At 33.4% G+C, this 58,948-nt stretch overlaps 6 protein-coding genes and 1 long non-coding RNA gene across 10 annotated transcripts; 5 read left to right on the top strand and 2 right to left on the bottom strand.

The window, feature by feature from the left end:
- Positions 1–1,209: 1,209 nt before the first annotated feature.
- Positions 1,210–5,566, top strand: LOC107840296. Its single transcript, XM_016684118.2, has 7 exons — positions 1,210–1,561; positions 2,932–2,989; positions 3,195–3,275; positions 3,495–3,530; positions 3,662–3,901; positions 3,983–4,124; positions 4,342–5,566. Exons 1-7 carry the CDS (start codon positions 1,278–1,280, stop codon positions 4,824–4,826), a joined length of 1,326 nt encoding a protein of 441 aa, XP_016539604.2. The 5' UTR covers positions 1,210–1,277; the 3' UTR covers positions 4,827–5,566.
- Positions 5,567–8,879: 3,313 nt separating this feature from the next.
- LOC107840295 (ferredoxin--nitrite reductase, chloroplastic) lies at positions 8,880–11,990 on the top strand. Its single transcript, XM_016684117.2, has 4 exons — positions 8,880–9,377; positions 9,912–10,266; positions 10,401–10,689; positions 10,948–11,990. Exons 1-4 carry the CDS (start codon positions 8,990–8,992, stop codon positions 11,683–11,685), a joined length of 1,770 nt encoding a protein of 589 aa, XP_016539603.1. The 5' UTR covers positions 8,880–8,989; the 3' UTR covers positions 11,686–11,990.
- A 9,113-nt stretch (positions 11,991–21,103) lies between these two features.
- On the top strand, positions 21,104–25,054 carry LOC107840293 (abscisic acid 8'-hydroxylase 4). Its single transcript, XM_047395082.1, has 9 exons — positions 21,104–21,746; positions 21,838–22,162; positions 22,333–22,482; positions 22,580–22,828; positions 23,149–23,235; positions 23,327–23,405; positions 23,899–24,005; positions 24,118–24,236; positions 24,718–25,054. Exons 1-9 carry the CDS (start codon positions 21,538–21,540, stop codon positions 24,827–24,829), a joined length of 1,437 nt encoding a protein of 478 aa, XP_047251038.1. The 5' UTR covers positions 21,104–21,537; the 3' UTR covers positions 24,830–25,054.
- A 150-nt stretch (positions 25,055–25,204) lies between these two features.
- LOC107840294 lies at positions 25,205–28,959 on the bottom strand. 3 transcript variants are annotated; one of them, XR_007043759.1, is made up of 4 exons: positions 28,617–28,959; positions 27,026–27,154; positions 25,821–25,919; positions 25,205–25,748 (listed from the first exon to the last, which is right to left on the bottom strand). It is a non-coding gene; the product is annotated as an uncharacterized LOC107840294 (long non-coding RNA). The 3 variants fall into 3 exon arrangements; XR_001665218.2 differs by having other exon boundaries at positions 25,205–25,680; XR_007043758.1 differs by having other exon boundaries at positions 25,205–25,610.
- Positions 28,960–29,660: 701 nt separating this feature from the next.
- Positions 29,661–32,323, bottom strand: LOC107840292 (splicing factor 3B subunit 4). Of its 2 annotated transcripts, none has more exons than XM_016684115.2 (4): positions 31,866–32,323; positions 30,779–30,990; positions 30,251–30,428; positions 29,661–30,093 (listed from the first exon to the last, which is right to left on the bottom strand). In XM_016684115.2, exons 1-4 carry the CDS (start codon positions 31,897–31,899, stop codon positions 29,894–29,896), a joined length of 624 nt encoding a protein of 207 aa, XP_016539601.1. In that variant the 5' UTR covers positions 31,900–32,323; the 3' UTR covers positions 29,661–29,893. The 2 variants fall into 2 exon arrangements, with proteins under 2 accessions (XP_016539601.1, XP_047251037.1); XM_047395081.1 differs by having other exon boundaries at positions 29,661–30,087; positions 31,866–32,266.
- A 5,682-nt stretch (positions 32,324–38,005) lies between these two features.
- On the top strand, positions 38,006–45,985 carry LOC107840291 (ceramide synthase LOH2). Its single transcript, XM_016684114.2, has 6 exons — positions 38,006–38,454; positions 41,959–42,167; positions 44,045–44,200; positions 44,845–45,030; positions 45,116–45,294; positions 45,622–45,985. The coding sequence occupies exons 1-6, from the start codon at positions 38,335–38,337 to the stop codon at positions 45,639–45,641; spliced, it is 870 nt and encodes a 289-aa protein (XP_016539600.1). The 5' UTR covers positions 38,006–38,334; the 3' UTR covers positions 45,642–45,985.
- An 8,244-nt stretch (positions 45,986–54,229) lies between these two features.
- On the top strand, positions 54,230–55,559 carry LOC107879509 (ethylene-responsive transcription factor ERF109). The gene has a single exon (XM_016726541.2). The coding sequence runs from the start codon at positions 54,322–54,324 to the stop codon at positions 55,225–55,227; it is 906 nt and encodes a 301-aa protein (XP_016582027.2). The 5' UTR covers positions 54,230–54,321; the 3' UTR covers positions 55,228–55,559.
- Positions 55,560–58,948: the final 3,389 nt, after the last annotated feature.

Raw genomic sequence — 58,948 nt, 5'->3', positions numbered from 1 at the left:
TTTTTGATGACATATTTATATCATACAAGACATTGAACACGGACTTTTTTTCATCCACTCCCTTTGAATAAAAGAGTGACATCATCTTCAATCTCCCTTAAGACATGCAAATAAATAAAATTCTTTACGATTAGTAGCTACTGGATATAAATTGTGATTTTGGTCTATTTAAGCAATAAAATATTGCAATTAATTGCATCTTAATTATTATTATGTCAGTATATTACAGAGGCTAATCAATTACAGCCAAAGACCAAGATGACTTCAAATCTATAAAGTAAACGTTTTGTTAGTGGATCATGAAAGAGGCAGCCTTTATCTGCATTTGCTCAACTGAATGCCAAAGTACTTGCACAATTTAGCCCATTTTAATACGCCTAAATTCAACTAAATCCGTGATTTGACACCTCTAATTGTAACTACTTCATCCGTTCAAATTATAATTTATTTTTAACAAAATAATTTATAATCATACAATTTTTAATGTCTATTTAAATTACAAAAACATCATTTTCCCTTAAACTTTGTGTATTTAAATTACAAAAACATCATTTTCCCTTAAACTTTGTGTTAAATTAAACAACACACAAAATTGGATGAGAAGCAGCAGTGAAAACATGTCATTTACATCATACCTTTTTAACGAAGAAGGGAGGGAAGAAGTGTAAAACTTAAATTGACATAAGGCTCCACTTAAAAAATTACATAATAAACTATGAAAGAATTGGATATTGGAGATACAAATGGCTAATACATATTCAAGTGAAATGAAACATTTTAGTAGGAAAGCGGCAACTTGCTCTTACACAAGGAATATGCTCAATTTGATCCCTTTTTATGTCTCAATTTCAATTTAACTGTATTTTTAATGTCTTAAAAATAATATTGTAGAACGTTTTTTTTCTTGCATTTAATAAAAATTTTCAATTTTAGTATTCTAGATATCAATTAAAGACAATAGATTTTAATAACTATATTTATTATTTTTAATTTGAGATCACAATATTTATTTATTTTTTACATTTTTAAATTTCCGAGTCAAAATTTAAATATTTTGTTTAAACTAAAATTGTATTGGTCTGCCTTTGACCCTTCCTAGCAGACACATCCAAATCCAAATCTGAGTATCTACTGCTGGCATAATTTCCACGTCAGCGCATGGTAATAATAATCTTAATAGGCACAAGCTTATGCAAAATACGACGCCGTTTTATTCATGTAAGTAGTGGCGGAGGATAATAATCATCCTAAACGCGTGCTTACAATACAATTTCTACATGTGCATATTCCACCAACCCCAACCCCAACCCCAACCCCAACCCCCGACCCATCTCTCTCTACTTTCCCCATTTTTGAGTAATCGGAGTTTCAGTTATAAATCGGCCATGTCAATTGACGGTGGAAGATTTTACTGGGAGAGGAATTCGGATGAAAAGGTGAAAGGAATTGTGATAATTTTTGCTTGGATTTCGATTGACGAAAGTGAATTGAAGAATTATGTTCATCTTTACGCTTCTCTTGGTTGGAATTCCCTTGTCTGCCTTGCCGATTTCGCCACCTTGTAAGCTCAATTCACCTCTTTTTGGCAAATTTTGACCATATCTGTGATTTTGTTAATCCATTTGCTGTGTATACTTCAAGCCTAATTTTTAGAATTGGCTTAACGCTAACATGATATGGACGGTGTACTAAGTTTTTTACTACTTCCTCTCTCCCAATTTATGTGGAACACTTTGGAATTTGACCGTGTATCAGACATAGAAGTTTTAAGTTTTTTTTTTTTTTTTTTAATAAAATCTATATATTTGAAAAAAATTATGTAAAAATTACTATAGATTATAATAGTTAACTACTTGAAATATTTGAAAGGTATATAAATAAGTTTCAGTTAAAGAAAAACTTAATTGACTCAAAATTTTAACTGTGCCAACTAAATTGAGACGGAGGGAGCATTGAAATTGGTGTTTGTTGTCAGATTTTGTAAGTATTGCAGTAATTGGTCGAAGTGAGCATATTTAAGTATTCAGAATTGGTCTGTATTCATTTAGAGGGTAAGGGGTTTAAGTTCTGATGGTTTCGTAGTGACAAGTGAGTTCCCATAAATTAGTGATCAGACAACATTTGGGCACATTTTGTATTTGACGAATAGCTTAATTTAGATTTGGTGTTTCAGAATTGTGGTAGTGCAAAGGAGCAAGCTGGAGTTATAAAGGACATTGGGCAATTCCTGTTTTTAGTAAACTTAGTGGATGGTAATTAAATTACACTTTCCCCAGAACAAGAAATAGAGAGCTCGGTTATGAACACGCGCAGACTAGTTTTGCAACTTTCTTCAGATGCGAGCTTAGGTCCTTTAGGAAACAGGTATATTGTGGCTTACCATTCTAACTTCCCCTAAGATTATTATGGGTTTGAAACTATGAAAATTTAAACGTACTTGGTGTTGGAAATTTAAACGTACTTGGTGTTGGACTACTAAATCTTGATTTAAGGAATGCCAGTTATGGCTAAGGATTATCTTGCCTTTTTATGTGATTGAAAGAGACAATAGTGAAACCCTGGGTCAGGGGATGGGGCATGGTGGAGATGTCGTGTTTCTTGTGTGCCGGCAGTTATGATTTAAACATACTAGTATGAGGAACCGTGTATTTGGTACTAATGGAAAATTTTAACAATTGAAGCATCAAGAAGACGGAAATTTTGAATGTAATGCATCTCAGTTCTTGATGTTTTCATAGCCATTGGCGTCAAGCTGATTTTGATCATATATTGATTTCTTCCCCCTTTTCCTATATTGTAAATATATCGCAATCTGGATTTTGTCTCTTGTTCTAATGCTGCATCATGAACAGTGTACACCGATGAATATTATTTGTTGCTTTTTCCTTAGTGGGTAGTTCAAAAGTTTGAGGCAGTGATTAATCTATGCAGATACATACCTGAGAAGGCTACATCACTGGCATATTCTCTTCTAAGACAGCTCGTCGAGGTCAGTTTTTTACCTTTGCTTTTGCAGATATTAGTATACTTGTCCTATAGGGTTTTGCTGACTCCATGAGACAGAATCTGTGAAACTTAATTTGTGTATGATGATGGGATTATGATGATATAGTCATAACATGCAGTAGATTTGTAATTTCTGGGCCCAAATTTCACATTTTCATGTCCTAATAGTCTTGTCTTTAATTATGTAGGAACTAAGATGTCGGCCTTGTCCAGTTGTTGTTGCAGCTCTTTCTGGTGGTTCTAAGGCCTGCATGTATAAGTTTTTTCAGGTATAGTGACTGCGACAATCTCTCTCTCTCACAAGACCTTTTACACTGTCTCACTTTTGGTTGAACGTATCCTTTTTTTTTTGTATGTTTGCATTCCCTGTGCCACCTCATTGAGGCCTCTTGTGGGTTTGACCAGAAAATCATGTTGACCTTAAAATTATAGTTCTTGGTCTTTGGTTATTTTAGAGCAATGCGTTTAATACTTTCCACTTGATGCAGATTGTGAAAGGGAGATCTGAAGCTCAAGTTAATCTGGTACGCATTTCTTTGAATCGGTTGTGAGGTTGAAGTACATATATTGCTATGTATCCAGGGATCCATATTTTCCCCTGTGATGAATTATTGGTAGCATATAAATATTTATTGAATCTTTCATTCTTTTGCAGGAGGACAGCCAATTGGTCATTAACTGCATCTCAGGTCAAATTTATGATTCTTGTCCTGTTGATTTCACTGCAGACTTTGGAACACAATTTGCTGTGCCTCCCACAATTCTAAAGTTGCCCGGCTCGACAAAGCTACTGTCTCTGGTTGCAAAAGGTTTTACTTCTGGATTAGATGCCTTATTCATTACTAGGTTTGGGTCCCAGCGTTCTGAATATTGGCGCACTCTTTACTCCTCAGTTGTAAGTTTTAACTAGCCAGAAGTCATTTCTAAATTCCTAATATGTTGTCCCTCCTAGTTGATATATCCTGTTCCGCTGCAGAGTTTTGGAGCCCCTTTTCTCATTTTGTGCTCAGAAAATGATGATATTGCTCCATATCAATCTGTATGTAAATTCGCTCACAGCTTGCAAGACATGGGGGCAGATATCAAAATGATAATGTGGAAGGGTTCCTGTCACGCAGGTCAGTTGATACCATACTAGTGTCTTGTTATATTCTTTTCTTGTCATATCATTAGGGTGTTTCAGCATTTGTGTTCTTTGGACACTGTTTTCTGTATCAGCGCTTAATGTCCTTTTTGGGTTTCTCCCGCAGCTCTGCGGATATACTGTTGGATCCAATTTTCTCTTAGTTCCATGTTTTGAACGTGTGCATCAGACATTTTATCGTCATCTTGCAGGTTTGTACAAGAGTGATCCCATCCAGTACGGCATTGCTATAGATCAACTACTTGCTCATGCAGCTTCAGTTTTCACTAGCAGAATTAAGAAACTAGTAGAGAGAAATGGCTTGGATGATATGCATGATGAGATATCTCACTTGATTTGTGACCTCCAAAATGCTGCAGCTGACTCGAACGGAAGTTTTAGAAGAGTTGCAGGGGGGCCAAATGATCACTTTTTCTTGCCAAGTTCATCTGACCGACAAAATGTTAGTGATTCTGGCTCTTCCTCCGAAGAAAGAAAAGATCTGCCCATTTGGCCAAATCCCAGTTTAAGTGCACACACTGTGCTTGGCCAAATCCTTTTTGATGCTTGTGTTCCTAAGAATGTTGAAGGTTGGGATGTTAAGTATACTTCTTCCTTAAAATGCCAACCCTTTTCCTCAGCACGTAAGCATTCACCACTAAATGCCATCAAATACTTCCGCCGCTCACGGTTATGAGGCCATTTCTTGTGGAACTCACTTCGGCCTTTTGCATTACTTCGAGATGCACTGTATGACTAATATCAGAATTTTACCTCTATGATCTAAAAAGTTTATGATGTGAAACATTGGAGGTCACTTTTCACGGTGAACTAACTAGATGATCTGAATTGGCTCATTACTAGCATAAAGTGGACAGGTTAAATAAGTAACACAACTCCTATCCTAATGGTATGGGCAGACATGATGTGGTGTGTGTATGCGAGCTGTTAATATATGGAAAGCAACATGTACCATTTGATTGGTCTGGGAAGTGTTTGAGCCACTCTTCACTTGCTTCAGGCGATATGATGACGATAAACTATTTGGGGGCCCTTTGGAAGTGGTGATATTATATGTTGTACAATAACATGTGCGCAAGGCACTTTTGCTTGCTTCTGGGGATATGCTGTTACTGTGTGAGAGCCTTTAGCAACTCCTGATGTTTATATTGTACAGTAAAATGTACATAACGTATCTATTCTGAGGTAGACTTGTTAGCATATGCGATAAATACCGTATAACTTTGCTGTATAATTATAAACCCGGATCAGCTATGTACTCTGGCTGTGTATATATCTGGAAATTTTGTAATTTTCTCGAACTCTGTTATGGGTCGGAAAACCATTCCCCTATTTCTAATTAGGTGATGACTTCCGGAAGGCACAGAATGAGAATACCAATTGAGAATACTGTAACATGTGATTCCCTTACATCCATTGCTGTGGACTTGGTGCAGTCTTCGACTATAGGTATCGATTCAATTTCATGGTCTTCATTTTCCTTTCCCTTTTCCAAAGACTGATTAAGAATTGCAATTTATGAGTTCCGACAAACGCTTATTTTACTGAACTCTCCACCCATTTGTGCAATTGGTTTGCAGTTTTCATATGTTCATTTTTAGTTGATTAGGGCCTACCTTACTGGATTCTGTTGTACCCGTAGCATATATTGTGGATCCTCCCATGCCCTTTTCATATCCTCTTATGTAATTCAGCAGATGCATAAAGTGTGATCCGATTACTGGTCTGAAGGAATCTACTTTCTCCCAGAATTGTTGCCTGTTTGATAAAGGAAGGAAAATAATGCTTGGAATCACATTTTGCCTTGGGCTGGTCCAAAGTGCTAGTGTATATTGCCCTTTCCAATACATTGGGCGTCATGTCTGAGCTTAGGCGTTATCATGTAAAGGTGTAACAGAAGGATCTGCAGCTTCTTGGAAGCCAATGAAAGCAATTTAGGAATCTCTTTGCTTTTCTCCTTTTTAGAGAAAAGAAATTGCTCTGCTTCACTCTGAGAAATAAGGGCCACAGTTTCTTTTATCCCCATGAACAAGATGAATTCTGGTTCTTGCATTTCATTACCTACTTACCTCTGTTTCATTATATGTGTGGCGAGTTTTTTTTTTTAAAAAAAAAAAATTTCAAAAAATCATGATGTTTTTTGTATTTGAAAATAATTTACTTTGAACTTTTTGTTTTTATTTTTAATGAGATAATTAATGCTCACACAAAGATCAATTTTATAAATTATAGATCACAAGTTTTAATAACTTTTCTCTCGTCAATTTCGCAGCAACAAATAATTGTAACAGTGTGGGCAAAGATAATGCCAAAAGCTTTTAGGCCACACGTTATGGCAGTAGGCAAATTGCTCTTAAGACCAATGTGCGCAACTGAGGCGGCGAAGAGTTGGTGCCTCTATGTTAAGACTCTTCTCTCTTCTTGGTGGTCAAAATTTTTCCTTTCACTATTCTAGATTAATTTGGCCAATAATTTTAGAAGCTTAGTTGGATGAGAGTACGATTCTCCATCTTGTGATTCCCTCTTCACTGAAAAAAATAAAAAATAAAATCTAATGCCCGTCAGTCCCTTCTTGTCCAAGAAATGTGTCATCGTGTTGCCTGTAAGGTCGGTGATTGCGATTAATGGTAAAATAGTTTTAATTTCATTTTAAATGTTTCTTATCGTAAAGAAGATAATTCTTTTCTAATGATCAAAAAACATCTTTGTGTTTTGAAATAGAGAAATAGATAACTCGATGCACTTAAGTTTTTGTTATGCACAGAGCAAAAACCTATTACATTTTTATAAGAGAAACAATAGTTGAGAAAATGATCGAATCGGATCTATCACATTTCCATAAGAGAAATGAAATAATAGCTCAATCATTCTTATCATGTAGAATTCCAGGACAAGGAAGGGTGGGCTCCCACCAAGTAGGAAAACTGCGGCCAACCAACCAGTCAACTTCTTATCACCACCAAATCCAATGTCACTTAACACCATAGCCACACGCCCCTCTACTCTCTTACCCATTGATACTCCTAAAGGTTACCCTTTAAATTTACCAAAAACACCCACCAAACATGCTTCACATGTCACACCTTTTTCTTTCGAGGCATGTTCGGTATCTAAGTCTTTATTAGTCCCGACTAATTTAACTTCGCTTTAAGTAAACTATTAAAAGGGGTGAAATACTCCTTCATTAAAGATATTTTATTTTCAAAATTCAAATTTCAAATCTTGGTTAGGATAATGGAAATTCTAGAAAATATTTCATAGAGTTCAATTTCAATTCTCAACTCATAACTATTACGAGCCCGAAGCCTCCTTCATAATCCCAAAACTTCTTCGTAATTGCTCTCTTACCTACTTCATTTCTAAGAAACTCAAAATGACTCTATTTCATTATATTCCACCCATATCCAAGTTCTTTATTTAACATCCCTTAATGTCATTGCCATAACTTTTATGTTGTTTGTAGTCTATTTCTTATCTATATGAAAAATCAAAAATCATCATATATAATATCGATATATGCCATTATAAGTAACTAGTTTAGTATACGTGCGTTGCACGTGTATGTCATAAAAATATGTAATGTGAATACTATAAATATTTAAAATTTAGTGTTTGAAATCCATATTTTGTGTCACGTTAATTTATAAAATTACATTAATAAAATAGTTAAAAATTAGCAATTGTTAGTAAAATAAATGTTACCATTATCTCTAATTTAGACTGTTGTAATATAAGAGCACATAGTAGTACTTATCTTAAACGAAATTGGCTAATGATCCCTTAGATTTCGTCTATTATAATACAAATTTCAGACCTTATGATTTTTTAATATCAAGTTTACCTTTTTTATTTTAGTTTTTCTATATATAACAAATCTTTTACCTATTTATCATTAATGTAAAAATATTAATTTACGTGATTTGCCCGGACAATATACATTTTTGCTTAATCAATCAATTTTGAAAAATTTTAAAACCTATTCCATTAGGTTTCATTAGAACAAAAATCCTACCTATGATAGCTTTCAATTTAAGTCGAGCCAATGTATTTCTCTGAAACAACTTTGTAAAATTTAGAATATCTTCTTTCATTAAGTTTGGTTAAAACAAAACCCTATATGAAACAAACGACGCATCATGCAATATATATACACAACGATTTAAATGAAATATTTTTTAAAAAAAGGTTGAGTGAAAAGCATAAGAGTGAGAAACGCACCTTAAGGTCTTTGATGGTGATGTTTTCTCTCTATATATAAAGAATTCTAAGGAAAAAATAATACCCTAAATTATACAATTTGTATTTTAGGACTTTTAACACAATTCTAATAAGGAAAACTTTAATAACTAATTTTAGTTGATTTTGAAGTCCTAAATATTAAATTTCTAAATATAAAAGGAAGGTAATTAAATGAGAATTTTATTTGATTTAAATTCCTAAATATAAGGAAAATAATCATATGAAAATTTCAAAATTTAATATTAAAAAATAGTAGTTGAATTGTTTAGTAAGATTTTTTTTCTTTTTCTTTTTATCTTAACCGCCTTTTGCCCCCATTCTCGGTAATCTAGTAATCTTAATTATTAATTCGGTCATTGCGATAGAACGCTATTTGTAAATTTCATTTCACGGCATCCAATCCCTTGTGATGGTCAACTGACACAACTTGCTATTATATCCTACAAAATTTTTGAAAAGTTTTAACGGTAAAAGGGACATTCTTAACATTAACGACCCTTAGAAACAATCAAGAGTCCACCAAAGTTTTGCCACTCATTCACTCACACTCCCATACAAAATGGTCTAACATCTCTCCTTTCTCCACTCCCAACTTCCAAAATGGCATCTTTTTCCATCAGATTCCTTGCACCTTCGTTGCCAAATCCAACTAGATTTTCCAAGACGACTACAACTCTCAAGCTCAATGCAACTCCATCTCCGCAGACGGTGGCAGCGCCACCGTCTCCGGAGGTTGCTGCTGAGAGACTAGAGCCTAGAGTTGAGGAAAAAGATGGATATTGGATACTAAAAGAGAAGTTTAGACAAGGCATCAATCCTCAAGAAAAGGTGAAGATTGACAAGGAACCTATGAAGTTGTTCATGGAAAATGGTATTGAAGAGTTAGCTAAGATTCCCATTGAAGAGATAGATCAGTCTAAGCTTAGTAAGGATGACATTGATGTCAGACTTAAGTGGCTTGGCCTCTTCCATAGGAGAAAGAATCAGTGTAAGTACTCAACCCTCACCTCCACACCATATATATAACTCCAGGATTTAAACTTCATGGATTCATATGCCTTTTAATAGTATTTTTAATCGTTAAGTATTGTGAGTTATAATATTTTTCAAATATGTAAATTTCATTTCAAAAAGCTTATCAAACTTCACGGTCAAAGCTAAAAAGATGGACTCTCAGAATCCATTCATCTGTATATCTAAAGTTTTCACTTGTATATTTATATTCCGTGTCAAAAATGATGCATTTGGTTGAATCCATCATTTGTATGGTGCATCCGCCTCTATAAACTCCGTCTTAATCCCAAACTTAATCCATATTAGTTGTAATATACCTCAACATTTTCCTTTATCTATAGACTTTTTGAGTGGTTATATTTTAAAGAAACTCATTTTGGCAGATTTCTATGCACCAAGATTTATCCTTTTCTTTTGCTAAATTTGTAGATGTTTACTTATCCGCTCTATTCATATAGTCAAATTTCAATTGAAGATGTTATTTTCATTACCAAATTTTTATGACCAGATGGGAGGTTCATGATGAGGTTGAAACTTCCAAATGGAGTAACAACGAGTGCACAGACTAGATATTTGGCTAGTGTAATAAGGAAATACGGGGAGGAAGGATGTGCTGATATTACGACAAGGCAAAATTGGCAGATTCGCGGAGTTGTGCTGCCTGATGTGCCTGAGATAATAAAGGGACTAGCAGAAGTTGGCTTGACCAGTTTGCAGAGTGGCATGGATAATGTAAGGAATGCAGTAGGAAATCCTCTGGCTGGAATTGATCCAGAAGAAATAGTAGACACAAGGCCTTACACTAATTTGCTGTCCCAATTTATCACTGGCAATGCAAGAGGCAATCCGGCAGTTTCTAACTTGTAAGTCTTCCAGGCAATTTGTTCCGTTCAACTTTACCTTAAACAAGTATGATAACAATTGTGAAGAATGAGATCATTCATTTTATAAACATTAAAGTTGTTGCATTAACAAGAGATTTGCTATGTTATCGTAGGCCAAGGAAGTGGAATCCGTGTGTAGTAGGCTCTCATGATCTTTATGAGCATCCCCATATCAATGATCTTGCATACATGCCCGCCACAAAAGATGGACGATTTGGATTCAACCTGCTTGTGGGAGGGTTCTTCAGTGCGAAACGATGTGATGAGGCAATTCCTCTTGATGCATGGGTTCCAGCTGATGATGTTGTTCCGGTTTGCAAAGCAATGCTAGAAGCTTTTAGAGATCTTGGTTTCAGAGGGAACAGGCAGAAATGTAGAATGATGTGGTTAATCGATGAACTGGTGAGTGATACATTTGACCATTTGCATGCTTATTTTGTCTTTTCCAAGTTGAACTGTTTATAACTATATCAAGGGCCTTATCTCCGCCAAAATACATTATTTTCTGATTTTACGGTGTTCTATAGCAAGTCCTACTTCCTTTAATGGTGAAAACTGATCGATGGATTCTCATCTAGGGATGTATCTGCTATGCGCCTTTTCAGGCAGACCAGAACTTCTTTTAGCTGGTCTGACTTGTTTCAGTTTCAACTAACGCAGGGTGTAGAAGGATTCAGGGCAGAGGTCGAAAAGAGAATGCCTCAGAAAGAGCTAGAGAGAGCATCTCCGGAAGACTTGGTTAAGAAACAATGGGAAAGAAGAGATTATCTTGGTGTGCATCCACAGAAACAGGAAGGCTATAGCTTTATTGGTCTTCACATTCCAGTAGGTCGTGTCCAAGCAGACGATATGGATGATCTAGCTCATTTGGCTGATGAGTATGGCTCGGGAGAGCTCCGGCTGACCGTGGAACAGAACATTATCATTCCCAACATTGAAAACTCAAAGATTGAGGCACTGCTCAAAGAACCTCTTTTGAACAAATTTTCACCTGAACCACCTATTCTCATGAAAGGTTTAGTGGCTTGTACTGGTAACCAGTTTTGTGGACAAGCCATAATTGAGACAAAAGCTCGCGCCCTGAAGATTACTGAAGAGGTTCAAAGGCAAGTATCTCTTACAAGGCCAGTAAGGATGCACTGGACAGGCTGCCCGAATACATGTGGACAGGTTCAAGTTGCAGACATTGGATTCATGGGATGCATGACTAGGGACAAGGACAAGAAGACTGTAGAAGGTGCCGATGTTTTCTTAGGCGGCAGAATAGGGAGTGATTCACATTTAGGAGAAGTATATAAGAAGGCAGTTCCGTGTGATGAATTGGTACCACTTGTCATGGACTTACTAATTAAGAACTTTGGTGCAGTTCCACGAGAAAGAGAAGAAACAGAAGATTAATAAAATTTGGATTAGATCATGATTTCTATGCAACAGGGACAGGAACTGATGGAATGTGCAATTACATCTAGGGATTATGGAGGCACACACGAGCTAGTACTCGTCTGTTAGACAGGTTCAAGGATTATAGTTTAGAGCTGGTTTGAATAATCAGAAATACGCTGTGTTTATAACATTTATTGTATGATCAAACCAATGCAAACATATCTACCTACGTGAGAATTATTGCGCGCTGTATTCTTTTGAAGCAAATTGCATCTGTACCCCTCTACTGAATATTATTAATACCGCATTGTTCCTTGTAACAGCACAATATCATTTTTTCAGGTGTCATGCTTCTCTGAATCAGTTCTTGCAGTAGAGTTGCTTGCAAGGAATGTTTCTGTGAAATCACTATGCAGTTTTCGTCTTTATTATTGGCGAAATATTACATAGTATCAGTCTTTAAAGTTGCAAAACATGTTGAAGTGAGTACCAAGAGACAGCAGGAAAGAGCGATTTCTTCTGCTACTTTACCCTGCAACAGTAGTTTATAGCAGACTAGTAAGATATTGGTCGACTGGTGAAAAATTAATCATGACAATTTCACTTGCTGTCTGTTTTATGTTTACCTTGTTTATCTACAGGATTATAGTATTAAAAAAATTAAGCTAAGCTGGATGTAGTACTACTAAAGAAAGAGATTGATCATCTTTTCTTTTTCTTATTAACTTAATATAAGTGAGATTTCTCTAATAATTTATCTGAGATCATCTGTTTGGTGCTCTTCCTGTTCTTCTTCTTCTTGTTCCCTCTTTCTCTAAGAAAGCTGTTCGATGTATAATTTTGGAGATATTGGCGACTCTTCAACATCGTCAGCAGCTGATCATATTGCTGCAACCCTCAGTTTGCCTTCTCCACAACCATTCAGCCAACATGGCACTGACTTCTTCGAATGTGGTCTTAAGTTTGCAACGCTAGCTGCCATCATGAAACCCTTTTTCTTCCTGAGAGAACGGTATCCCAACACCTCGTCAGTCTCATGACCTATATATCACCTATTGTCACCTTGATGAAGTTCTTCTATAAAGACTGCTTCCTTTTTCATCATGACTCTGCCAAAAAACAAGCTTCTTCAACGACTACAAGCAGGCCTTTTTAGATGGAAAATCTATTTCTGAGGCATTCCATCTCGCACCTGAAGTGGTTGAAAGAGTGCTGCTCATCAATGAAGCTGGAGCCAAAAGGAAGATGCCACAAGGACCTTGATGAAGGCGTGCCTAGAGGAAGGAGTTGCTACATTTACTCTTATATACATTGAGACGGATTTCGACTGACCCAGAATTCAAATTTGTACAAGAAACAGCAACAAGGCGTCATTCTGGGATTCATGGAGGAGTTAAGCACATGTCTTCTATTGTTAGGCATTTAATCCTCGTCTAATCAATAAATATATGTAACAACAACTATTCTTTTTACTTGCAATTAATCAGTAAAAGCATGGTGATTTGATTCAAACGTGTTTCGAAAGTTTATTTATATGTTTGTTACCTAATTCATTTTGGCCTTATCTTTCGACCTTTATTTCTAAGCCTGAGAATGGTATAACTATTTGTAAGAAGCTCACTAAGCTAACCCAAGGGTAAAAGCTTAGCATCAGAAAATAAGCCTCTTCCCAGTTGACCAGTTAATCATCAATTTAATTTATGGTATTTTATACTTAAATAAGTAGTACGTAAATATTGATAATATAGCATTTTTTCGACGAGGTCAAAAAATGGTCACAACATTATTTCAACAGTTGAATGACTGGGCCTTATATTTTGGGCCATTACCCAATAATACCATATTTTTCAGTGAACCATAGTCAGCTGTTGGCAAAGACAATGCCATTTATTTATCATTTGACAAAAATAAGGAGGATGTATTTTGATTTTATTTTTTTTTCTTTTGGAAAAAAAATCTCTATGATGGAGTCCACATACCATATTTTCTGGCCCAACTCAGGTGTTATGAAAAATAAGAAAGAAAATTGATGATTGGCTGAAGGAAGATCTAAATAAAAACTAAATACTACTAAGTAACAAAAAAAAGGGTCATATCAAATTATTCAATGAGCTGATGTAGACATAACTAGTAAAGAAAATCAGCAAAATGTGTGGAACCTTCCAGTCATTCTTACCAATTTGAACCAGAATAAAAAAAAAAAAAAGAAATCCGAATCAACTATTTTAATTTCAAAGTGACTTTTGATCTTATAATGTATTTGAACAATTTTAGTTTATAGTTTAGACACTATATATATTGAGCCAAAGAATTAATTCAGTTGAACCTATGATTCCAAGTAGCTCCAACTTGTTCCTCCATACCATTCTTCAATTCCAGTGTAAAAGTGCATCATCTTTAGGCCTTGATGGTTATTATTGGGTCAAATTACACTCTGTTTGGATGGTTGTTATGTTTTGTTTCACAATGCAGTATATTGTATCATACTGTACTGTATTATTTTAATGAATACAATGCTTGAACACTATACTATTTTTAACTAATAGAGTATTTAAAACGCGGTCGTTAGCTCTATTTCAGGAAGATTATCCGATCAAAGATTCCATAATGTTTCTGTTCTAGTTCACTTAACTATTCATTTAAGCCAATTTATATAGAGGTCAAATGGGGTTTAAATGGTTGGGTATTTTAAATTCAAATATGTGTTATATAAGTACCAATTGAAGAATATAATGTCATCTAAATTTTATCTAATATTGGGGTTGTTTATTTATGGGGCAAATATGAGCCAAGAAATAATCTTATGGAGCTTTAGTAGATCAATTGGTTAACTGAGGGCAATGGCGAATCAAATTGAATAGTTGAGTTATTTTTCTTTCAAAAAAAAGTATTTAGATGCCTATGACAAAAAAAAAAAAAAAAAAAAAAAAGATGAAAGTTGGATGATTATTTGTAAAATTAACCTATCGTATATTAAACCTGATAAATTTGAGAGACCTTTGAATTTGGAAAACTTGAACATGTGTCTTTTGTTATATTAATTTTTTAAATTGTAGAACAAGTGTTGACTCCTTTTCCTTGTTGACTCAGATATAACTTTGAATTTTGTGAAGGTACAATACATAAACATGCGCTTTAACTTAATCTCAAATTACATATATGATCTCCAATATTTGGTATACACAAGTAAGCACTTAAACTTGTATAAACCTGAACAAGTAACACATATGCCCTATGTATGTGGCGTTCTACGTAGTCAATTCTTATTCTACATGGCGTCCTACATATATTATGTCACATAGGACGTGATGCCTATTTGTTTGACTTTATATAAGTGTAAGTATCTACTTGTGCACACCCAAAATTAAAGGTCATAAACGTGATTTGAGGTCAAGTTGAAAAGTATGTTTATGCATTGTGCCTTTCGAGAACGAAAGCGCTCATGTACGGTAGAATGACTAATATCCTTGCATGCAGGCACCTAACTTTGAATTTTGTGAATGAAAGCGCCTTTGATATAAATAAAGTACTACTATCTTTTTTCTTTAATGAGTCATAAGCAATTTAAAATCCTATAATTCAAGATATATATATGCCCCTTTAAATGAAAGTAGAAACAAGAGAAGTCTCCCATTACTGATTTAGGAATAAAAATATATGGGACAGTGCTTGGGGTATTCAAATTGAGTGAATTCACTTTTCTTTCTTTTTTTGGTGGGGTGGGTAGGGATGGGGGTGGGGGGAATGTCAATAATTGTGCAAAAAAAATGGAAGTGGAGGATGTACTGTAGGATGGTTCTCTATCAGGGGGTAAATTCCAAATTGGGAATCAAAAAAAGAGTTGGTGACCTAGTTTGGCTAAATTTGGCACATATACTTTACAAGATATTCGCCATCTTTCTTGGGCATCTCCTCCCTCCTCCACATTCAACCTTCCAATTTTTTTTAAAAAAACCCTTTATTCTAAAACTCCACATGAATAGTTTTTAAACACGTAGATTATTTTTCAGAAACCTTTAAACATGTAAACGGAGAAACCATAATATCATTCCAAGAATATTTATATATTGTAAATTAATCAAACACTACTGGTAATTATAACCCAAAAGGATAAATTTTTGATACTGCCGATAAAACACTTGAGATGATATGATTTTAAATCCTGAAGAAATGTTGGCATCTAAAGGGCAACCCAGTGCACCTGTTGATCACATGACAACAATTTTACCTGTTACTACTGGTCCTAACGAAATGTTGGTATCTATGGATCGGAAAAAAAAAAAAAAGTGGTTCAAATAGCATTTACTAATATTACCAAAAATATGGTATGTGAACTTGTTGCAATAATACATCTAGTAGGAAGTAAGATTTTTCCCTTCCCTCCGTTTAATACATTAAATCCCTATCGTTCAATTTCTTTTCTATTTTAAGTTTTATCTCTATGCATCGTCGATAGAAAAGATATTTCCACCATCAAGTCTTTTCACCTATTGTAGCCAAAAGAGTTTGGTCCTGACTTGGGTAGAACGCGAAGGTCATACTTAACACATGCAAATGGAAAAAAAAAAAAAGAAAATATGTAGATACTTAACTATATATGTACGTAATGTACATATAACTTAGAACTGTTTTTGACTTCCTGTAATTTGGGGATACATACATCATCAATTCATCATTAGGATATTTAAGAATCAGCTTGAGAGGGACAATATATGCAGGTGTTACCATCGATTAGTATCCATTTGTGCTGTAACACTTTGATGCCATGCATTGCAGATAAAGTGGTTTGACTTTAGTGTCTAATAAGAATATAATATTTTTGCAGATTCAGTAAAATCCCATGTGGATCTTATAAATCCTAGACCTGCAAAAACCATATAGTAATATGCACTATTTTCAACATGCTTATCCACATTTCATTATCTATCTGTTCAATACAATTAGTAAAAGATAATATGCAAATGCACCACCACCACCTTTCTAGATGACAAATGAAATTAAAACAAGTGGGAAAATGTTATGGCATATTTAGTGAAAGAAAAACCAAGTCGTACACTTCTCTTACTGTTCCTTCGGTTCCTAACAAGTGATTCTCGCCTTTATGAAACTACTTATTCCTAGAATTTAAAAGTAAGAAAATTTTTATTAATATATCTTTAATAAATATTTTGAATAATCTCTTTATTTAAAGAAAGTAAAATTGAAAGGACATCATTATTCTCTTCTTGATTATCTAAAACGTCACTTAATTAGGAACATAATGATCAAAGAATCACTTATTTAGAAACGGAAAGAGTATATATTTACTTCTACCTCACCATGAGGAAAAGGAGTTCTTATAAACCACAAAATTTATAGTTGGAGAAGTTAGAAGATTCGGATAAGACTTTATAGTACATACATTCATGAGATCATTAATGATTAGTTTGGTGTATTGTCATTGTTTAATTAACATAACATATTGCTAATCAATACGTGGAGTTTAGTTTCGGGTATGATCGATCACAATAATTATAGTCATGAAAAGAATATTGTCACATTAAACTAATATTAATCTGTGGGACCTTAACGTTAGTGTAACTTTTCATCTCATTAACTTTGCCTCTTCTAGAAGGGAGAAGTTAGTCTAGTTGTCTGTTATACGGGGAAAAGAACAGTCTCTGGAAGTTTAATTATGAGTTAATGGTCAAATATATCCAAACTATTTTTTTCGAGTTTCATATTGACCTCAGCTATATATTGTTCCCTATCTAAATCATCACTTCTTTTGTATTAAAACATATCCCAATGCTAAGTTGAGCAAATGTTTGTTTCAATAGATAACAGACGTTTGTAGGCCAACTTATTAGCATTGAGAGTGTTTTAATAAAAAAAGGAATTGATAGTTGAAGTATAAAATTCGCTTAAAAAAAATGAAAGTTAAGTTAATAAATAGAACAATAGATAATTGAGATATGAAATTTGCGAAAAGGAAATAATTTAGGTGTATTTTTACCGTTAACTCTTATTAGTAGTAGTAGTTGTACAGTAGCTTCTTCCCCTGGTCCCAAATCTAGTAGGAAGTGGGAGCTCATTTCAAGAAGGATATATATGGGAGAGATATGTTGGATGACAAGTATCTTTCCACAAATTCATTGAATTCAACGAAAATCCAACCCTATATCTCAACAATGGTAATTATGAGACAATAAATATTGCCACGTGTGAATTTTAATTTTCGATACAATATACTACATAAATTTTAAATTTATAACTCATAATTTCAACAATACAATAAGTAAACTGTAAAAACTTTGGAAGTTGAAATCATCTAGATTTGGTTTTGAGTCATTGTTGTCCCTATCTCAAGATTAGTAGTACTCTTTAAAGATAGAAGAATCCCTATCATGCCGTGCCGTGTTGCAGCGTCTCTTTGCAATCTTTAATTTGTTGGACCTTATTCTTTTGCTCATTTCGAAGATTAGATTCTATATACAGCATGGTCTAAGAGAATGATTCACAAAATCTTGCTCTATAAATTTCACTCTTTACTATTGAATTGACGATCACTTTAATTTGCCAACTAGGTCAGGTCCCATTTCGATCACCTTTTTCCTTCTTCTGAACCCCTGGGGGAAGCTTAATTTGGAAAATGCACGATAGAAATAATTTGGATTTTAACCTTTGACCAAAGAAAACTTACTTATTGTATAGATACATACGTCATGCATGATGACACATAATTTGTGGAGCCAATTGTTGAAAACTTGAATAGTGAGGAAATAATACTGTACTATTAAGTTATGTCTGTTATGAGAACTATTTGGGTCGTTTGGTTGATGGTCTGGAATAATTAATTAATCGCAACACAAATACAGCATTTGCTCTAAAGCTTAGGGGACTAATGCACACAAGAGACGCACTTATATGTTTACATATTATAGTCAATATTTCTTCCTCTAAAGCAGAGAAACAGAGAAATATATAAACAAATAATATGTTGTACTATCATAATCTTATGGCATGTACTTAATTCTATGAATACTAACTTGTCCTGCAACATGATGGATTCACTCAAAATAGCAGGTATAAAGGATAGTAAATACTATAAAGAAAGGAAAGCAATTGTAGTCGAAAAAATTTAGCCACTAGTGATTTGTAAAAATGATACAAAAAGCCTCTTTTAAGCCAGACTAAAAGATGCAAATAGTTGTGGTCTAATAATCAATCAAGGTGGGTACGAACCACAACTCAACTAGTTTTACCTTCAAATTTCAACAGAGGCAAAAATACTAAAGAAATCAAACTGTTTCTTTTTTCTATTTGTCTTGACAAAGTTACTTGATACCTGCATGGCGATAAGAAAATTAATGGAGATGCTCACAAATTGACCCAATATATAACAATAATTATAAAAAATAAAAAAAAAGAAAGATACAAATGGTCGTGATGGCTACTCTGCTAAATAAGGGCAGTACTTTTAGCCAGAAATTTTTTCAATAATTTGGTTGGGCTCCATTTTCGTGCACCATAAGAATGAAAACTTATATTCTCTTTGCTGAAGCCTCACACATCAATATCATAGCCTAACCATCTAAAATCAAAACTCTGAGGTGGATAAAGCATCACAGTCGTGGCATCACACTTTTCACTAATACACTGTTCACTAATACAATGAGCGATTCTACAATTAGATACTGAAGAAGATTCCTCTTACTCCCCTCCGTCCCCACTAACTCGACACACGAGTTAAGAAATAATAAATGATATGAATAATTTTACCATGTCATCCTTCAAAAATAAATTTAATGCTTTGAAAAATGTATTGAATGATGAATCGTATTTAACGTCAAGGATAAAACAGGTTGAAATATGTAAATTATATATTGGTTTTTCAAACTAGACAACTATTGTTAAGCATCTATTTTTAGTATAGTGAACTAGAAAAGATAGACTGAGGGAGTAACAAGTATAGCTATATATAACACAAAATCCACTGACATATTAGACCATATATTAGCAGTAATCAAATAGTATTAATTTTCACGATTTATATTTTACAAATTGAATCTTTTGAATATCATTGAAACAAAAGATCTACTTCTCACCCTATACAACCAGAAGATCTCATATAACTAGCAAAACAGATCAACTACTTGTAGGACAACAGCATTAATATCAATTCTTCTCGATCTCTTAATGTACGACTAATTGTTTATTTCGAGTTCCCTATACTGGAAAAAATAATAACTGAATTGTTGAACAGAAATATTTAAAAGGATATACAGAAGAAAAATGCTATCAGGACGACTAACGATTATATCATCGAGGAACAAAGCTCCATAGTTGCTGATATTGCTTTTGAAGCTAAAAAGAAACCATATCCACTCATCATTTATGTCATATAAAGCAAATTAGAAAAACCTGTCCTGTGCTATAATAACTCAAGAGGAAGAGTACTATTATGGAAAACGTTATTGCATAGTTCAGAAAATATTCTCATATGTATATATGCATATGAATGTACTTGAAAAAGTCATCAAGACTTTTTGTTGTTTACGTTGGCTCTATGTTTCTAATGGACCACGGACAGGCTCATTTCTCAGTTGAAAGGAGAACTTTTGAATTGAGGTACCATTATTTATATATATATATATATATGAGAGTTAGATTGAAGAAGAATTGGGGAGAGGTAATTGGACATGACATGACGCAGCTTCAATTCACTAAGGACATGACCTTAGATGGAAAAGCATGGAGGTCGAAGATTAGGATAGAACATACATTAGTAGGGTAGTCGAGTGATTTCTCTCTCCCGTGAGAGAACATGGTTCTATCATCGAACATCTTGCCTTCTCCCTCTTCTACTTAGAGGTACCATTAGTATTATTCCATTATTATCTCTTATTCTTCAATGGTATTACTACTATTATTTTTTTACATGTGTTATCTTTACTATTCTTGCAATAATATTTTACTATTCTTGCAATAATATTTTTCTTTTCTACAGTATTTTCATCATAGCTTTTCTCATATTTGTCAAAATCTGTTTTTGAAAACGCTTTCGTTGAGCTAAGGGGATCTATCATAACAACCTCTCTACCTCACACGAGGCAAAGGTAAGATCTACATACACCCCACCCTCCCCTCCCCGTGCTCCTATCACACAATTGGCATGTTGTGTGAGTGTTATTTTATGAACTCGATTAGGATACTGTAAGATATTTATGTTCTGTATTTCACTAAACATGATCAGTTTCTGATCGCTCCACGCCCCCACACAACGTGCACATAACCAATATACAACAACATGCCCAGTGTATTCCCACCAAAGCGGAGTGCACATAACTAATTTGAATGAGAATTTTCTACCGGTTAAGTGAGCCTTCATAAACACCATTTCTTCTAGTATTATCTTGAAAGTATGATCCACAGACAAAAAAGCAAAATTAAAGAAAAGCAAAAGATCACATGCGCACAATTATGAGAACAAAACGAAAATAGTTACCTCAAAAAGAAGAGGAGCACAAAAATATAAGTTAAAGAAGACAAAGTACTCAGCTATTGGTGTGAGTTTTGTCTTGTTTCAACACAATAGGTCCACTTCATCAGATGACATTTGATATGCTAAATGTGGTCCAATTTCTCCTTCTACCTTGGATATGTATGAATCTATTATATGGCATATCATGATGCAGTAATGTAATAACCCCTCTTACCCAACATTTGGCAAACCTTCTTCCCTATATATCTTAGTATCTATCCCCCCTTCTTCCTATATATGGGGACAACTCTTTCTCAACACTTCTCACTAGTTAAACAATCCATCTAAGCAAAAGAAATAAATATAATATAAGGGCAAGTACGACACTGAACTTCTCCATTTAGATGGAGTATATTTCTTGTTTCATTCTTTACTTCATTCTCTCTCTTATAGCTCTTATCTTATACTATCATATTTCATCAAAGGAACCAAAATGGAAAAACTTACAAAAAGCAAAGCTGCCTCCTGGTTCAATGGGCTGGTCGTACATAGGGGAAACTCTCCAACTGTACTCGCAGGACCCAAGTGTCTTCTTTGCTAACAAACAAAAAAGGTTCTCTAGTTAATTCAAAGAAAGGAATATTCATCAGTTTAACATACTGAACTAACCATGTACTCATTCTATTTCAAATGTTTATTTGCAGGTATGGTGATATCTTCAAAACACATATTCTTGGATATCCTTGTGTTATGCTAGCTAGTCCTGAAGCTGCTAGATTCGTGCTGGTAACTTACGCTCACTTGTTCAAACCAACATATCCCAAGAGCAAAGAGAGGTTGATTGGTCCTTCTGCTTTGTTCTTTCACCAAGGAAACTACCATTCTCGACTAAGGAAGCTGGTTCAAAGCTCGTTATCTCCTGAAGCTCTTCGTAAAATAGTTGATGATATCGAGGCCTTGGCCATTTCTTCCTTGGAATCATGGGCAGAAAATAACCAAACCATCAATACATTTCGTGTGATGAAGAAGGTTTGTTACTAGTAGCTCGAGCTACTTATTGAATTGTGAGACCAGCTCATTTGTAAACTTAACTTCTAAAGAGCATATATGCTTTTAATTACTTAATTATATCTTTAAATGGGCTCACCAAAAGATTATAATCAATAGTTTAACACGTGAATCTCATGGACATGCTACAGTTCTCCTTTGAAGTAGGCATTCTTGCTATATTTGGTCAGCTGGATGCTAAGTACAAAAAGGAGCTAAACAAGAACTATTCCATTGTAGAAAAGGGCTATAATTCTTTCCCTACGAACTTACCCGGAACTGCTTATAACAAAGCTATGGTGGTAAGTAAAGTTTCTCTTATTCACTCCATACGAACCTACAGAGAATAATTTGCTTATTCCATAGCTTTATGCTGAAATTTTCTGTTATTGACAAAAGGCAAGGAGGAAGCTTAGTGAGATTCTTCGTGAAATAATCTGTGAAAGGAAGGAAAAAAGAACAGTAGAGAAAGATCTCTTGATTCATCTGCTGAATTTCAAAGATGTGAAAGGAAAGACTTTAACAGAAGATCAAATTGCTGACAATGTCATTGGAGTACTCTTTGCTGCCCAGGACACAACAGCTAGTGCTTTAACATGGATTCTAAAGTACCTCTATGATGACCAGAAACTTTTAGAAGCTGTTAAGGTATTGTCTGTAGATTCCTTTTGGTTCCTAGCTAGTTTTTTTTCTTCATATTGAACAGTCAAACTTCTGAAATAGAGTTTTTACACTACCAAATCACCCAAAAAGATAAAAACAGTAATCATTCATAATAAGTGGAATAAGTTAGACTACTACAACAGGCTAAAATGCACTCTAGTGTTGAAAAAAATTACAGTATCAGTGTTCATTAGGTAAATCCCTTTTTATTTCCCATTTCTATTAGTGCTTTTCGCATGTTTTTATTGTGAGTCCGGCAAGTGATCTAGAATCCCAGGTTTAAAATAAAATACTTTCAAGCGCAGGCAGAACAAAAAACAATTTACATATCAAATGGAGGAAAGAAGCCGTTGACATGGGCTCAAACAAGAAATATGTCACTAACTTACAGGGTAATCTTTTCTTCTTAGAATAGTTATAGTTATACTAACAGCTTCAGGACAAGAAAATCCCTCTCATCAGCTAGAAAAACTTCAATTGCAGGTCATATTAGAGAGCTTAAGGATGTCTAGCATTATATCTTTCACCTTTAGAGAAGCTGTGGTTGATGTAGAATACAATGGTAAGGCAGTTATTATCAATTTTATGTTCAATCCTGGATATAAAAGTACAAATGGATGCCCAAATATAAACTCAGAATAGTCTGATTATATATTTCACATGGGACTCAATTACTACATCTCCTATACTAGTAGGTGTGAATAATTAGTATAATATTCATAGTATTAACTACTCCCTTCGGTCATTTAAATGAGGGTTTCACCAGACATGAAAATGTATACAACATACCAAACATGTCTTTAATATACAACTAGTGGTTATAAAGATGTGACATTATTCCTGTAGTCGTATATCCTTAAGGATACCATGGAAATGTTAAAGACAATGGTTTTCCAATAGAGAACAATGTCAATCAAAATCACATGTCAGACTCATTGGACACGAGGGGATCAATACAATTGGGAAATGTATATACCATAGTTGATTATACCGTCAATCCTCTTGTAAGGCATTGTCTTCGTTCAACATGAGTGGTAAGGATATCTTTAATGCAGGTTACTTGATTCCTAAAGGTTGGAAGGTGATGCCACTATTTAGAAACATTCATCACAATCCAGAATTTTTTGCGGACCCTCGAAATTTTGATGCTTCCAGATTTGAGGTATGCGGTAATCGAGTACTAGCAGAGTTCTTTCAACTCTTCACCTGTCTAGAACTTTAAAATATAAAAATTTGTTTACTCCAAAAATAATTATGTGGTTGGGTGGATGCAGGTTGCTCCCAAACCCAATACCTATATGCCATTCGGCAATGGTGCCCATGCTTGTCCAGGAAATGAACTTGCCAAACTGGAGATGATGATACTAATTCATCATTTGGTCACCAAATTTAGGTACGATAATGACATCATATTTGCTTCTAGATTCATAAATGTATTATTCTGAGACCACAATTTTGAATGTTTTTAAAAAGTCCCATCATATATCATACTAATGACAACAAGAATAATAATAGTAGTACAGAAATAATTAAAATCAGACCCAAAGTTTAAGCCAGCAGGTGGGGACTAACATAGCATCAATACTTGTCTATAATAATGGGTACAAACTCAGTATATTTTTTTAAAAATTATTTTACAAGCAGATGTCATGTGCTCGTGTTCAAGTGTTGTAGCAATGCATCCACCAAACTCACAACCACATACTTCTAATAAAAATCTAGTAAAAAGATTTTTACTAGAAGCACACCTCCCCTTATATTTATGTCATACCACGAGGTTCTTTAAAATTTCAAATATAGCTACTGGAAGCACGCTAATTATATCTATGTTCTAACTTCATTGGAAATTTATAGTCATGCATTAATTATTGCAGGTGGGAAGTCGAAGATTCCAAAGGAGCAGTACAGTACAGCCCATTCCCAATACCTCGGCATGGACTCCCATCTAGGTTCTGGAAGGAAACGAGAAGCCAAACAGATCCCTAGAAAACGAGATGCCTCCTGATATTAAAAACTAATACTAGCAGCAGAAAAAAAATTACAGATAATACTTCGGAACTTGGTTTCCTGTTTCTGATGAAACTCATCCCAGCAACTTTTTTGTTTGCTGAGTTCTATTTTTGTTCCCTTTGATGAATTGTACTATAAATTATTAGTATGTAAAGCCAATCACATTTTCTAACAAAGAAAGCAAAATCTTTTCTGGCTAAATTGTGACATAATGTATTCCAAGATTATTACTAGCTCTGTACTATAACAACAACGATGCCTCAATCCCAAACGGACTGCAGTTAGTTATATGAATTCTCACTTAACATGTTTCTCCATTTAAAATTCATCTCAGGCAAACATTATTCAAAATAAAATAATATACTAGAAGTTCCCTATATATTATACTGGCATAAAAATCTGTGAGAGCTAAAAGACTTCTAGAAAGCATAGGTCCTCAAGTAAATGTCCTAACATGACAAAAACATAGTTTCAATAAATTGGTGACACATTCATGGATTTTTTTTTCTTCCACTGTGCTTTATCTTACACTAAGTTTGCATGGACAGTTCGGAAAAAGATCTGATTCATATAAGTTGGCAAAGTACCACCATAGTGGAATATTACCGGTCAAAAGAAATGATGCTCAATGGAACTTTTCTGTGTGCACGGCATTGGAGGACATATATTGCTTCATGTGGGAGTCAGCATCACTGGGCCTGAGAAGATCCAACTGTCCCAGCTGCTTGAGTGGTTGCAGAAAAGGAAATGTCTTGATCTAATGAGAAATTCCCAGAGTGAAAATTAGCACTTATGGCATAGGATGACGGGTCCCATTAGACATGTCACTACAAAAATAGCCATCATGTGATCATGAAGCTATAATGGTCTGGTCGGCTACAATCATGAGATTTTTCTGGACATAATGGAAACAATTGCTATGGGGAAGTAGCAAAATGGAAGTCACGACATTAGGGAAAATAACTACCTTGCTTTCGAGCCCACACACTCTTAATCTGGAACGTTCCAATAGTGATGCACCTCAATGATAGATCTGGATGGTTCTGAACTGAATATACATAAATACCTAATAAAAACAAAAGGTAATACCAATATCAATAGAACCTCAAAAACTACAAATCAGTTAAATGAAAAAGAAAGTAAAGGCATCATAAGCATTATGTCAATACAATGATGTTGGATGTTATTTTCATCTCTCTCTTTCTTTATGCTAGGATGAAGGCATACATGTCAACATAGCATGACCTTTCAAGAAATCAAACCAGTGCCCTTTTTCCTGAATTAGGAGAACCAGATTCTTAAACATTGCGAGGATGAAAGACATAAGAGATCAATAAGCTTTCTGACCAAAGAAACAAATCCATGTAGGAAATGAGAATACACCTAATTCACATAAAGTATTGCCAACATAAGAATAAAGAAAAAATTAATTGCATTAAGCAAAACAAATGACTACTCTTTTGGAGATTATATATATGAAGAACGCTTTTTGCCTCTTGCGACTAGTAGTTAGGACATTGCTTCTTTAAATCCAAATTTACTTTACATTTTTGTGAAGCTAAGATAAGAATTGATGCCAATGATTTCCATCAAAATTGACTAACGCGAAAAGACCACGTTTTGCAGGATTGGAAGGTTTCAGTTTTACAGATTAATCTAACAGCAATGCCGTTTCGGTACATCCTCTTAAATAGCATGTACTTAGTATACATCAAGCTTCTGTCAAGATACATCAGGATTGGAACATTTATTTGGATGAAGATCTTATTTATTTTGAAACAATATTTCAGCCACACGGTGGAGTGTGCTACAGCTGTTATCAGCTTAGCAAAACGACAAATTCAACAGACTGAATGGGTTCTTGAATTATTTCGTATTAACATCAGAATATTTTTTTTGTCAAAACCAATGACTGTACTCAAAAGATTTCATGAAAAGTTCACTCATAACTCCTTCCATCGTTGATCTACTACTGCAATTAAATAATTTATAGCATAAAGTTTAGGAAATTCATTGCAATAATTGAAGGACAGACGTCTTGCTCCAGAAATTATACAAAGTGTATGCTTATTAAAAAAAATAGGGCCTTTGAAAAGCTAAAAGTAGATCCATCAACCAAGTCATGTGTTTCCATAATGACTAGGAAGACAAAACAATTACTCATAGACTGACCCATAATTCGAAAACAGATAGCAAACCATAATTGATGTAATCCTCTTGTGGAGACAATCTTGCTACAGCATTCCAAGCCCTGTGCTTAAAACTTCAAAGGTTCCATCCTCAAGGTTGAGGCTTCAAGCACTACACGTAAAAGTCAATAAAGTAAGGAGCTGTCCAAGCATGAGCTTTCACTAGCTTGAGTCGACAAAAATGTCAAACATTTGCAACCTTTGAATCGTCAATTCTGAATGATCATTCCGGGAAGTAACTAATACAGAAAACTCATACCAAGTCCTCAGATGTTATTGTTTCTAACACCACATATATACTGGATAACAATCCTCCTCGTGTCTAAGTATCAATTTTATATATTTAAAAATAAATTAAAAGCATCAACTTTGTACAAATTTGGAGTAATATTTTAGTGTAGTGTGTGCTGCTTATATTATAATGTACAAAGATTTGCATTTTGCAGTTCAGGAAATATGTCTGGCTCATTGTTGTCTGAGCTAGTTAAGGCTGGCGGAATCTGAGAAACACTTCCAGGAGTCGTTCTTCTAGAAGAGACAGATGCTTGATCATTGAGATGTTCTGTGAAGGAAATATGACCTGACATTGCACTACAACTGATTCCGTGAACTAGAAAGTGAATTACGTTCCCATTAAGGGTATCCTAGAAGCTGCAGACACATTATACCACATTCTGATATTGGCTTTATGGAACATTACCTCCTTAGAGCATTACACAATTCATATGAAACCTGAAAACCAGGGGCATTCAAGGAAAGGCTTCCCCTGAAAGATACAAATCGATTTGAAATTAAAAAATACCTGAAATTTACTCGTGCAGATCTCGCATCAATATCTATGTGGTAACTAAAAAATTATTCAGCCATTCTAAACCATTTTAACATATCTGTTTTAGCATCAAACACCTGAAGCACCTAGAAGGTAGATTGGATGCTAAGGGCATCATATTAAAGGCACTAAGCAAAAAATTTCTTACAGCCCTATCTCTAAAAAGAGAGATCTTTATAGGGAGAAAACACTCAGATTAATTTTAAAAAATTGTCATTCACTAGAACGGGCATAATAATATAAGTAAAACGCCGTTCGTTCATCATACATCATTTATCATTAACCTAGAACTGTTAAACTTAACAGGTTCAATAACTAGTACAGGCAAACATATTGTAGTTTAGAGTATATAAAAACCAGTGCGTGGGCAGACACCAGAGGGACCTTTGTCGATTGGGACAACTCTCAATAGAAAATAATAGTACTGAATGAATCATAACGTAACAATTTACGCAATCTCATAGATCACTCATCGTACACAGAAATTCTTCCAAGCAACATGTATTCATGCTTCATATCATTATCAAATATATAAGCACAAGTACTCACTCATTCGCTTTATTATCAATCAATCGGTCCATGAACAAACACAGATATCAATATGCATGTAAGAACGCAAATACATAAAACGTCCTGATTGCACGACTTAAAGCTAAAATTCGACGAAACGTGTAACGATTTTATATACTGCTGAAACTGAAATAGAAGATGGAAATGTGTTAATATAGTAGAAATTAGGGAAGACCTGTTGCCAGTGAAGCGAATATTTTTGCCCTGACGGACGACCGAGATAAGTTTTGGAGGGAACGCAAACCGAACGCGCGAATACCCTTTGCTTATAGAATTCCTTTTTCTTTTCAATTTTCCTTTTTTACTCTTGCCGTCTGTAGAATATTGAGGCAAAAGGGCTTTTTAAACAAAAATAACATATTTGGTCGTGAAAATCAAATATAATTCCTTTCATTTAAAAATTTTAAAGTCGAAATCGAAATTGTGTTTGATTAGACTTTCTGCAAATAATCTTTAAGGGATCATTTGATAGAGTGTATAAGAATAATATAAAATATGATGTATTAATTATGTTTGTATTTTTCTTATGTTGTGTTTGGTTCGATGTAAAAAAAAAAATATGAATTACATAATTTAAACAAAAAAAAAAACTTTTTTCACATAATACCCTCAATATATATGTTGAAAAGGATACAAAAAAAATTTTGAGGGGTTAATGTCATGAATTTTGAGACGCATCTCAATACACAATAAAGTGTATAATTATACATATGGTAATTAACATTCCAATAGACTCTACCAAACGACCCCGAAATTTCTTTGCTTATATTGGTGGAATCAAGTGAAGTTTTATCTTTAGTCATTACTGTGCCCAGTTGCTTTTTGGACAAGAATATATTTAGTCAATCTAAGTGGGAAAAAACTCGGTTGATCACATACGTTAATGAGCCTATTTAAAATCCTAAACTCGGGAGATAATCTGTTGAAAGGAAATTCTCTTAAGCACAGCTATTTTATTATCAGTATATGGTTATACCAAAGCTCACAATGTCATATCACACACCGATAGCCAGCAACTTTAATCTGCAACTTAATAAGCAATGCACGTATTGCAAATACTCAAAATCTGAATATGGACATCACAACAGATCTTTGTGGGTGGGACCTGGGGTGGGTGGTGCCTCTGCAGCCAAGTTAAGACGGACAGATAAAAGATAGCAGAAACAAGATACAAATATTTGCACCTTCCAAACAATCAAATACAAAGATGCAATTCTGGTTGCTAGAATAGATATTATATAGAGATGGATCAAAGAACAATTAACATATAGTTCCACGAGCACAGACATCGCAAACATAACCAAAGACAAACTATCACAACGATGAACAACAAAGAGACACAAGACTAAATCTAATGCACCTTGCAGAAACTCCCCAAAGTGCGCCAATACACCTACATAACTTAGTAGAAGGCATGCCAGAGCTTCCTCGATACCCAAAGCTAATCAAAAATCAATAAGAAGGATAACTGGATGGGTTACGGGCATCATATCGGCCCAACCTAGAGCGTGTTATACTATCCAAAGCTGCCCCAAATACTCTTCGATCATAATCATAATTGTTGCCATCATAATGTGATCTATATCCATTGTAAGGCGATCCATACCCATTAGACTGGTTTACTGAAACACCAGGGGGAGGGGGAACTGCAACTGAATAGAGAAAAAAATTATCAACATGTAAGTCAAAACTCAAAGAAACAGACAAAAACAAAGTCACGAAATTTTAAAAAAAAAAAAAAGGGGGAAGAAGAGGGAGGGGGGATCTAGAGCATTGGATAATGACTTCACTAAGAAGAGCATGCATCACCTTGTGTGGAATTAGTTTGGTGCTCTGAAAACCAGCATGAAGTTGACAACCTCACAGAATTTGGAGAAATTTCCTTATCACTATAAGGTACAGGATAAGGCCTTGGTCTAGAGCGAATATTTAATGTCGGCGGTGTAGCCATTGGCAAGTTATTAGAGGGCTTGTCTTGCCCAGAAATCTGTTTAGAAAAGTTAATCCATCAGTAAACATTACAAACTAATCAAAAACGCTTCTGTAGACTTTGCCTCCTCAAAACCATAAGTTCCAACTGCCAGCCCGCATGTCTACCATATCCCTCGATTCATAAGCCAAAATCAATACACACTGGTGATCTCTACAGAATGCCAAGACCATCCAATATCTGAACGGAGGTTCTGTTCTGTTAGAGAACATAGAGGAGGTAAACCCATACCTTGGGTTTGCAAGCACTACAGAAGCTAATAATACTTGGAACACATATATTCATTAAACGACCATCACCAATTCAGACCATTTTAGCCAGCTTAAGGGACGATAACAAGGACTTACTGCAAATTTTAATGTTCTATTGTAGAGTGTAACTAAACCAGAGAAAAGCTTGACAGCATAGTCGGCAATCTCTTCCGTCTCATACTTAGCGAAGGCAAAACCTTTAGGCTTATCAGTTTCCTTGTCACGGGGAATGTGCAAGTCAACAACACGCCCTGCTTGAATTAGAATGTCATAGAGTACACGATCGCATACTCTCTCATCCAAATTTCCTATCAGAAACAGAAATTTGAACGCATCTCAGAAGATGGCATCTCATACAACTCATTCACAGCACAACACAAATTGCATATCCTATCTATCAAAGAAGCACTGTACGTTAAATGTACTGTTGCAGAGATAATTCAAACAAGCAATAGGAAAAGCAAACGGACTCCACTTCCCGTCTCAAACACCTCAACAAAGCTAGCTATCCTAACAACAGATTAACTAAATCTATATGCAATTCATCCCAAGTTACATCACCCTTTTTGGTGGATAGTAAAATTGTAACTGTATTTTAACCGCATGAAGGAACAAAAAAGGTAAGGCACATTCGTTTCAGCTTCTGCAATACTGTGTTTAGAAAGGGAAAAAACCATTCTTTTTTAATGGAAGTTTTGCAAGAAGTAGCTTCTCTTTTTCTTTCAGATTTGGAACTCAGTTTTTTTAAGCCTTGCAAGCAAGCAATTCATTGAAAAGCCTACCACCTTAAAAATAAATGTTTATGCCATTAGAGGATACTTCCACGCATAGCTTAAATTTCAGTATAAATACAATCAATTTGAAACCGTAGAGGAGAATGAACAAATCTCCGAAAAGGATATGCAATCACCCCTCAATTACCAAAACTAAGGAAAAAATAATACTACAAAGGTATAACCAAAAAGTCAGCCAAATATTCAAAGTTTACAACCCTCCACCCCCCACCCAAAAGAAAGGTCTCCCAAAACCCAGAGCTTTAATCTCATCGTCAAACCAATCGGAAAACATAACCAGAAATCAAGCAAAACAAAGGTACGACATTAGATCTGATGTATGAAGAAAACATTCATGAAAATCTATATTACACATAGGGAAAATTTAAATTAAAAAAAAAAGGACATACCGACATAAACAGTGCAATTAGGGTTCTCCGCCATGGTTTGAATTAAGCTTTATCGTTGGGAAGAGGAGAGAAATTGAACAACCAACCAGGGTAGATTCACAAAATATCGGAATCGTGTGGCCCGCAAAGACAATAAATAAAGCAGAGGTAAATTTATTTCAACTTCATCACCGACTTCTACATAGTTTAATACTATTATTACCGATAACTATGATACTAAACTAGTTTTATTAGGCTTATACTAAGTCCGAGCCCAAACTCAAGAAAATTAATATATTATGTAATAATTAAATTTAAAATAATAACTACTCCGATCAACTATCAATATAAAAAATCTTATCCTAATATACTATACAAACAAAAAGGAAATTAAAGAAAAACAAAATGGAAGGAGAAGGTGTGTGGCGGCATCATTACACATGGAGGGGCAATTGATATATGGAATAATAAGAGTAATAATTTTAGAATAAAATAAAAAATTAATTTCATTTTATATTTAAAATAAAGTATTAATTAATTATAATTATTTTATCTCATTATTTATACAAATTTGACAGCTCATTATTATTCCATATAAAAGTGAAACAAAATAGTTTCATTCATGGAATATTCTTTTACTTATTCATCTCCTACGTATCAAATAAGAGGAAATAAAAAAACCATAAAGGGCTACCAAAAATTTATTGATTAATATTATTACCATTACATTTATTTCCACCATCACTATCCATATTATTACCATTATGATCAATCATACTAACAATCACTTCTACTATCTGCATTAATACAACTATTAGCTATCACATAATTTTCAGCTATATATTATTTCGTCACCATCATTACCGTCAACTACTAACATTAATTTATTTCACCATCTTATAAATACAATCACCATTATCAATTTGTAATTATTGCGTCGGTCAACACAACACCAATCATCATCACTGTCACAAGATTCACGTTCATAATAAACACAATACCATCTGATAACATCAAACCATCATCATAACCACCACTACAAATCATCTTCACTATCAATAGCGAGCTTTTTTTTTTAATAAAATAACATTCTATTTTATGCAATTTACATTATTTTTCAACATTTATTGTTGTTTTTTTTTTCTTGAATTGTATACTTATTGTTTTAAATTATACATGTTCAAGTGTTGAGAAAGACAAACAACCTCGATCTGACAATACTTAAATCTGGAGATAACTTCTTAATCATTCATATACTCATTTAAATTATGATATTTTAGTCCTCAATCGCAGTGCAAACAAATGAGCCTTATTCTACTTTTCAAAAGTAGTTATTCAATGCTCAAATATATACACAACTTCTTAATCATTCATACACTCGTCTAATTCATATATTCTAATCTTGAATCATAGTGCAAACAAATGAGCCTTCGTCTACCTTTCAAAAGCGGCACGTGTTGTGCATGAATTTCTTCTTCATTTGAAATATTGCCAATCCAATAGCAAAATATATGTCCTAATAAACCCATACTATCCTCAGCTAGTACCAATTTGGTACTATGTATTACCAAAGATCATATATTTATAAAGAAAAATTGATGGATGTTTCGATGCAATAATTCACTCAACCTACCAAACTGACCAATGTTGTATACGAGGTTGGTAGAAGTCCATAGTTTAATCGTTGTTTACTATTTTGATTCCACGCGCCGCATACATATTCTATTTCTTTGATCTAATTTAATTCAAATTACTCAAAGTACAGACATCCTCCCTCTAAAAGGAAGAGTAAAACAAGTAGAAATAATATGAGTTGTGGTGCAGTGGATGAAATTGTTTTACTCTTAAATCAGAGGTTGAGAGTTTGACTTTGGGTATGAAGAAAAAAAGTGCTGTCAACTTAATGGGTCCTGTAACACGTGATCTGGATTAGTCATTAGTTGAAATTTTAATGCAGACACAAAACATCAGATGAAAAATCCCGAAAAAAAAGTAGACATGTGCCAGCTTGTGTTTACTTTTTCAAAGAGATCCATCAGATGAGTGAGGTGGAAGTTAAGCAAGATAACTTAAGATTTAAGTTTAAGGGCTCGTTTCGCCGTGCAATGTGAAGTCATGATATGAAATTATGATTTCAAATTATAAAATAAAATTGAATTTTTGTTTGGACATGTAATTTAAAATTTTTATGTTGTATATTTTTTTATAAACATAAAAAACTTATAAATCGTAAAAACTATCAAATTAATCTCAATTCTTTATACAATCTTTACCAAATAAGCAACTGTTTATAACAAAATATAACGCGCTATCACAAAGCTATTCAACAACAAATCCAGTATATTCCCACAAAGTGGGGCTATCACAAAGCTATTATTAAAAAAAAAAAAATTATTGATTAAACGTTAGTTCAATAAAAATGATAAAATCGAATACGAGTTACAGTGTACTACTCTTTAGCATACTCTTCCCACACAATACGCACCATCTCCTCATGTTGAGCTTGCATTTTTTGATTAGATAACCGAGAAGACGAACCAATGAATATTTCATCACTCTTTTAATTTACTATGAAGAATTATATTTTTAATGAATGAATTTGGAAAAATTAAATTTTTTAATGAATAGATTTTTCAATGGCGAAGTAGGAGTTGATTTGAAGTAATAATAAATTTTATGTGTGAGGATATATGAAATATAAATGACTTAAAAAGTAATGACATGGATTATAAATTTTATTCACACATAAATAAATAATTATTAGATATAAATAGTGGGGATATTTTTACAAAATATAAATTTGTGGGTTACTTTTTATATTTGAAAAATCCCAATTCATGATTTGAAGTTTCTAAATCATGTTTTTTTTTTTTAGAGATTTTGAGATTTCATGTCATGATATGAAATCACGACATAAAATCTAATGACCAAATACTTTTTTGCCACACACATGAAATCACATGTCCAAACGTTCAATAAGTATGTGAATTCGGAAACCAAAGGGTAAGTTTTAAATCAAAAATTTCAAATTGAAAAATATCAAAACGGACAAGGTAAACACGGGTGATTACCCTGTCCATTAAAATTTAACGTCGTCTGGTTACATGTTAAAGTGCAAGGTAAAATTATAATTTTACCTTACAAGGTAAATGAACCCATTTACCTTATCTTATCTGATTACCCTTCAAAATAAATAAAGTCACTTACCTTATCCTTTGACTGAAAAAGGGGAAGGAGTGTCTGCAAGATGGAACTTGCCGCTGACAAGGGCTTTTGTTGGCTGATTGTAAGTCGTCTCACCTTGTAAGGTAGGATCTCACATTCACCTTGTAAGGTAGGATTTCATGTTCACTTTGTAAGGTAAGATTTCATGTTCACCTTGTAAGGTAGGATCTCATGTTTGCCTTCTAATAGCTACAAAATTCATTGTGCTATATAAAGAGTACGAGTGCAGTTTCTTTCATTTGCATCAACTAAAAAAATGCCAAAGTTCGTAACTCATTCATTTTTTACTTTAAGATAAATGATAACATTGGGGGGGGGGGGGGGGGGGGGTTAGTTTTGCATGATGGAGATTCGATGCGATATAGTCGGCGTCCTATCCATTCTTTGTATCGTTGAAATTTTTAATAATCACCTCAATCTACAAACACCTGACATGTATGCGTGTGTGGAACATTTCCCTGTTGTTGAAAAACCCACAGATAGTGAGTTTGATCTTCGAGTAAGTCAAAATTCTTTGAATTTGAATATTAATTCTTCAAGAATAGTAATGGGAACAACATTTTGATGATTGGTTTGAAACACATTATCAAAATCGCTCTCACTTAAGGATAGTTTTGATATGAGAGGACACAACAATGCGTTTATGAATTTAAAAAAATTTAATTCACGTGGTCCACAGTATCCTTCTTCGACGGAGACAATTGATAGGTATAAACAACTCATTTAATTTAATTAAGTATTTTTTTAAATAATTAATGAGATGATTTATTCATTTTCAAGATTTCATGATTGTGGAAGTACGCTCACTCAACTCACAGAAATTGTGAACAATAACGACGACGTGCAAGTGAAGTTAGATAGTGATGAACCTTTACAATATAAATCGTTAGATGGTGATCAATCTCCTGATGATAACAATGATGATAATAATGCTGGAAATGTTCATGGAGAATCTACACTCATTGGTGTCTATACGGGCAACTTTTTTTCCATAGCAATTTCATATTTGGATCATACTGAAGAAAGTACGAAAGAGTCGAAGTGTCATCTTGCAGACATTCTTTTCCTTTTAGTCAAAAGATAAGGTAAGTGACTTCATTTACTTTGTAAGGTAAAATTGTGATTTTACCTTTCATTTTTTCAGTCAATCTTCTATCTTCATTTACCTTATGAGGTAAAATCACGATTTTACCTTGCACTTTAGCATGTAACCAAACGACATTAGCTTTTTATGGACAAGGTAATCACCGGTATTTACCTTATCCGTTTTTTAATTTTTCAGTTTTGATATGCCCCTTAAAAATTTTGATTCAAAAACTTGCCCTTTACGCTCCGGATTCCTAAGTATGTGCGCACTCCTTTCACCAACAAAAGCACATGTTTTAAAAAATCTCTAATATAAAGATCTTCCTCTAAAAAATTATACGATAGTTCATGGATAACATTTATATATATGATTGTTATTGGGATAATTAAACTTAATACTTGAATATATATCGGAAGTTATCAGTTTCATAAAAAAGTACCTGAATATATTTCGAGTTTCTATTTATAGAGTCTGTCTCTGTTGTTTAGCTAAAAGCATATGACTTCTATGCATTTAAATATTGAATTAATAATTTATATTGTTAACTTATGGTCAACGAGGTGAAATAAGAATCACGAAATTTTGAATTTAAAATTTAATAAAAATAAAAAACATTAACTGATAATTTATATATACCTACTATTCAAATTTCAAATACTAATATTATTTCAAGTTCAAATTAACTGTAGTGGCTCGGTTAATTTAAAGTCGCGCAATTGAGTATATATTTTTATTTACATATTAGCTACGTGAGAACAATTTTAAATTTTATGGGTTTGTTTTGTTGGAAACAAGTTATTATGATATTAATTCCTTTAGGATCAGTTATTCTACAGCAAAATAGAAATAATGTAATAATAATTCATGTATAACTAATCACGAGATAAGTTATTTTTTTATTTTTTTAATCTTAATTAAATATAAAAAATTTATTTTAAAATTTATTATAGTAGTAGTATTTTTTATGTTATCAAACGACCCATATGATTTGGCAGGCACATGAGTGCTGACGCAAGAGGTATTAAAGGTGTGATTTACGGTTAAGGAAAGATGAAATGAAAAATGATTGAACAATTTCAATGAACAGGGTAGGTAGGAATTAATAAAGATACGTTTCGAATATTATTTTTTTTTCTATTTTCTTTTACTTTTTTCGATTAATATTTTGTACTTTTATCCGAATTGTTTTGGATATTATTTTTTAAATATTTTTTCCTACTCATTTTTACTTGTACAATTTATGTTTTATACAACAACAATAATAATTTATGTTTCATACTTCCCTAAAAAAGTATTAATTCGTGAGTGATCAAATAGTATAGATGATTTTTTCATGTTGAATTGTTTTTTTCTTAAAAAGAATTAAAATTAGGAGTTCTGACTTATAAAATAAAAGTCATATATCAAGTTACATATTTTTTAAAGAATTTTAAGATTTGAAGTTAAAGTCAAAAATGTATTCATATTTCATAAATAAGTATTAATTTTAAATTTAATGATTACTTAATAATATGAATGAATTTGATTTTTTCTTCTTCTTAATTTGCTAAAGTGAATAAATAAATTACTGCTATGTTTCAGTCCAAATAAATTACTTCCCATCGAGTATTAATATAAAAAATATTTTTCTAATACACTACACAGACAAAAAGAATCAAAAGAAAAACAAATGCAGGGAGAAGATGTGGGGGGCATCATTACACATTGAGGGGCATTTGATATATGTAATAATAATAATAATAATTTTAGTATAAAATTTGAAATTAATTTTATTTTATATTTAAGATAAAATTAAATAAATTTTAAAAATTAATTTGATAAAATAACTATTAAAACTTTTTTACTAATTACGTAAATTAATAATAAAACGCACCCCGCGATTCACAAGATCTGCCCCTTGTTATTCCGTCATTTTAATTAACACACACAAATTTCCCTCTATTTCGTTAATATTCTCAATTCCGATTCCCTCCAGCCCCCACCCCCACCCACCCCTCTCCGGTAGTCCGACCCGTATTTGTTCCTCCATCGGACTTGGCACTGCGGTGGGCACAAGGGCTAATTCTTGTTGAATTTGGAAGCATTGATTTAATTTAGATGTGGATTCATCACGTTGCGCTATTTTTGTTATCATTTCGAAATTGAGGTGGTGCCCCCTGCAGCTTCTAATTCTCTGTGATGGAATCGATTTGGGCGAATGAAGATGGTGCCCCTGCTGTTTTTCATTTGATTTACGCCATTTACTTCGCTTTTGGTTTCGTCCTCCTCAGATTGTTGCTTGACAGATTCGTATTTCGTGTAAGCTTTCTTCCTTCTCTTTGTTTTTCTTCAGAAAAAATGTAACTCCTTCTTTCTGCTGTCCTTGATTTAATTATTAAATTTGAGTGCATTTGTGTACTCAATCTCGGCTTAACTCGTGTAATTAGAAGCTGAGAAAAATGGACGTCATGTTCAGCCAAGAAAAACAATAACATTCTTAAAGCAAATGCATACAAATGTGTCGTTCCCTTCTGCTTGATAATTTCCTTATTATAGATCCGAGCTGCTTTGTTTGGCTGAACGAAGCTATTTGGAAAGAAAAAAAAAGAAGAAGCAGCAATTTGGAAGAAATCCCGATGGAAAGGTTTTAAAAGAAGAAGCAATCTGGAAGAAATCCCGATGGAAAAGTTTTAGGCTTAATTAAGATTGTTATTAATTGATTGAATTAAATTGGGTTTAGTAAATCATGATTCTGAGTTTCTGGTGCAATGTGTATGAGCCAACTGTTTAGTAGCCAACATAAACTTAGTAAATGATGGATTGTAAACCACATTGTAATGAACCGGTGGTAAGTTTATTTATTTCAATTAAGTTTAAATGACTAAACTGAATTGGGGCTTCTTCAATTATACTTTTGGAACTTCCAATTTTTGTTACCATTAAGTAATTGAATATAATAGAAATGAAAGAAGTAGTTGAGATTTATCTTCGTAAGACAGCTTTATAAGAATTTGAGCTGTTGGACTTCTTTAGTTTCTGCTACAGGGCGACTTTCACCACCATTGAAATTGATGTGTAACTCATGTACATAAGTTGCCATCCTATCAGATCGGAAATATTAATTCGGTGCAATGGCTTGTGTTCTCAGATTTGAAATTTGTTTATTAGTTCATTTCGCATCCTCATTTTGGCACGTTTCATCACATAGATTTTAGTCGTATTGAGCTGTGATTTTGGTGTTGACATTCTTTGAACTGCCAATCGGTTCATGGAGGAGCGTTTTCTTGCATGTATTGCATTATGTACACCATTGTGTAGTTCCAGCAAAATCTAGATTCTTCTACAGATTACCATAGATCAGTATGTTTTTAAGGTGAGATGTAAGCTATGTTTACTCCTCTTCTCTCTCACCTCACACACAACATAGATGAGCAGATTCTGCCCGACTCGATTGTATGGGGGCCATTTATAGAGTTGGGTAAAACTAGATTATTTCTTTTTTCAGGATTTGAGGTACCTCTAAGTATGTTTAAATTCTTCCACTTAGATGTTTCCTCATTCTGTTGGGCATTCTTTGATTGTTCGACTCGAACTATTTCAATGCACAAAACTGCAAAAAAGCCGAAATGATTCCTTTCAGGTGGGGTTTTAAGATGAGTGCAAGTAAACAAGGAGAAAAGAAAAAGGATTGCATTTCAGCTATAAACACAAAACACTTTATGGACAAAGAAAATCAAAAAGTACAATTGAATAAAGTGTATCACTCGAGATTCAATAACTGCTTGAAGGTTCTAATTAGATGCAAACCTGCAATTTTTGAATCTGTAATTCAAATCAGTCCTAATTTGTTTGTTTTAATTTTCTAAATTCCTGTTCACTAACATATTTAATCATTACATTTCCTTGGCAATAATGTTACCAGTTCAAAAAAAAAAAAAAGCTTCCCTGGCAATTAATATACCACTTCTCCAATACTATTTATCTAGCAGTTGCATGCCTTGGCATTGGTACTTGTTCTTATAGTTATGGTCTCAATGGGAACAACATAACTCGATCTATACATGATGGTATCAGTTGCTAAGCTTCCAGCCTATCGAAAACTTTACTGCGTGTCTCATAGATCAATTCTATGTCCTCTGCAAATAACATACACCATCGCACCTTCCCTTGAATATGTTGTGTCAATTCGTCCATCACTAAAAGAAATAGAAATCGGTTAAGGGTTGATCTCTGGTGCAATCTCATCATGATCGGGAAGCGTTTTGAGTCTCCTTCAGTTGTTCTTACCCACGTCTTGGCTCCATCATACATGTTATTAATTGCCCTAATATTAGTCATAGGTACACCTTTAGACTCCAAACATGTCCATAGAACCTCCCTAGGAACTTTATCGTAAAATAAATACCATGTGTTAGTCTGTCGTCCTTTCCGTATACAGCTCCAACAATCTCCCTACAAGGTCAATTACTTCCGTAGTCAATCACCACGGCATGAATCCAAATTGGTTCTCGGAGATACACAAACCCCTCCTCATCCTCGTTTCGACCACCTTCTTCCATATTTTCATAGTGTGGCTTAGTAGCTTTCATGAGCAAGAAGAATAAAAGGCAAGAAATGTTGTAAAACATTCTAATGCCTGCTTCAACAATTCCACCAACATTCAGTTCAGCTTGCCAATTGTAGTTTAGTTGCTTTCCGGTTACAATTTTAAGGGGGAGGTCGAGTTACTATGTCAGGTATAACTATTAACGGCTACCCATATGTTAGCCTTCCTTTAGTTTTTAAATATTATCAGCCACGTCTTAATATCATGACAAGAGATTAGATTTAGTTGGTTAATAAAGGTTAATTCTTTGAAAATATTACTTGGTTACTTTTTATTAACATTTAATAGTTAAATAACATTTATTTATATTTATAGTTAGTTATAGAATCTCCAATGTTAAGCACTTTGGAAGTGTGAGTAAAATAAAAAAGTGCTTTTAAGCACTTTTGTTTAAGCTAAAAAGGCAAAAATAAGCAAAAAGCCGTAAGTTAGAATTCCTAGCTTGTGGCTTTTGACTTATAAGCCAAAAGCTATAAGTCCGTCCAAACACCCACTAAGACCAATATGGATCCCTCTCTAAGGTTTATTGATGCAGATTATGTCAAGTCAGTTGCACTGACCAAACAATATAAAAAAAGTCACTTGCAGTGGCCAATGAGTTTTCTGTTTGCAACAATTAAACATGAATATAAATTAAATATTGTATATGATAGTGAAGAACACGACGAATACACTTCCTGGTGATGTATTAATTGCATAATGCATCATCAACATGCAATATATTTAACTCTTTTGCGCTACCTTTGCTTGGAAATATGGCGCTTTTCCCCTTCAGGGCCTCCCACCACCACACTGTTTCTTCTGTGCAATTGTGAGAGGTAACTCTTAACTGAATATTTATAATATATTTAGTAAGTGGAGCGTGCTTTGTTAGGACCCGCTTGTTCCGGTAAATAGATTAAGCTTTTTTCTGCTATCACCAGTTTCTTTTTTGCATGTTGTATGCAACGTAAGTCAGTTCCATGAAATGTTAATAATACTGCGTTTACACTCATTTAAGCAAACAATAAGTTCAACTGCTTGAAAGTAGTCATTATAAGGAGCTAATATTCAGTTACTACTTTCCTGATGTTGAAGAATTCAAAAATTAGGTAAATTCTTAAAGAGTGAAGTGAATTTTCTTCGATACGTTTACATGGATTCGCAACTACTGATTTGGTTAAGTTACTTCACTCCATCTTTCTGACATATCTATGTTCCTTGTTTACCTTGTCCAGAGGCTAGCCATTTTGTTGCTGCACCTGGGAACAACCCATCCGAGGAACGATGAGGCTACTAGAGGAAAAATTGTTAAATGCTGTGAATCCATGTGGAAATTTGCTTATTATACCACTCTTGAGTTTTGTGTCCTAAAAGTTGCGTATCATGAGCCATGGTTCCTAAATGTGAAGGAATATTTCAGGGGTTGGCCAAATCAAGAACTAACGTAAGTATCACATCCTAATTGTTCTATGACCTAGTATAGGACACATGGCATTCAATATTTAACATCTGTATAAAACTAAAATTAGTTTGTTACATTAAATAATTGAGCAAGCAAGAAAGAACACTTGTACTTTTTGAGGGAAACAACAACATTGCTAACTATACTTGGTTCAATTCAAAATAGTGTAGTTAGTGCAGATCTGTTGTTATGTTCATAAATTGGGATTTCACAAGAAGCATGTTTTACTTCTTACTCCATATTAAGTTTGCATTTCTTAAGTTTTTACAGTATCTTCTTGTCTCCTATACAAAGTGTATTCAGTATTGAGTTTTTTGAGGATTTTAGAGAAAGAAAAAGGAAAAATCTTATTTTGCCATCCTACTGTCAGAAATCTTTTCTTACGGCCTGTGGTCTTCTTACATAGGAGTGTGGCACATTTCTCCTTTGGTGGTAATAAAACACAAACTTGGGAACTCTTTGTTCCTAACCCATAGAGGATCTATGAATGAAGTTCATGTAAGCATGGTTAGGTATTGTGATCATGAATTGAGATTCTCGTCCGACAACTTGTTCATGTCATAATGATTTGATGCATGGATTATCCATTCAAAAATATTTCTCGTGCATGGTCCATGTCATATTGCTAATTGTTTATGGAGTATCCATTTCAAAAATTCTTCTCCTGCATGGTCAATGTCATATTGCTAATTGTTACCAGTATGTATCTTGTCTAGTGCTCGATAGGCTCTATTTGCTAGCCTTCAAGGGCTACCTGTGTTACTTAATTGTTACCAGTATGTATCTTGTCTAGCACTTAAGAGTTTTTATCTGGAAGCATTCAGGAGGTTCTATGCTTTTTAGGAGTGGTTTCACCTTTGTGAGATTCATATATCTAGAAAATATAGAAAATAGGATATCAAAAAATAAAGAGAAGTTCTATGTCAACCTCTCAAAAAAAATAAAAAAATAAAATTAAAAGAAAGAGAACTTCTAATACATCTTATTTCTATTTGCATAATATCGTGATGAGATGTATTTTGCTCAATGGTTGTAATATATGTAAATTTCCTTAGGAATGCCCTCTTAGCACCTTATTTTTGGGGTAAGTGTTGCAGATCCTCCTCCTCCATCTTCTTCTTAACTCGTTGCTGATTCTGTCCTCATTATTTCCATTCCTTTTGTTTCATTTCTCCATGCTACATGGCTACACCTAAATTTTACCTTGTGCGCCAGAACATGCATCATCACCTGAGAAAATAGCACTCGATGTCTGAAATGTGTGCGCTCCCTCTCTTGACATCTCCTTTTATCTTTCTTTCTTCTATCTGAACACCTTCACTATGCCAAATTTTATTCAGAATTTTCCTGAAAGTCTAATTGTCTAAGCAACTATTTCTATTCGCTCATACTTCGCAGTAAGCATGCTATTGGCAAAGGGGAACTCACCAAACACCGCATCTAGTAGGATATCCATCACCATTTTATTAAACAAATTAAAGAAAAAGGAACAAGAAATAGGGCCTCTTAAGAAACCATATTACTGTCTAGGCAAGACTTCTTTCTGGTATAACATGCATACTTTTGTTGCAGTCATTCGAATTACTAAATCTTTTGTAGATTGATCGTAAGTCCAACTAGAATTGCCAATCCATGTTTCTACACTTGAGAATTGAAACTTCTGTGCTCCCAAAGTTTTGCTTTTTCAGTTATCATTAGAACTGTGAGCAACATTTATTACTTACACTGCATACTTGCTTCAGAAAAAGGATGAGTGTTACAGGATACTTGATAAAATGTTCACATGGGCGTTTTACTTGATAAAATGTTCACATGGGCGTTGATAGAATCTGACTTCTTATGTTCATTTCTCATTTCAGGTCTGGAATTAAACTTATCTATATGTGCCAATGTGGGTTCTACCTCTACTCCATTGCTGCTCTCCTTGTTTGGGAAACGCGACGGAAAGACTTTGCAGTAATGATGTCTCATCACATAGTCACAGTTATTCTGATTTCATTCTCATATATTTCAAGGTAAAGTTTAATTTACCAGTGGTTAACCTTTTGTTTTTTAGTTATCACTTTCCTCCTTTCATTGTCTTTTTTTCTTTTGTGTATGTATACCCTATCTTGATATGAAAACAGGGACATGATTTATGTATGATGTTATCAACACTTTTATGGTCTCTATACTTATGGTGGTGCAATACAAGTAGGAATTTTACATGTGCTTGGAATTTTCATATGCACTAACCACATAGCTCAGACATTCTTTGGCATATTTTGAGAGATAACTTTTCTTTTTATTTTCAATTGATGGTGGGGTAAGGGATGCTTGGTCTAAGTAGATTTTAAACTTTGAAGACCTGGTTCGAGATTAAAAATAGGAAGAACAGTTAGATGCCAATAATGGTGATAATATTAATTTGCATATTCATATATAAAGAAACCTAGTGTTTTTTGGTGCATAAGAGTTTCAATGGCAGCGATTATCTGACAAAATCCAGACTACTTGGAATTTTGGAAGATTTCTCTAACCCAGTGTTATTTCGCTGACTCTCGAGGAAACAAATTAGCAAATGCAAAATTTTCCTATTGCTGCCTGCACATTAGAAGAATGGAGCAGTTTTAATCTGTTTCAGTTTGCGTATTAATTTGATGTGTTTTGACATGTGTAGCTTCTTTCGAATTGGGATTGTTATTCTTGCATTACATGATGCAAGTGATGTCTTTATGGAGGCTGCCAAACTTTTTAAATATTCGGGGCAGGAGCTTGGAGCTAGCGTACTGTTTGGTTGTTTTGCTGTCTCCTGGCTTGTACTTAGGCTGTTTTTCTTTCCATTTTGGGTCATACGATCCTCAAGGTTGGCACTTATCAGATTTTCTACTCATGATATTGTTCCCCTTTTCTGGTTTCTCCTAATTAGTTCGATGTGTTTCACTTCCCAGCTATTATCTGTGTGAGGTCTTGAAGTTGTCAGAGGCATATGATACAATGTTATACTACTTCTTCAACACAATGCTCTTGACCTTACTTGTGTTCCACATTTATTGGTGGGTTCTCATCTGTTCAATGATCAGGAGACAGTTGAACAATAGAGGGCAAGTTGGGGAAGACATAAGATCTGGTAAGCATTTTAGTGTCATTTTGAACTTACCGGTACACTATGTTGTTGAATTTATGCTTGATATATAGTGCTAGTCCTACACCCCTTTCCATTGTTGTCTGTTCCTACAAAAAAAATCAAGAGTGGAACTACTAGAAAAGTATGAAATGAGTAATCAAAGTACTTTTCCGAAAAAAAAAAAAATTCCTTTTTAACTTTTCTTGGTTGTATCCGAAAGGAATTCAGAGTCCACTTGTATGGTTTGAATCCTCTTTCCCAACTTTCAGCTTTTGAGGTTTCATTATCCTCTTTTAACTGCTTGCATTGTCTTTTCCCTTCTGTATACAGATTCGGAAGATGATGACTAATTTTTGAAGACTGCACTCAGATTCTTCAGTGGAAAATGTGGTTGGAATATTTCATCTGAGTTGTAGGTTTGCCTCTGCATCTGATCCATTTCCCCCCAGTAGACATAGCTTGACATCTTCTACGCTTTTATAGTCAACTATACATTTTTTGGGTGGTTTTGGTTATAGAAATAGAACTGGTAGCATTAGATGCGGGGATATTATCAGTTTTAACTCGTCATTACATTTTTGTTGTACAAAATAATAGGTGTCTTCTTCTTGTATAATTGTCCCCTAAACAAGTATTCAAAGCGATTCAAGCAAACCATCTTCACTTATAAATGCCTCGTTCTGTTGCTGCTGGATACTTTGGTTTGCAGCTATTGTGGAATCAGGCCATGTGCTGCAGAGGATTTTAACTCCATGGATTCAACCTTTATACTCCTAACTGTTATCACTGAGCTCACTATAGTTTTAATATTTTATGGGTTCAGAATCTAGCGTTTGCTGCAGTTTTGTTGTTTTCCACTTACATATTTACTTTCTTGTGTTTAAATTGTTGGGTTTGGTCGAACCCGTAGCACTAGGACTGCAACCACCATTGGTGCCGCCGTGGCTCTAGATCCTTTTTCGACAAAGCTATTGGCAATGCTGCTACCATTGCAAAGAGGGAAAGAATGTTAATAGTGATTTTTTTCCCTTCTATCCCGCAGCATAGGGTGGTGGGATATAGTACTTGATGAAACAGGCGTGTTGAAGTTGATCTGAATTTTGAGGCGAAATGATCTACCGGGACTCTTTTACTTGTTCGAGTTTGTAAAGTGAATCCTTCAATCCCTCAAAATACAAGATTTTAAACTCCTCTGACTATATGTGTGGCTCACTCTCCCTCAAAAATTCAACATCATATCCACGTCACATATCAATGACATATCATAATATCTACATTAATTAATTTTTTAAATTATCAATCAATAATGTTAAATGAAAAATAAAATAATAAATTAAAGAATTATTTTTTAAAATAAAATTCATCTCCACCATTATTTAAAAATTAAAAATAACAAATTAATCAAAAATTAGTGCCATGTCATTATTATTTTTATTAATTATTAATAAAAAATATCAAACAAAAAAATAATAATTTTAAGTTATTTTTTAAAATAAAATTACTATTATATCACTTCTTCCACCTCCCACAACCACACTAGCTCCACCTTTCTCTCTTGTCTTCTCCGGCAAAGGATCCGTGAAATTTCGGCAACCCACAAACAACCCCAGCCCCGCTGCTCAGCCTCCAACTCTACTGTCCCATTTTCTTTGCTCGATTGTTTTCAATGAAGAATTCAATTTCTCCATATTTGCTCATAAAAAAGCATAAAGTTGATGCCAAATAAGTGAAATTCTTTTCTTATTTGACTTGAAATTTCAATTATATATTCATAAATGCAAACTCCAATTACAATTTTGGATTGATTTCACATAAAATGGTTTCTTTTTTAATAAAAGATTAAAGGTAATTGTAGAATAAAAGAAGAAGAAATTTCAGATTGAGAAATAAAAAGTGTTGCATATATCACAGTGGAAGTTAGCCGCATATATTATGTAGTCAAGAGTCTTCGGGAGAGTTTTGAATTCTGTTGGTTTATTTAGCTGCATGTTCATATTTATTAAACGAAATTAGTCAGCGTTCTCGAAGATTAAGTCATTAATGAATGCACATATATGTTATACATAAGATAGTCAAATGTTATTTTTGAAAGTCAGATTGACTGAGTCAATTTTGACCGTATGCGTCCACAGCAGACCTTTTACGTGGCCACACGAACACATAGAAAGTCAAAACAATTTTTTATCCATCTTTTGTTCTAATTACCACCACTAGTGCTTTTTTACATGTTTATAAACAATTTGTTCATTCTCTACTGCCTAGTGCCTGTAAATAAATACTCTGCTACTTTGTTTTCATATTCTCTCCCTATTAAATAAGACTTTCAAAATATGATTAACTATAAATAACATAAATATTACACCCTCTTTCACCTTTTTAATTACTTCACTCTCTCTCCCTATTATAATATACATAACATAGACAACATATACATAGCATTCTATGTATATGTTGAGATTTTTATAATATATTTAAGGAGTTGAAATTTTTTAAATATTGAAAATATAAATTGTGTATTTATGTAATTTTTAGATAAGATTTGTTTAGTATAATACACCTCTATTACCATGCATATAGTTATTATACTGGAAAAGGTAGCGTTCAGATTCATTAAACTCTACCTTTTCCAGACTCTAACACACAGATTTGTTGTGTTTAATATACTACTGTTTTATTCCTTCGAGTGATCAATTTCAAGTCTCACTTTCATAGGGTTCCAATTTTTTAACATTTTTTTAAGGCTACCAATACAAATTTATTTGTATTTATATCAAATCAATAAATAGAGAAAATATAAAATAGTATTACATCATTTTATTCTATTAATTAATACTTATCAAACTGGATTTTACATCTTGACAACTGCTATCCTATTATTTCACATTCAGACCATCAGATTTTAGCACTTTCTACCCAAATAAACAGAATTAATTATTCAATTATTTTATCAGATATAGTTTTATAATAGTACGAACGAGTAATAATTTGGCTAGGAAAACAATTTGACTAAATATAATGTGGTAGTCTTCCACTCAGGCCAGTGTCAAATGCGAGTATACTCCAATTTCTTTTATTTTTATTTCTTCCACTACATATTTTAAACTTTTTCTCCACCACAATTTGTTTGTTATAATCACATTAATTTATCACATATATGTTTTTCGTACTCATTGATTTTCTCAGAATAATAATTCAATAATTATGACCTTAGCTTAAATGCCAAATTTTCTGGTGCACATAAAATATGAGAACAATTAGGATCTACTCGTAGAGTTTTTTTTTTCTTCTCTTTTTATATAATGCATAGATGAGTCATGAGGATAACTACTTATTTTTTAGTCACATGAGAATTTGCATACCGACCTTTATTTTAGAAAAGGGAAAATGTCATTGTATGAATAAAGTGAACTTTATTTTGAGTCAGATCAAAAGGAAACTTATCATTGTTTGAAGGGACATAACAACCAACTTCAAATCTATTTGTGTGGATATATATAGAATCAACATTAATCCATATCTTGTTTTGTCTTACAACTATTGCACTACCTAATCCAAAGTTCAAATCCACTTTTATAATATCTTTTTCGTGGATATAAATTCACATTTATCCATATCTTGTATTGTTTTTAAGCTTTTGAATTATGTACATCACCTAAGTAAGCTAGCTTTACACTTTACTAGAAAAAAAATAATGGCGGAGCTATGAAACAATTTGTACTGCCTGTATAGGCAAAAACTAAAAAAGTTTTGTGTCGAATCAAAATCCCCAAACATAAAATTTTTGCAACTTTTTGAATCTGATAAAAAAAAAAGGGTTTTAGTCCTAATTCAATCCCAGTAGTTAGTTTAAGAGGAAATCCAAGATTATAAAATTAAAGGAACCAAGGAACGCTTATTCCATCAATGTGAGATTATAAAATCGTTCACACATTCAAAACTAGATAATTTGAAGTGTTTACTCAAAAAAGGAAACCAAGGAACTCTTATTCCATCAATGTGAGATTATGAAATCGTTCACACATTCAGAACGGGACAATTTGAAGCGTTTACAATACAAGACTCAAAAAAGGAAACCAAGGAACTCCTATTCCCCATATTGGTATGACCACTACCCACACTACCCTGGGACTTAGAGCCTGGAGCTCTATCCCAACTATCCTGTTTGAACTTAGGCACTGGCACACTTGCTGAAGATACAGCTGGGGCTAAATTTCTGGCGGAACTGAGAATGGTTACCGCCTTCCGACCTTGGCTGAGAAAAGTTGAAACTACTTGTTCTGGCCCTCTTATTCTCTCTTTCCTTCTCTTTGAGCTTCTACTCCTTAGTCTGTTGAGCATGAAGCATTAGTCTAGAAAGGTCCATCTCCTTAATCAGCATGGCAGTCCTACACTCCTTGACAACACTATCAGAAACACCAGATACAAACTTACTCATCCAGGACCTAGAGTCAGCCACCATAGTTGGAGGGTTGGAGCATACCTTTCCAACTACGTGAACTTAAGCGAGTACTCCTTCATACTCATAATACCCTGCATCAAGTTTATGAACTACTGAACCTTAGATTCCCTCACTCTAGATGGAAGAACTTGTCTAAGAAAGCCGTGGAAAACTCCTCCCATCCCATAGGCGCTGCTTCCAAACCCCTGTCTTCCTTTCACTACTTAAACCAGGTGTGATCTACTCCCTGTAACTAATATGCAGCCAACTCTACCTCTCATTTGAAGTAACACCCATGATGTCCTTAGTAGCTTAGTTGGTTAGTTACCTGAGCTCTCACCTTGTTGGTGAGGGTTCGATTCTCCACATTGTAATCTCCTCCCTCATTCCCCTTCCCGTACCCCCAATTTAAAAAGGAAAAAAAAGAACTCTTATTCCATCAATGTGAGATTATGAAATCGTTCACACGTTCAGAACTGGACAATTTGAAGTGTTTACAATATAAGACTCAAAAATAATGAATAGGGATGAAGTTGATTAACTCTAATACTATGATATAAGAATGGACCTTTAATCTAACTCAACACGAAAAACTTGCTCAAGAGGAGAAGAATCCAATTAAGGATTACCCCTTTATACCATTGATATAGGACTCCAACATAATCTTTTTTTAGAATTTTTGGTTTTGCCATTATATAGATATCCCCTTAATTAGAAAGAAATTAATTGAATTTTGTTGTGTATGAAATCATTTTTGTTAGGGAACGATTTAACCCTCAAATGTGGAGCTTCCCTCCGTGAATTACTATTTACTCGAATCCTAATGCGAATAATGAACATCGTGTGAGAAAACTAAAATTAAGAAAGAAATTAACACTCCTCCGTTCCAAGTGTTTGGCTCCCAACAAAGTTTAAGAACAAGAGAAAAAAATAATTAAAATAAGTCATAAATATTTATGTAATTATAAATTATTAGATTAAAGATAAAATGATTTTTTTTTTAATTTTTATAAAATATAAAAAAAGTGTAAATCTTTTTAAACTAATTAACAGAAAAAGAATGTCACACAATTTTTTAAATGGGGAGAATATATAAAGCTTAACCCCACAAAAACTTTTTGTTTAATTGAAGATTGTCATGCTATTTATCTTCAAAGGAGGAATCTTGTGTGTCTTTTAGCTACCGACCTAATTAAGGTTGTGTACCAGACCACTACACTACTACTTTCTCCGTCTCAAATTATGTGTTATCATTTTTTTTAATTCATCCCAAAATAAGTGTCGTCTTTTCTTATTTGACAACTTTTTAAAGACACAATTATCCTTTTACCCTTATTGATCTCATTTAATTAAAAAAAAAGGATATTGACATATTTTTTGATAAAAAATAATTTAATAAACTTTATCAAGTCTTTTCTTATTTCTTAAAATCCATGCCACATATAAAATGAAACGGAGGAGTATATTATTAAGTAACATCACTTATAGCTTATGGCCAAAAATATAGTGTACGGAATATACAATAAGTGAAAGTGAAAGCTCAAAAATACTCACGTTGTTTGGGGTGGTGCCCACAAAATTACAACCTTATGATTCCATGAAACGTCTAATCAAAAATGGCTCCATGAAAAAGAATGTAGTTTAATTTACCTCATTCATTCTGCATTCCATATATATCTTTGTAAGTATCTATCAATGAATCTGCAATTAGGACAAAAATGAAAAAGCATTATTTGTACTAGCTATCTCCTCCTTTTTTTTTTTTTTTTTTTTTCATTAGCACGAGTTAATAAGTTCAACTTTTTAACGTCAAAGCAATAGAAGAACTTCTTCTTTTTATATAATAAAAGAGAATTGAGCATAAACTTCATTCACAATATAAGACGTATTTTATCTTTTTCCTTATTTGCTTTTATATAATATAAGAATGCTAAATTTTGACACATCAATTTATTTCTTATAGTTTAATTTATTTTCCTTTTTGTTGTGTCTGAGTATACGTACATACGTAGAACTAAAGCTTAATGTAAGATTAAATTGAAGTATTTAAACAATGATGCCAGTGATGTTGACGGGGGCTTTTACTATTAAGTAGTAATAAATAAAATCATAGAACCAAATAAGATTAATTATGGATTATTGGTGGAGTTCTTAAAATTCAAGAGTAGTGTTAATTAATTGAGTAGTTATTGGTTTGTGTTAGTATATCTGTTAAGTGAAACGCTGATCAGTGGTTATTTACAGCCCTGCATCTAACAGTTTCAATTCTTAAAAAATACTACTGTAACACATGTAGATCACAAGTATTTATTCATTTTGGTAATGATTAATTTATTGCCTATTTAGTATTACTGGATAGGATTGGACATGTTGGATTACGACGTTGGGGCTTTTGTGCTTTAGCCAGATGCCCTACTTGTACACGTATAGGGTTGTTGTTTGGTTGAAAAATAAGTTATTTCGAGATTATTAATTTCAAGGTTAATTATTTCTTTCTTAAAGAGAAAACAAGAAAAATACTAAAATATTGAGATAATTAATTTCAGAATTAATTATCTCATGCATTTTGTCTCAATCAAATATTGGATAAACTGTTTTTCTAACTTAATCTCGAAATTAATTATCCATCCTTATCCCTCCTACCAAACGATCCCATAGAGGTGGTTTCCTAGTGGCTTTAGCTCTCAAAGAAGTAAGAAAGATATAATTTTAACTGCTTCCTTCGTTTCAATTTGTTTGTATTAATTTCTATTTTAGTCCGTTTTAAAACGAATACTTTTTTCTCTTTTAGAAACACTTTAATTTTTAATTTTTACACAATATATTTAAGACAACAAAATCAAAAAGTCATTTTAATACATTTTACAATCTTCAGTTTTAAATCACAAATTTTAAAATGTTTTTAAAAGATTTCTTAAACTCCAAGCTGTCAAAATCTTAAGAATTTATCTATCTTATTTTGAATTGCCATAAAATTTTACAAAAATAACTGGTGATATTTGCTCATCTCAACAATTTCTCAATGGTTAGATCAGCTCAGCCCTTTAAAATTTAATATACTTCCTCCTTTCACTTTTATTTATTACTATTTTCTTGATTAATTTTTTTTTTTTAATATATCAAGAAAAGGTAATCTTTTTTATATATTTTATCCTTAGATTTAACTGTTTATTCTCCAAATCATATTCAAGACATATTACTTTAAACATCAATTAATAGGGATAGTGTGGTAAAATAGTCATATCAATAATTATTTTATTGATGAGTGTATCATATCAAAAAGTGACAAGTAAAAGCAAACACAACTTCCTCTGTTTCAATTTACGCAATAAGTAACTACATTCAATGACTTTAAAACTTGATGGTCTTAAACTTTGATCCCACTTATACATTGGCAAGCCTTTAGAGCTAAAAGGTAAAACTTGTTAAACTTAAAATTTCGCCCATAGACTATTAGCGTGGTCAAGAGTTCAAAACACCCAATTTCAAGGTCATTTTTGTAATTCACCCAAATTTATATGAAAACTTTTGATTGGAGATGAAGTTTAACTTGAAAAAATAAAATTAATTGTCATCTAAAACAAATCACAAAAATTTATATAGTTATAAACCATTTTATTAGAGCTAATTGAAGAGTTTAAAAGTGATTTCTTACTAATTATACAAAGATGTTATTTTTTTTTTGAGATAAACTAAAAAGAAAATAGTATCACATAAATAAATGAGTACATTAAGAGCAGGCATTTATTTAAGAAATACGGATAGACTTTTAAAATTTGTGTTCTAAAATCTCCTTCGTCACATTTTATTTGGCTCATATTGATTGTGTACTTCTCTTAAAAGAAATCTATAATGAGTTTATTTTTACTAAATCGACCTTATTAATTATTAAAAACCTAAATTTCGATTACTAATAATTTATGTAGTCATTTATGAGATAGTTAGTATTGGAAAAATATAAATCTTCTCTTGACTTCATAAATTGAATAATTATAAATTAAAATAACTATTTTTACAAAGATTAACAACTAAAATGACAATCAAGTTGATTTTTTAAAATTAAATTGTTATCAAATATAAAATGAGATAAGTATTTTTTTTTTGAATTGCCTTGCCTAAACTAAAAATGTGTCATGCATGCGTATTTTTTAAATTTTATAACGACATAAATGAGTAGATTTATGAAATATAAATGGGAAAATAAAAACTAAAAAAACAAGTGTCAAATCAGAAAAAGTGGAACCGACTGAATTAATCACAAGGACTAAAAGGATTAGCGGATGAAAAATGTCGCTATTTAAGTGGGCAATGGACCCCTCTTTAATTTAATAACACAAACATAAGTCACAAGCCAATTTAATTAGCCGTGTGAACGCGCCCCTAGCTGGTGTCCGTCATCAAATACATCACCTGATAATATATACTCCCAAATATAAGCACATCACTTTTTATGCCAACTAAGCTCCTTCATATAAATTCTTATTCCGTGTATTTTAAGTGTATGACTTTTAACCCCCCCGCGTATATATACCACTACTTCCCCCTTTGACCTCTCTCACTACTTTCATACCTCAGAATAACCATAACTTAATATGACCAAAAATTCCAATTTTTCAAACATGCATTGGTTAAATAAGAGATTCAAACAAGATGGAACTTCGAGTTCCCTCCAAAACAACCAGCAATTTCAGCAGCAGATTCCGAGGCGGCTTACTGGAGATCAAGAGTATTCTGTTATGGTTTCTGCTTTGAAAAATGTAATCAATGGTAATATTCCTATAGATAGCAATCAAGGACTCAATATGTTTTCGCCTTTTCAGTATTCTACTGGAATGAATGCTACTTCCTCGCCCTCGACAAGCATGTCTACGAGTTTCGAACAAGTATTGGGTGTACCAGCAGAACAAGAACCTTGTCAATTTTGTAGAATCCAAGGTTGTTTAGGCTGCGACATTTTTGGAACTACGTTTGGTTCTTCTTCTTCTTCTGCTGCTGCTGCTGCTGCTACTGCAACAGCTACTATTGCTCCTGTTGCTGATAATAAGAAGAAGAGTGCTAGTACAAGCGCGATCGCGAAGAAGAAGAAGAAGAATTACAGGGGAGTGAGACAGAGGCCATGGGGAAAATGGGCAGCAGAAATTCGCGATCCTAGAAAAGCAGCGCGTGTTTGGCTAGGGACATTTAACACAGCGGAAGATGCAGCAAGAGCTTATGATAGAGCCGCCATTGAATTCAGAGGTCCACGAGCTAAATTGAATTTCTCATTTGCTGATTATACTGTTGAAACTCCAGAACAACAGAGCACTTCGTCTTCTTCACCACAACAGTTGCAAGAAGAGCCTCAACAGTCGTTGCAGCAAGGGAATAATAATTCTGATTTCGGAAGTGAAATTTGGGATCAATTGATGGGTGACAATGAAATTCAAGATTGGTTGACGATGATGAATTTCAATGGTGACTCTTCCGATTCTACTGGCGGGAATGTTCACAGTGTTTAAGTTGTAGTTACGTGCACTAAGCTCCCGCTATACCTAAGGTCCGGGAGCTAGGTCAAAAGAAATTAAGTTACAGTAATTTGAATTTGAAAAAAAAAAAAAAAGTTACAAGTCAAAAATAATAAAAAGAAGTTAGTATATTAAGGTGCTTTGCAGTTTGCCCTGTTGTATTTTTATCAGATCTGGGCTCTAGTACTTTGATAAAAAAAAGTTGGTAGTAGTAATTGTCTACACATTTCGAGTTGTGCCGTACGTAGTTAGGCATAATAGTTGAATGAAATGTAAAGAACTAAAGATTATGAGGTATTAATGTGAGTACAATCTTGTTTCTGTAATTATTTTCTCACTTTTAGAGATGGAGTGAGCTTAGATAATGTGAATTTAATTGAATCTAAATACTCTAACGTGAAATGAAATATAAGGTGGTAGAAATAACTAAGATCTAATATCGTAAATTTAATGCTAAAAAGTGTTAAGAATCACCACTCCAAATTCATACTTTGAATCTATTTGTCAAATTTGGTGCATCAAACACTGAATTCAGAATTGTTGATGAACGACAAATATGCTCCTCCACCCCCACACTAATTTATGTGGCATCCTTTTTTGATTGTAGTTCATCTCAAAAACGAGAAAAAAATTTTAAAAATCTTAATTATTCTTTTATATCATGCCAAGTCAAATAATGTCATGACGGATGAAGTAATTGAATCAGATGAAATCACCTGGTGATTATGAAAGTCAGAGAGTCACCGGACCCACTAAAATTGCCAAGTAGATTTTAAAAAGGCTCATTTTAGATGTCGACCGGAAAAAAACGTGCCATATATTAAGCATATTTAACATGTGCAGACTTAATTATAAAGAAAGAAATTGTAGCACGAGGGGGAGATATAAAAGTGTTATCCACTCGTTAATTTATTCTAGTACAACCAAGTTGGTAAAAAAAAAAAAAAAAACCTAAACATTCGAAATAGAGAATATACGGACACGTGGTTGAATTTGGGATGCAGTGATGCTCACAGCAGCACAGTCAGTTACTCGGTATTGTTGACAGGAACGAAATACAACGCGTACGGATTTAATATATTCTTATTCCATATTAGGGAAATAAATTAATTATTTTATTTGGTTAGTTTTATATTCACTTTAGATTTATTATCTAATCGTAATATTATAACTTGTTATAATTATATTATGAAGAATATTTTATTTCATAAAAAAAAATAAAATTAATAATTTAACATTTATTAAATGATGAATAATATATTCTTTATCAATAAATTAAAATATATTCTCTAATAACAAGTTAATTTCATTTCTATTGCGTATTGAATGAAGTTGAGCTTTTAAGTCGTCAACACTATATACTGATTTACTCCATATTACAACTACCTTAATGTGCATATTGCAATTCGCATCATAAAAAAATCATGAAAGTTCATATTATAGAAGTTACATATAAAGAACATACACATTAACACTCACACACATACAACTATTTTTTTCACGTTAATTATGAGAAAATAGATGAAAAAAGAAATACAAAATTAGTATACAGTTTTTTAATCTCTTGTTCGATAGCCTATTTGACAAACGATCAACCTTCAAAAGCCTATAAAATTTACAATAATAAAAAAAATCATGAAAGTTCATATTATAGAAGTTACATATAGAGAACATAGCCATGAACACTCACACGCGCACATACCTATTGCTTTTACGTTAACCATAAGAAAATGGACGAAAGAAGAAATACAAAATTAGTGTATAATTTTTTAAGCTCTTGTTCGATAGCCTTTTTGACAAACGATCAACCTTTCAAAACTCTATAAAATTTACAATAATAAGAAAATCATGAAAGTTCAAATTATAGAAGTTATATATAGAGAACATACTCATGAACACTGACACACACATACACCTAATTTTTTTAATGTTAACCATGAGAAAATACACAAAAAAGAAATACAAAATTAATGTATAATTTTTTTAATCTCTTATCCGATAGCCTCTTTGACGAACAATCAACCTTCAAATGTCTTCTTAATAATCTTGAATTTAATACTATAAATAATAATATAAAGAACACTGTCACACCCCTTTTTTAACTCCAAATGATTATGATTTCAAAGTTCGAAAGGGTTTTATTATCAAAGTGACAAAAGATGAAAATTTTTTGTTTCGAAAAGGATTATTTACATTTAAACTCAGAGTCGCCACTTGGCATAATCGGGTGTGCCAAGTCACCTTTGAAAATCCTTTTTCAAAATGATTTTGACTCTAAAACTGATCCGCGAATAGAGATTCCGACTAAGAAATTCTGTTGACCGAGGGGAAGGTGTACCCCTCGATCCCGTGGTTCGACTATGATCGCTTGGTGGAGAATATCGGATAGTTTAACACTACGAATGTATAATCACATAGACACACAATAATTAAACAAACAAACACAAACAAAACGAATCCCCAAAAATGTAATGTCCAGTCCAATTATACAGTCCAAAAATAAAAAATGCAAAAGTATAAATCCTATTCTAAACTAGTCCTAGACTATGCACTACCCGACGCCTCGGGCCTTCATCACGAACGTCCTCTAAATACAAGATACTTCGGGGCATTCCTCAAATAAATCAATACAAATACCTCGAGGCATTTCCCGGCTAAATGAAGACATTTTTTCTCAATTTTATGCGTTAAAATAGGAAGAACCACTTAACAAATATTCACACATTCAACAAATATTTCAAACATTCCAACAATCCACCAATTCTAAATTTGCCTACTCGAGTCTACTGTTTGCTTACCCGCTCGACGACATATCACGTTCAACATCAACAATGAATCAAAATACCATAATATTCACTTTTATCAATTTTCGATTCCCATTCCCCAAATTCATCCTCAACATGATTAAATCAATTCTTCGACTATCAAATCCAATATCAACCACGTACACACAACAAAGATTCAAGCATGCTAAACAAACAAGTTATTCACACCCATAACAAACAAACAAAATTCCAAAATAGAATAAAGAATGAGTTGAGAAATGGACCTCAATGCTTTTAATTGAAATTGCTCCTTCCGACTAGAACCGCGTCCAAAATCTTCAATGTGGACCTCAACAGAAGAGCAACTCCAAACTCAGTATCACCCAAAATTGAAGCCCGGAACTTACCACGATGACCCAATAGAGACAAATTGAACCTAAATCCCAAAACCAATAATGAAAACAGCAGCGTCCCACAACGGGAATCACAAAAAACACTCGAACTCGTACGGAATTTTATGAAATCAGTTAAATCATTGAGTATGGTGACGATAGATAAGCTTCAACAAGTTTTGGGCGCCTTGACGTTTTTCCGGCGAACCAAGTCACTGGAACAGTGACCAGCCACCTGAGAAACTCGCTGTCTCACTCGATTTCACCCTATTTTTCTCGATCGATCTCTCACTCTCTCGATCTCGATCTCCTTCGCTTCCTCTTTTTTTTCTCCTTTTTTCATTTCATCTATGTGTTAATGTGTGTCTGTGAGAGTGATGGTGAAGGAGTGATCTGTGTGTCCGTGGAATTGTTGTGCGTTTGTTGCGTATTTCGTGTTTTGTGATGAGTGAATTCGTTCGTCTGTGAGGTGTATTGTTGAAGAATTGTGAATCTGTGTTTTTTGTGAGTGGAGAGTATTTTTGGTGTATTCTGATTGTCTGTGTTGGTGTCTTGTTT

Source organism: Capsicum annuum, chromosome 8, assembly GCF_002878395.1.
Source record: "Capsicum annuum cultivar UCD-10X-F1 chromosome 8, UCD10Xv1.1, whole genome shotgun sequence".
Classification (NCBI taxonomy): domain Eukaryota; kingdom Viridiplantae; phylum Streptophyta; class Magnoliopsida; order Solanales; family Solanaceae; genus Capsicum; species Capsicum annuum.
Note: the sequence above shows the minus strand (reverse complement) of the source record. Positions and strands in the feature narration are given on the sequence as shown.

Bases quoted from the DNA above. Each gene is read 5' to 3' on its own strand.
- LOC107840296 (XM_016684118.2), top strand. From the start codon at position 1,278: ATGTGCATATTCCACCAACCCCAACCCCAACCCCAACCCCAACCCCCG. The intron at 1,562-2,931 runs GTAAGCTCAATT...TAATCTATGCAG, and splicing joins CTTGCCGATTTCGCCACCTT to ATACATACCTGAGAAGGCTA. The intron at 4,125-4,341 runs GTCAGTTGATAC...GTCATCTTGCAG, and splicing joins GAAGGGTTCCTGTCACGCAG to GTTTGTACAAGAGTGATCCC.
- LOC107840295 (XM_016684117.2), top strand. From the start codon at position 8,990: ATGGCATCTTTTTCCATCAGATTCCTTGCACCTTCGTTGCCAAATCCA. The intron at 9,378-9,911 runs GTAAGTACTCAA...TTTTATGACCAG, and splicing joins CCATAGGAGAAAGAATCAGT to ATGGGAGGTTCATGATGAGG. The intron at 10,267-10,400 runs GTAAGTCTTCCA...ATGTTATCGTAG, and splicing joins AATCCGGCAGTTTCTAACTT to GCCAAGGAAGTGGAATCCGT.
- LOC107840293 (XM_047395082.1), top strand. From the start codon at position 21,538: ATGGAGTATATTTCTTGTTTCATTCTTTACTTCATTCTCTCTCTTATA. The intron at 22,163-22,332 runs GTTTGTTACTAG...GACATGCTACAG, and splicing joins CATTTCGTGTGATGAAGAAG to TTCTCCTTTGAAGTAGGCAT. The intron at 23,236-23,326 runs GTAATCTTTTCT...CTTCAATTGCAG, and splicing joins ATATGTCACTAACTTACAGG to GTCATATTAGAGAGCTTAAG.
- LOC107840292 (XM_016684115.2), bottom strand. From the start codon at position 31,899: ATGGCGGAGAACCCTAATTGCACTGTTTATGTCG. The intron at 30,991-31,865 runs GTATGTCCTTTT...TGTTTCTGATAG, and splicing joins TAATTGCACTGTTTATGTCG to GAAATTTGGATGAGAGAGTA. The intron at 30,429-30,778 runs GTAAGTCCTTGT...TTTTCTAAACAG, and splicing joins ATAGAACATTAAAATTTGCA to ATTTCTGGGCAAGACAAGCC.
- LOC107840291 (XM_016684114.2), top strand. From the start codon at position 38,335: ATGGAATCGATTTGGGCGAATGAAGATGGTGCCCCTGCTGTTTTTCAT. The intron at 42,168-44,044 runs GTAAGTATCACA...TTCTCATTTCAG, and splicing joins TGGCCAAATCAAGAACTAAC to GTCTGGAATTAAACTTATCT. The intron at 45,295-45,621 runs GTAAGCATTTTA...TTCTGTATACAG, and splicing joins TGGGGAAGACATAAGATCTG to ATTCGGAAGATGATGACTAA.
- LOC107879509 (XM_016726541.2), top strand. From the start codon at position 54,322: ATGACCAAAAATTCCAATTTTTCAAACATGCATTGGTTAAATAAGAGA.